This window comes from Triticum urartu, chromosome 2A, assembly GCF_056163025.1.
Source record: "Triticum urartu cultivar PI428250 chromosome 2A, HENAU_Tu73, whole genome shotgun sequence".
NCBI lineage: Eukaryota > Viridiplantae > Streptophyta > Magnoliopsida > Poales > Poaceae > Triticum > Triticum urartu.
In genome coordinates this window covers 598,136,389-598,206,571 of record NC_141874.1, presented here as the reverse complement: position 1 = coordinate 598,206,571, position 70,183 = coordinate 598,136,389, and the positions used below count along the sequence as shown (strand labels likewise).

General features: G+C 49.4%; 4 protein-coding genes and 1 pseudogene across 7 annotated transcripts; 1 reads left to right on the top strand and 4 right to left on the bottom strand.

Moving 5' to 3' along the window:
* Window positions 1-30,393: 30,393 nt before the first annotated feature.
* On the bottom strand, window positions 30,394-34,386 carry LOC125539065 (putative polyol transporter 4). Of its 2 annotated transcripts, none has more exons than XM_048702429.2 (2): window positions 33,917-34,386; window positions 30,394-32,094 (listed from the first exon to the last, which is right to left on the bottom strand). In XM_048702429.2, the coding sequence occupies exons 1-2, from the start codon at window positions 34,122-34,124 to the stop codon at window positions 30,689-30,691; spliced, it is 1,614 nt and encodes a 537-aa protein (XP_048558386.2). In that variant the 5' UTR covers window positions 34,125-34,386; the 3' UTR covers window positions 30,394-30,688. The 2 variants fall into 2 exon arrangements, with proteins under 2 accessions (XP_048558386.2, XP_048558387.2); XM_048702430.2 differs by lacking the exon at window positions 33,917-34,386 and adding an exon at window positions 32,535-33,903.
* Window positions 34,387-34,639: 253 nt separating this feature from the next.
* LOC125539066 (uncharacterized) lies at window positions 34,640-37,574 on the bottom strand. 2 transcript variants are annotated; one of them, XM_048702431.2, is made up of 5 exons: window positions 37,327-37,574; window positions 36,726-36,925; window positions 36,125-36,175; window positions 35,375-35,426; window positions 34,640-35,066 (listed from the first exon to the last, which is right to left on the bottom strand). In XM_048702431.2, the coding sequence occupies exons 2-5, from the start codon at window positions 36,864-36,866 to the stop codon at window positions 34,870-34,872; spliced, it is 441 nt and encodes a 146-aa protein (XP_048558388.2). In that variant the 5' UTR covers window positions 36,867-36,925; window positions 37,327-37,574; the 3' UTR covers window positions 34,640-34,869. The 2 variants fall into 2 exon arrangements, with proteins under 2 accessions (XP_048558388.2, XP_048558389.2); XM_048702432.2 differs by having other exon boundaries at window positions 36,726-36,902.
* Window positions 37,575-62,605: 25,031 nt separating this feature from the next.
* LOC147986147 (uncharacterized) lies at window positions 62,606-63,479 on the bottom strand. Its single transcript, XM_087541895.1, has 2 exons — window positions 63,357-63,479; window positions 62,606-63,286 (listed from the first exon to the last, which is right to left on the bottom strand). Exons 1-2 carry the CDS (start codon window positions 63,477-63,479, stop codon window positions 62,606-62,608), a joined length of 804 nt encoding a protein of 267 aa, XP_087398021.1.
* Window positions 63,480-63,560: 81 nt separating this feature from the next.
* LOC147986146 (uncharacterized) lies at window positions 63,561-64,216 on the bottom strand (annotated as a pseudogene).
* A 1,737-nt stretch (window positions 64,217-65,953) lies between these two features.
* On the top strand, window positions 65,954-70,057 carry LOC125539064 (expansin-B17). 2 transcript variants are annotated; one of them, XM_048702427.2, is made up of 4 exons: window positions 65,954-66,391; window positions 67,226-67,535; window positions 68,130-68,259; window positions 69,408-70,057. In XM_048702427.2, exons 1-4 carry the CDS (start codon window positions 66,190-66,192, stop codon window positions 69,609-69,611), a joined length of 846 nt encoding a protein of 281 aa, XP_048558384.1. In that variant the 5' UTR covers window positions 65,954-66,189; the 3' UTR covers window positions 69,612-70,057. The 2 variants fall into 2 exon arrangements, with proteins under 2 accessions (XP_048558384.1, XP_048558385.1); XM_048702428.2 differs by lacking the exon at window positions 65,954-66,391 and adding an exon at window positions 67,018-67,075.
* Window positions 70,058-70,183: the final 126 nt, after the last annotated feature.

Sequence of the window (70,183 nt, the reverse complement as noted above, 5' to 3'; positions counted from 1 at the left end):
CTCAGCATCTGTGCAACCTGCGGTGTTCAACTCCCTTCCAATTCGGCATAGCCAATCATCAGCAACTATAGGCTCGGTGCTACTAGAAAACACCGGCGGTTGTAACCTTAGAAAACGGGCTAGGTTGTCCACTGGTGGTGGGTTGTTGTTGTTGTTGTTGTTGATGTTGTTGTTGTTGTTGTTGCCCTGGTTCTGAACTAGCAATTGCATCAAGGCATTCTGCTGCTGGATCAACTGGGTGAGCTCCGGCAGGAAGGCAAAACCGGTGTCACGTCTCGGAGGCATCTGAGGGGTTTAGATGGGAGAGATTTAGAATAGAAGAGGTCTAATGAGAAAACACTACCCATATGCACATGAGACAAACACAATCATTTCACTCAATCAATCAAGCAAGGGCATACAAACGGTCTAGAACTATCACAGAAGTGCTCACTACTACTATATACATGGGGGAAATACTACTAATATATGGTAGTCATCTAGAAATTTTGATCGGTGGAAGACTCCATGATGTCTGCTCCAGCTTCGTCTTCAAAGCCATCATCACTAGGGTTGGAGTCGGTGTCGTCGATGATGATGTAGTCCTCGGGGCGTATTTCCTTGGGTTCTTCTTCTTCTATTGGTGCTGGTCCTCCCATGAATACTCCGATCTTCTTGACTAAGTCGTCATTCTTCTCCAGTAGGGTCTTGATTTCCTCCTCATATCCATCGCGGGTAAACTTGAGTTCTTCCTCCAACTCGATGATCCTAGTCTTCGCCTTCTTCAAGTCCATCATGTCCGCACACATCTGGTTCTCCTGACGTCGAATGTGCTGGTTTAACTCCTGGATGAAAGCTGCAATGGATCTATCCTTCTTAGTGCTGATTACTTCCCGTTGCTCGTCTCGGCGCCCACATATTTGGTAAATAGTGTCCTTAAGCTCCCTGTTGTAAACTTCTCCAATGCGTCTCATGGTGATGTGAGCTGCCATACTCTTTCCTAAACTCCAGGTTGGTGCGTCGAAGGAAAATTCTATGGGTTTAGAAGTTGGCGAGAACGGCCTTCCTGGAACTTGTACTTGAATCATCCAGCACTCCTCTTCAGGTAAAGTGGCGTTGTACGTCCCGGTGAAGCTTGGTATTCCAATGTTCAAGTACCTAGTGACTTCCTTCAAGTGGCGTCCAAAAGGTGTGTCTTCATCCAGTTGTGCAAACTTGTTCTTCATCTCCGTCATCCTAAAGAGTAGAAAATGGAGAGGAGTCAGAAATGAGAAGAGAAGTGCGACCTAGGGTTTATCTTAGGGGTCGTGTCCTACACTCAGCATGTGCTCTGATACCATCTTGTAGCGACCCGACCTCAGATGGTCAAGTCTCTGTGCTTCAGTATCATCCCTGGATCGGTAATGCTGACACACAGTACTCGAAGGATTTATAACAGAGTAGCAATCACACACTATTACATCGAATGTCTCCAAAGAGAACTTATTACAATAATATGGCTTAAGGCCATCTAATGCGATAACAGCGGAAGGCTTGGAAGATAAGGTGAGTCCATCAACTCCAATGGCATAGCTGAGCTACACGGCAACGACCTAACGAACCTTACTCCTCGTCTGAAAAGTCTGCAACATAATACATTGCAGCCCGAAAACGGGTCAGCACATGGAATATGCTGGCAATATAACACAGTAGAGCAGAAACGGAATAATGCTATCACTACATGCATATATAGCTGGTGGAAAGCTGTATGGTTGTAGTTTTGCGAAAAGCCAATTTTTCCTACAACAACGGAATAGATTTTAATTTTACTATCATGGTGGTTGAAACATCATTGAGAAGGTATCCCCAACTCAATCCCAATTAAAGTGAATTAACATCCCAACAGTTTTAATTAAGCATGGTGAGATACATGTGATAACCCAAGTACTAGATACTCAAGAATTGTCCATAACCGGGGACACAGCTAACCATGATTAGATTGTACACTCTGCAGAGGTTTGCGCACTTTTCCCCACAAGACTCGATCACCTCCGTTGGATTTCTCGCACTACATGGTGTTTGAGAAACGGATGACCGAGACACAGTCTTTCAGAAACGTTAACTCTCTACTCCGGGTAGACCATACCAAACCTGCAAAACCCACTACCTGCTGATCTACCTCTTCAAGAGATTCACGTAAATTACTCAACTATGCTAGAGCCCATAATAGCTTGTGGCTGCACACGGAAGTTTCTAGCATGAATCATCTCAGTTCCCTTTGAGCCTGGGTGGCGGTCCATAGGAAGATCACACGGGTACCCCGGTGAGGGAGTCCTGGATTAGGGGGTGTTCGGGTAGCCGGACTGTACCTTCGGCCGGACTCCTGGACTATGAAGATACAAGATTGAAGACTTCGTCCCGTGTCCGGATGGGACTTTCCTTGGCGTGGAAGGCAAGCTTGGCGATGCGGATATTCAAGATCTCCTACCATTGTAACCGACTCTGTGTAACCCTAACCCTATCCGGTGTCTATATAAACCGGAGGGTTGTAGTCCATAGGCAATCAACTCCATACACAACAATCATACCATAGGCTAGCTTCTAGGGTTTAGCCTCCTTGATCTCGTGGTAGATCTACTCTTGTACTACCCATATCATCAATATTAATCAAGCAGGAGTAGGGTATTACCTCCATCAAGAGGGCCCGAACCTGGGTAAAACAAAGTGTTCCCTGCCTCCTGTTACCACCCGGCCTAGACGCACAGTTCGGGACCCCCTACCCGAGATCCACCGGTTTTGACACCGACATTGGTGCTTTCATTGAGAGTTCCTCTGTGTCGTCGCTTTTAGGCCCGATGGCTCCTTCAATCATCAACAACGATGCAGTCCAGGGTGAGACTTTTCTTCCCGGACAGATCTTCGTCTTGGGTGGCTTCGCACTGCGGGCCAATCCGCTTGGCCACCTTGAGCAGATCGAAAGCTATGCCCCTGGCCATCAGGTCAGGTTTGGAAGCCTAAACTACACGGCTGACATCCGCGGGGACTTGATCTTCGACGGATTCGAGCCACAGCCAAGCGCACCGCACTGTCTCGATGGGCATGATATAGCTCTGCCACCGAACAGCGCCTTGGAGGCCGCACACGCATCGGTTCCGACCATTAATTCGGAGCCTACTGCACCGATGGAGGATCAACGGTTAGACGCTGCCTCAGGGGCTGCGATCTCAGAGGCGATTGAGCCGAACTCCAGCCCCGCACTCCGCATGGCCCGTGACTCCGAGGATCCGGATTCCTCTCCGAGCTCCGAGCCCCCGCGCCCCTGCCGATCGAATCCGATTGGGCGCCGATCATGGAGTTCACCGCCGAGGACATCTTTCAGCACTCGCCCTTCGGCGACATCCTGAATTCTCTAAAGTCTCTCTCTTTATCAGGAGAGCCCTGGCCGGACTATGGTCAGCAAGGTTGGGATACGGACGACGAAAAAATTCAAAGCCCACCCACCACCCACTTCGTAGCCACTGTCGACGACTTAACCGACACGCTTGACTTTGATTTCGAAGACATCGACGGCATGGACGACGATGCAGGAGACGAACTGTGACGCCCCCGATTCAATCGTACACTAATCATACACGCAAACGTGCACGATCAAGATCAGGGACTCACGGGAAGATATCACAACACAACTCTACAAATAAAAAGTCATACAAGCATCATATTACAAGCCAGGGGCCTCGAGGGCTCGAATACAAGAGCTCGATCATAGACGAGTCAGCGGAAGCAACAATATCTGAGTACAGACATAAGTTAAACAAGTTGCCATAAGATGGCTAGCACAAACTGGGATACAGATCGAAAGAGGCGCAGGCCTCCTGCCTGGGATCCTCCTAGCTACTCCTGGTCGTCATCAGCGGGCATCACGTAGTAGTAGGCACCTCCGGTGTAGTAGGAGTCGTCGTCGATGGTGGCGTCTGGCTCCTGGGCTCCAACATCTGGTTGCGACAACCAGGTAGAAGGGATAGGGGAAAAGAGGGAGAAAGCAACCGTGAGTACTCATCCAAAGTACTCGCAAGCAAGGAGCTACACTACATATGCATGGGTATCAAATGGAGTAAGGGTATCATATGTGGACTGGATTGCAGAATGCCGGAATAAGAGGGGGATAGCTAGTCCTATCGAAGACTACGCTTCTGGCAGCCTCCGTCTTGCAGCATGTAGAAGAGAGTAGACTGAAGACCTCCAAGTAGCATCGCATAGCATAATCCTAACCGATGATCCTCCCCTCGTTGCCCTGTGAGAGAGCGATCACCGGTTGTATCTGGCACTTGGAAGGGTGTGTTTTATTAAGTATCCGGTTCTAGTTGTCATAAGGTCAAGGTACAACTCCAAGTCGTCCTGTTACCGAAGATCACGGCTATTCGAATAGATTAACTTCCCTGCAGGGGTGCACCACATACCCCAACACGCTCGATCCCATTTGGCCGGACACACTTTCCTGGGTCATGCCCGGCCTCGGAAGATCAACACGTCGCAGCCCCACCTAGACCAACAGAGAGGTCAGCACGCCGGTCTAAACCTAAGCGCCCAGGGGTCTGGGCCCATCGCCCTTAGCACACCTGCAGGTTGCGTGGGCGGCCGGAAGCAGACCTAGCCTAGTGGCGTTCCAGTCCAATCCAGCGCGCGCCGCTCCGTCGCTGACGTCAAGAAGGCTTCGGCTGATACCACGACGCCGGGATACCCATAACTACTCCCGCGTAGATGGTTAGTGCGTATAGACCAAATGGCCAGACTCAGATCAAATACCCAGATCTCGTCAAGCGTGTTAAGTATCCGCGAACGCCGACCAGGGCCAGGCCCACCTCTCTCCTAGGTGGTCGGAACCTGCCCTGTCGCTCCGCCTCAAAGATCCACACAGAGGGCCGTTGGGACAAAGGTCCTTTCAGCCCCCAATCCGTGAATCACTCGCGGGTGCTCCACAAGCCGACCCGTCTTTAGTCACCACATGTATCATGTATAAAGCATATAGTATATACCCGTGATCAACTCCCGAGTGATCACGGCCCGATAGTATAGCATGGCAGACGGACAAGGATGTAGGGCCACTGATGAAAATACTAGCATCCTATACTAAGCATTAGGATTGCAGGTAAAGGTAACAACAGTAGTAGCAAGGACAGGCTATGCATCAGTATAGGATTAACGGGAAGCAGTAACATGCTACACTACTCTAATGCAAGCAGTATAGAGAAGAGTAGGCGATATCTGGTGATCAAAGGGGGGGCTTGCCTGGTTGCTCCGGCAAGAGAGAGGGGTCGTCAACTCCGCAGTCGTACTGGGTAGCAGCGGCGTCGGTCTCGGTGTCTATCGAGAGAAGAGGAGGAAGAAACAATAAATATATAAGCAAGCGTATGCATAGTGATGCATGACATGACAAGTAACGACGTTAGAGGTGCCCTAACGCGGTATGAGGTGATACCGGTGAAGGGGGGAAACATCCGGGAAAGAATCCCCGGTGTTTCGCGTTTTCGGGCAAAGGAGCCGGAGGGGGAAAGTTGCGAGTTTGCTATGCTAGGGATGCGTGGCGGACAAACGGGCTGCGTGTCCGGGTTCGACTCGTCGTTCTGAGCAACTTTCATGTTAAAAATATTTTAATCCGAGTTACGGATTAAAAGTTATGATTTTCTAAAGATTTTATTAATTTCTGGAATTTAATTAATTATTTAATCCAACATTATCCAGAATAGTAAATGATGACGTCAGCATGACATCAGAGTGATGTCAGCAGTCAACGTTGACCATTGACCTGGTCAACCTGACGTGTGGGTCCAGTGGGACCCACCTGTCATTCTCTGTTTAGGTTAATTACAGATTAGTTAATTTAATTAGTGATTAGGTTAATCTAATCAGGATTAGTTAACTTAATTAATTAATTAATATTTTAATTATTTCAGTTATTATTTATTTATTTATTTAATATATTTTTTAATTTTATTATTATTATTATTATTATTATTTTTAACGTTTCAAAGGGGGCGGCCCCACATGTCATTGGCCCTAGGGGCCATAGCGGGTTTGGTTGCTAGCGGGCGTTGGGGACGGGCAAGCGAGCGTAGCCACAGCCCGCCCGTTAGCGATGCGAGGCCGGGGCCATCGACGGCGGGGGCAGGAGGGGGCTCGGTGAACGGCGGCGAGCAAGGAGAGGTCGGCGAGGCGCGTCGTGGCCGGTAGCCGCGCGAGGCGTGGCGGGGCTACGGGAGCAGTGGGGCGCCGGGGCGGTGCGCGGATGGGCGCCGGCGCCGAAGGTGGCCGGAGAAGCACGGGGCCAGTGGGATGGACGGGAGGAGCGGGCTGGCGGCCTCCGACGAGCCGTGAGGCACGGCCAGGCGTCGGTGATGCGACGAGCGTGCGGGCGCGTCGTGCACACGGCGCGGCCACGAGGGGGAAGGTCAGCGGTGGAGCGGCTCGTGCTAGCGCGTGGGGACGAGCGGGAGGTGGCGCCGGTCGGAGAGGGAAGAGAAGGGGAGGCAGGCCTCACGTTCGAGTAGAGACCAGGGGGCGGCGAGGCTCGACGGAGCCGTTGTGGAGGAGGACGGGGACGACCACGGAGACGGGGAGGAGATCTGGCGAGGGAGCGTTCCGGCGAGGCGGCTCCAGTGAGGTCCAGGCGAGGCGACGGTGGTGGTGGCGACGGGGTCGAGCGGCGGCGGCGATGGCGGGGCGGCGCCGGGAGGAAGCAGAGGCGCCAGGAGGCCGGTCCGGGGGGGCGGGTTGAGGAGGCGGTGTGGGGAGGCGATGAGGAGGCGCCGGCGGAGACGGGCGGCGCCGGCCGGTAACGGGGCGCAGGGATGAGGCGGCGGGGTCGGGCCTCTCCCCGATCCAGATCGGGGGAGGGAGCGAGGGGGGCGAGTGGGGGAGAGTGGGGATCGGGTGAGGGTTAGGGTTCGGGGGGGGGTGGACCGGGGTTAAGTGGTGGGGGTGTGGGCCGGCCTGGTTGGCCGATGGCTAGCTGGGCCAAGGCCCAGCGAGGGAGGGGGTTTCCCCTTTTTTTTGGTTTTGTTTCCTGTTTTCCTTTTTTTTATTTTCTCTTCTGTTTTAATCCATTTTAAGTATTTAGGTCTTTTATAAAGGCATGGATCCCACACCATAAATTCCTAGGCATTTATTTGCACACCCCGAACATTTTTGTTTTAAATTTTGAAAAGTTTTTATCCTTTGGTTGATTTTGAATTTGAATTTGAATCGGTTTCGAACTAGCACGAGATTAGGAATAGTAATCGAGGTGACGTGGCACTATTAGCAGAGGTTCACTGTAGCTTAATTACCCGGGCGTTACAAAACTCCTCCACTACAAGAAATCTCGTCCCGAGATTTAGGAGGTAGAAGGAAACAGTGCGGGGTATTCATCACGCAGGCGATCCTCGCGTTCCCAAGTGGCTTCGTCTTCAGAGTGATTCGACCACTGGACCTTGAGGAATTTGATCGCCTTCTGACGTGTGCGGCGTTCAGCTTGGTCAAGAATGCGGACCGGATGCTCTTTATAAGAGAGGTCCTGTTGCAATTCGAGCACTTCATGATCCATCGCTCGGATTGGATCCTTGAAGCAACGGCGGAGTTGTGACACATGGAACACATCGTGAACCTGAGAAAGGTTCGGCGGAAGCTCCAGTTGATATGCCACCTTTCCACGCCTTTCGAGAATAGTGAAGGGACCGATATAGCGAGGAGCTAGCTTGCCTTTGATCCCGAAGCGGTGAGCACCCTTCATTGGTGTAACTTGAAGATAAGCCTTTTCGCCAGGTTGATAGACCATGTCTTGGTGATGACGGTCATACTGACTTTTCTGACGTGACTGAGCAGTCTTGAGATTCTCGCGAATAATGCGAACTTGTTCTTCGGCCTGTTGGATAATATCCGGACCGAAGAGTGGACGTTCCCCAGTTTCTGACCAGTTCAGAGGGGTTCGACACTTTCGTCCATATAGCACTTCGAAGGGGGACATCTTCAGACTAGCTTGATAGCTATTATTATAAGAGAACTCGGCATATGGAAGAGATTCCTCCCATTTCTTGTCGAATGAGATTACACAAGCTCGAAGCATGTCTTCGAGAACTTGGTTGACACGTTCAACTTGCCCTTGCGACTGAGGATGGAACGCAGTACTGAACGACAAATGAGTTCCCATAGCTTCTTGGAAACTCGCCCAAAACCTTGAAGTGAATAAGCTGCCACGGTCTGAACTGATAACCAGTGGGATACCGTGAAGTGAAACAATTCTGGCCATGTAGAGAGTAGCAAGCTGACTAGCCGTGATTGTCTCTTTGACCGCCAAAAAATGGGCAACTTTGGAAAGCCGGTCAATGACGACAAGAATAGCATCATTACCTTTCTGCGATTTGGGAAATCCAGTGACGAAGTCCATTTCAACATGGTCCCATTTCCATTCAGGAATAGAGATAGGTTGCAGAGTTCCAGCAGGCCTTTGATGCTCTGCTTTGATTCGGCGACAAATGTCACACTCAGCAACATAACGAGCAATGTCCTACTTCATATTAGACCACCAGAATCTTTGACGAATATCCTGATACATCTTTGTACTACCAGGATGGATGGACAGAGGCGTATCATGAGCTTCTTGCATAACCCTTTTAGTCTTATCCAGGTTTTTCTTCGAACATGGTACCACTAAGCGGCCTTTGAAATACAAGGCGCCATCGTCGGCGATCGTGAAGAATGAGGGCTTTCCCTTTTTGAGGTCGCGCTTAATCTTGAGGACTTCATCGTCACATTTCTGTATCCATTTGATGGTGTCCACAAGATCTGGTTTCGCAACCAGGGTATTGAGAGAACCCTTGGAAACAACATGGAGGTTCTGTTTGGGGAAACCTTCGGGAGGGGGAGCGAGTGATCCCGGGGGAACAATATGGAGGTTCAGCCTTCTAAATTCTTCGGTAAGCGAGGACTGAACTTTATGAACCTGGAGGTGGTTGCAGTAAGACTTGCGGCTCAAGGCATTAGCCATCACATTAGCCTTGCCGGGGGTATATGATATATCCACGTCAAAGTCTGCAACAGTCTCCATCCATCTCTGCTGGCGTAGGTTCAAATCTGGCTGAGTAAACAGATACTTCAGACTTTGATGGTCGGTGAAGATCTCGCAACGATTACCGAGAAGGTAATGCCGCCACTGCTTCAGTGCATGAATGACAGCAGCAAGCTCGAGGTCGTGAACCGGGTAGTTTTCTTCGTGAGGGCGCAATTGACGAGAGGCATAAGCAATCACTCTGCGCTCCTGCATTAGGACACAGCCTAATCCTTGGCGGGAAGCGTCGCAGTAAATGATGAAGTCCTTCTTAGTATCAGGTGGTGCAAGCACGGGGGCAGAAGTCAACTTGTCTTTGAGCGCCTGGAAACTTTCCTGACACTTTTCTGTCCAGTCAAACTTGACACCCTTATGCAACAGATTAGTCAGGGGCCTGGCAATCTTGGAGAAGTTCTCGACGAATCGACGGCAATAGCTGGCGAGACCGAGAAAACTTCGGACTTGCTTGACGTTCTTCGGAGGAGTCCAATCGAGAATAGCCTGAACTCGTTCAGGGTTGACGGCAATACCATCCTTGGAGATGACATGCCCAAGATAGGTTACTTCGGGGAGCCAGAATTCACACTTGGAATACTTAGCATACAGTTGATGTTCTCGAAGCTTCTCTAGCACAAGACGCAGATGTCCAGCATGTTCTTCCTCGTTCTTGGAAAATACAAGGATATTGTCCAGATAAACCACGACGAACTTGTCGAGGTAATCCATGAATATATAATTCATCAGACGAGAGAAGGTGGCGGGGGCATTCGTTAAGCCGAATGACATGACGGTGTACTCATATGACCCATACCGAGTCACGAAGGCGGTTTTTGGGATGTCCTCTTCACGAACACGGATCTGGTGGTAACCCAACCTCAAGTCGAGTTTGGAGAACACTAATGAACCAGCCAGTTGATCATAAAGATCATTGATCCGAGGAAGAGGGTATTTATTCTGAATGGTAGCTTGGTTTATAGGACGGTAGTCTTGGACCAATCGGTTTGTCCCATCCTTCTTCCTAACAAAGAGAGAAGGTGCTCCCCAAGGAGAGCAACTTGGGCGAATGAAACCTTTGACAAGAGATTTGTCGATTTCCTCCTTAAGCTCAAGGAGTTCATGCGGCGGCATCTTGTAGGGTCGTTTAGCTATAGGGGTAGTGCCGGGTTTCAAGTCGATGATGAATTCGACAGCTCTAGCAGGGGGAATCCCTGGAAGTTCTTCTGGGAATACATCTTGGAATTCACGAACGACGGGAACGTTTTCAATGCCCTCGAGTGGTGCAGCGTTCAACGCATTCAAGGCATAAAGTCGTGCCTCGGCGTTCTGAACTAGATGAGCTTGGTAAGCTATTATTTCATCAGAAGGGTGTAGCAGATGGACGACCTTAGTGGCGCAAACTATAGAAGCAGTATGCACTTTTAACCAATTCATTCCCAGAATGAGATCAATGCTACAGGACTTCAGTACGATGGGAGAGACAAGGAATTCCAGTCCTTCGATTTCTACAGGGACGTCGTTGCAAATCATGGAGGTTCAACATTGGCCCGCAGGGGTGTGTACTAATAGTGAAGCATCCATGTTCTCACATTTAATGTCGTGCAAGCATGCAAAACCTTCTGACATGAATGAATGCGATGCACCTGTATCAAATAAAACGGATGCTGGTACTGAATTTACGAGGAGGGTACCCATCATAGTAGCAGGCTGGTCTTGAGCTTCGCTCAGATCAACGTGGTTGGCATGAACACGACCATAGGACTTGGCATTGTTGCTGCGGGGCTGGTTGCTTCCACGGCCAGTTGCTGGAAGGGCCAGTTGATTCGGGTTCTGGTTGCATTCCCTAGCACGATGCCCTGGTTGTCCACACCTGAAGCACAATCCATTATTGGGAGTGGGAACAGGAGCTTGTGGTGGTGGAGCTGGGAGTCTTGGCCGCCTAGTCGGAGGAGTAGGCAGACGAGGTGCAGCATAGGTCTGCCTTGGGGTAGGTGCATCCGGTTGGTACAAACTATTGGGAATCCATATCTTGCGCTTCTGCGAGGACGGGCCCGAAAATGAGCCCGTGTCACGGTTGCGCCTGTGAGAGCTCTGGTATTCCTGCAGTCCAGTTTCGACATTGATGGCTTTGTTCACCAGAGTGGCGAAATCAGCAAAATCATGCACTAGAAGTGCGAGTTTGATGTCAGCTTGAAGGCCATCCCGGAACTTCTCCTGTCTGCGTGCATCAGTTGCAATGTCCTCTTCAGCATAGCGGGACAAGTCCAGAAACTCCCGCTGATAAGCTTCCACAGTTTTGTTGCCTTGGGTGAGGTTGCGGAACTCACGCTTCTTCCGGTCCATAACTCCCTGAGGAATGAAGCGAGCACGGAAGGCAGCTTGGAAGTCTGGCCAGGTGATGATTGTTCCAGCTGGCGGTGTACGCCTGTGGCTGTCCCACCATTGAGCTGCGGGTCCTTTCAGGAAGAAGGAAGCAAAGGTGACATAGCTGGCAGGGGCTACATCAGCAGACTCCATCTCATAGGTGATGTCACGGAGCCAGTCATCAGCATCTAGAGGCTGAGTTGAGCTGCGGTACACAGTTGGGTTCAGGCGCATGAAATCCTGCAGAGTCACTGGGGTTGGCTGCTGGTTCATATTGGGGCGAGGAAACTGAGCCATCATATTCTCCATGAACTGGCGATTCATCTCAAGCTGTTGGATCAGACCAGCCATGTACTCAGGCGGTGGTGGGGCGTTGCCACCACGACCACGACCACCTGGTCTAACCATCCTGCTAATATTTAACAGGGATAGTTCAGCATTGAGAAATTTGCAAAAATAACAAGAGTCATTCATGATGAAACATGCACAACGAAAGCAGCACGATAGATACTACATAGTAGTCGGCATATCTTACAAAAGAGATCATGCATGGAGTTCGTTACACAGAGTTTTTGGTACATAGACTAAGACATCATAGGCGGCACGCAGGCTCGCGGCAAATGCATCTAACACTAACAAGCAAGTCTACATCAGTCCCACGCGGTACTGCGGAGGTAGGTGTAGCCCGACAGCTGGTAGTGACGCGAAGGGAAGACCTCCACGCGAGTAGCCTGGGGTCCGCGGATACTCTGGTGCGGAACCCGTTGCGCAGGTGGCAGGAGAGGGCCCAATGCAGGAGAGTAGCCTCCCACATCTGGCCAGCCGACGCCCTGGGGCATCACGGTCCGGGCAGGGTAGATCGCAGAACGCGACAGATTACCAGAGCGGACAGAGGGGTGCAACAGCGTCAGAGCACGATACAGGTGCTGACGGGTGGTGTACAACTCGTGGCGAAGAGCTCGGTTAGCTCTATCCAGCCCATCAGCATGCAGAACCAGGTTCTGATGGTAGAATGGCTCTCGGGTGACAGTGGAGTAGGCAGCAGTGTAGTAACCCTCCGCACCAACATCGGATGCAATAGCAACGTGCCTGAAGGGGGAGGTATCCAACTCCTGATACTCTCCACGGAGACGTGTCAGAGCAGCATAAGCAGCATCGTGGACCGCCATATCGATAGTCACTCCAACACCATGAGCAGTGTGCAGCACGGTAGTGGAGTCATACTCTCGAGAGTAGAGGTGGACGATGGCACGGTACTGCTCCTGGTTGAAGTCCTGGTACTCCTCATAGACGGTGTACTCAGGGTGCCAGCGATAACCCAGATAGGTCATCATCTCAACCAACACAGCAGGTGATCCTGAGGCACCAATGGCCGTCGTGTGGCGCACGACCTGCCTCGTGGGTTCCATCTGAAAACAAAGATGTTTTCACAGGAGTCAAATGACAATGTGGATAATGTTCAATTACTACTCTAAAGAACAACTAGGGCTTATCCAACTTTGGGGTGAATGTCGTAACGGGACCCTATTGTCAGAGTTAGTAAAATCGTTTAACCCGAGTAGGAGAGAGTTCAGAGCCCCAGAGTAAAGGTCGAGGAGTAAAGGATCCTAGTACCACCCGATGGCGACGTGGGCCCGTAAGGCACACGGCCAAGTTAGTAAAAGTTTTTGCAATGTCTAGACTCGACTTCGGTCAAGGAGTGTGGAAGGGGGGTTCCTACAAGCAGTCGGCTCTGATACCAACTTGTGACGCCCCCGATTCAATCGTACACTAATCATACACGCAAACGTGCACGATCAAGATCAGGGACTCACGGGAAGATATCACAACACAACTCTACAAATAAAAAGTCATACAAGCATCATATTACAAGCCAGGGGCCTCGAGGGCTCGAATACAAGAGCTCGATCATAGACGAGTCAGCGGAAGCAACAATATCTGAGTACAGACATAAGTTAAACAAGTTGCCATAAGATGGCTAGCACAAACTGGGATACAGATCGAAAGAGGCGCAGGCCTCCTGCCTGGGATCCTCCTAGCTACTCCTGGTCGTCATCAGCGGGCATCACGTAGTAGTAGGCACCTCCGGTGTAGTAGGAGTCGTCGTCGATGGTGGCGTCTGGCTCCTGGGCTCCAACATCTGGTTGCGACAACCAGGTAGAAGGGATAGGGGGAAAAGAGGGAGAAAGCAACCGTGAGTACTCATCCAAAGTACTCGCAAGCAAGGAGCTACACTACATATGCATGGGTATCAAATGGAGTAAGGGTATCATATGTGGACTGGACTGCAGAATGCCGGAATAAGAGGGGGATAGCTAGTCCTATCGAAGACTACGCTTCTGGCAGCCTCCGTCTTGCAGCATGTAGAAGAGAGTAGACTGAAGACCTCCAAGTAGCATCGCATAGCATAATCCTAACCGATGATCCTCCCCTCGTTGCCCTGTGAGAGAGCGATCACCGGTTGTATCTGGCACTTGGAAGGGTGTGTTTTATTAAGTATCCGGTTCTAGTTGTCATAAGGTCAAGGTACAACTCCAAGTCGTCCTGTTACCGAAGATCACGGCTATTCGAATAGATTAACTTCCCTGCAGGGGTGCACCACATACCCCAACACGCTCGATCCCATTTGGCCGGACACACTTTCCTGGGTCATGCCCGGCCTCGGAAGATCAACACGTCGCAGCCCCACCTAGACCAACAGAGAGGTCAGCACGCCGGTCTAAACCTAAGCGCCCAGGGGTCTGGGCCCATCGCCCTTAGCACACCTGCAGGTTGCGTGGGCGGCCGGAAGCAGACCTAGCCTAGTGGCGTTCCAGTCCAATCCAGCGCGCGCCGCTCCGTCGCTGACGTCAAGAAGGCTTCGGCTGATACCACGACGCCGGGATACCCATAACTACTCCCGCGTAGATGGTTAGTGCGTATAGACCAAATGGCCAGACTCAGATCAAATACCCAGATCTCGTCAAGCGTGTTAAGTATCCGCGAACGCCGACCAGGGCCAGGCCCACCTCTCTCCTAGGTGGTCGGAACCTGCCCTGTCGCTCCGCCTCAAAGATCCACACAGAGGGCCGTTGGGACAAAGGTCCTTTCAGCCCCCAATCCGTGAATCACTCGCGGGTGCTCCACAAGCCGACCCGTCTTTAGTCACCACATGTATCATGTATAAAGCATATAGTATATACCCGTGATCAACTCCCGAGTGATCACGGCCCGATAGTATAGCATGGCAGACAGACAAGGATGTAGGGCCACTGATGAAAATACTAGCATCCTATACTAAGCATTAGGATTGCAGGTAAAGGTAACAACAGTAGTAGCAAGGACAGGCTATGCATCAGTATAGGATTAACGGGAAGCAGTAACATGCTACACTACTCTAATGCAAGCAGTATAGAGAAGAGTAGGCGATATCTGGTGATCAAAGGGGGGGCTTGCCTGGTTGCTCCGGCAAGAGAGAGGGGTCGTCAACTCCGCAGTCGTACTGGGTAGCAGCGGCGTCGGTCTCGGTGTCTATCGAGAGAAGAGGGGGAAGAAACAATAAATATATAAGCAAGCGTATGCATAGTGATGCATGACATGACAAGTAACGACGTTAGAGGTGCCCTAACGCGGTATGAGGTGATACCGGTGAAGGGGGGAAACATCCGGGAAAGAATCCCCGGTGTTTCGCGTTTTCGGGCAAAGGAGCCGGAGGGGGAAAGTTGCGAGTTTGCTATGCTAGGGATGCGTGGCGGACAAACGGGCTGCGTGTCCGGGTTCGACTCATCGTTCTGAGCAACTTTCATGTTAAAAATATTTTAATCCGAGTTACGGATTAAAAGTTATGATTTTCTAAAGATTTTATTAATTTCTGGAATTTAATTAATTATTTAATCCAACATTATCCAGAATAGTAAATGATGACGTCAGCATGACATCAGAGTGATGTCAGCAGTCAACGTTGACCATTGACCTGGTCAACCTGACGTGTGGGTCCAGTGGGACCCACCTGTCATTCTCTGTTTAGGTTAATTACAGATTAGTTAATTTAATTAGTGATTAGGTTAATCTAATCAGGATTAGTTAACTTAATTAATTACTTAATTAATTAATTAATATTTTAATTATTTCAGTTATTATTTATTTATTTATTTAATATATATTTTTAATTTTATTATTATTATTATTATTATTATTTTTAACGTTTCAAAGGGGGCGGCCCCACATGTCATTGGCCCTAGGGGCCATAGCGGGTTTGGTTGCTAGCGGGCGTTGGGGACGGGCAAGCGAGCGTAGCCACAGCCCGCCCGTTAGCGATGCGAGGCCGGGGCCATCGACGGCGGGGGCAGGAGGGGGCTCGGCGAACGGCGGCGAGCAAGGAGAGGTCGGCGAGGCGCGTCGTGGCCGGTAGCCGCGCGAGGCGTGGCGGGGCTACGGGAGCAGTGGGGCGCCGGGGCGGTGCGCGGATGGGCGCCGGCGCCGAAGGTGGCCGGAGAAGCACGGGGCCAGTGGGATGGACGGGAGGAGCGGGCTGGCGGCCTCCGACGAGCCGTGAGGCACGGCCAGGCGTCGGTGATGCGACGAGCGTGCGGGCGCGTCGTGCACACGGCGCGGCCACGAGGGGGAAGGTCAGCGGTGGAGCGGCTCGTGCTAGCGCGTGGGGACGAGCGGGAGGTGGCGCCGGTCGGAGAGGGAAGAGAAGGGGAGGCAGGCCTCACGTTCGAGTAGAGACCAGGGGGCGGCGAGGCTCGACGGAGCCGTTGTGGAGGAGGACGGGGACGACCACGGAGACGGGGAGGAGATCTGGCGAGGGAGCGTTCCGGCGAGGCGGCTCCAGTGAGGTCCAGGCGAGGCGACGGTGGTGGTGGCGACGGGGTCGAGCGGCGGCGGCGATGGCGGGGCGGCGCCGGGAGGAAGCAGAGGCGCCAGGAGGCCGGTCCGGGGGGGGCGGGTTGAGGAGGCGGTGTGGGGAGGCGATGAGGAGGCGCCGGCGGAGACGGGCGGCGCCGGCCGGTAACGGGGCGCAGGGATGAGGCGGCGGGGTCGGGCCTCTCCCCGATCCAGATCGGGGGAGGGAGCGAGGGGGGCGAGTGGGGGAGAGTGGGGATCGGGTGAGGGTTAGGGTTCGGGGGGGGGGGGGGTGGACCGGGGTTAAGTGGTGGGGGGTGTGGGCCGGCCTGGTTGGCCCGATGGCTAGCTGGGCCAAGGCCCAGCGAGGGAGGGGGTTTCCCCTTTTTTTTGGTTTTGTTTCCTGTTTTCCTTTTTTTTATTTTCTCTTCTGTTTTAATCCATTTTAAGTATTTAGGTCTTTTATAAAGGCATGGATCCCACACCATAAATTCCTAGGCATTTATTTGCACACCCCGAACATTTTTGTTTTAAATTTTGAAAAGTTTTTATCCTTTGGTTGATTTTGAATTTGAATTTGAATCGGTTTCGAACTAGCACGAGATTAGGAATAGTAATCGAGGTGACGTGGCACTATTAGCAGAGGTTCACTGTAGCTTAATTACCCGGGCGTTACACGAACAAGAACCAGCACTTGTAGGGCGCTGGAAGGCCACCTCGTCATATGACATATATATGGTGGATACTCCAAAAGATGGAGATGGCGATGGAACAGTGGGGGAGGACGCCCCCAAGAAACAGCAAAAGCGCCGGCGTCAGCGGCGCCACTCTAAATCCCGCCAAAGCAAAAACGGTGATTCCGGCATGGGAGATAATACTACCCCGGATAGCACCGAAGAACACCCACCTCGGCAAAATTCGGCACAGGAAGATGGAGAATTCAACCCTCATGAAAGAGTGGCAGACCGAGAGGTCGAGGATGATAACTATACGCCTCCCTCCGAAGACGAGGCTAGCCTCGATGACGACGAATTCGTCATACCATCAGACCCCGCCGAACAAGAGCGTTTTAAACGCAGGCTTTTAGCTACGGCAAGCAGCCTCAAGAAAAAGCAGCAACAGCTTAGAGCTGCCCAAGAATTGCTAGCTGACAGATGGACTGAAGACCTTGCGGCCAAAGAGTACGAACTCGAACGCCCCTCCAAGAGTTACCCGAAGCGCAGGCCGCTACCCCGATCAGAGGAGGAAGCACCTACATCACCAGCGCATGACATGGCAGACCGGCCACCTCGCGGCCGCGACAGAGAGGCCTGTCGGCCCTCCACCCAAGCCATGCCCCGACGCCGCTCAACTAAGGCACGGGAAAATGCGCCCAACCTGCGAGACATACTGGAGGATAAGGCAAGACAAACAAGATCGATCTACGGATCACGCAGGCGCCCTACGGCATGTGACAATGATCTTCACTCCAGATACAACAAATCCGGCCGGGCCGAACACAACAAATATAGCTCTTCCGAGCTGCGTCGTGATATAGCCCAGTACAGAGGCGCCGCACACCCGCTATGCTTCATGAATGAAGTAATGGATCATAAAATCCCAGAGGGTTTCAAACCCATAAACATCGAATCATACGATGGCACAACAGACCCGGCGGTATGGATAGAGGATTATCTCCTACACATCCACATGGCATGCGGCGATGATCTACACACCATCAAATACCTCCCGCTCAAACTTAAAGGACCAGCCCGGCATTGGCTCAACAGCCTGCCAGCAGACTCAATCGGTTCTTGGGAGGACCTGGAAGCCGCATTCCTCGACAACTTCCAGGGCACTTACGTGCGACCGCCGGATGCCGACGACTTAAGCCACATAATTCAGCAGCCAGAAGAATCGGCCAGACAATTCTGGACGCGGTTCCTAACAAAGAAAAACCAGATAGTCGACTGTCCGAACGCAGAGGCCCTAGCAGCCTTCAAACATAACATCCGTGACGAGTGGCTTGCCCGGCACCTGGGACAGGAAAAGCCGAAATCCATGGCAGCCCTCACGACACTCATGACCCGCTTTTGTGCAGGAGAAGACAGCTGGCTAGCTCGCAGTAACAACTTATCAAAGAACCCTGGTAATTCGGATACCAAGGACAAAAGTGGCAGGACACGTCGGAATAAGAAAAAGTGCCGCATTAACAGTGACAGCAATGAAGACACGGCAGTCAATGCCGGATTCAAAGGCTATAAATCCGGTCAGCGGAAAAAGCCATTCAAAAAGAATACTCAGGGCCCGTCCAGTTTGGACCGAATACTCGATCGCTTGTGCCAGATACATGGCACCCCCGAAAGGCCAGCCAATCACACTAACAGGGATTGTTGGGTGTTCAAGCAAGCAGGCAAGTTAAGGGCCGAAAACAGAGACAAGGGGCTGCACAGCAACGACGAGGAGCCCAAGCCGCCGAACAATAATGGACAGAAGGGCTTTCCCCCACAAGTGCAGATGGTGAACATGATATACGCAACCCACATTCCCAAGCGGGAGCGGAAGCGTGCGCTACGGGACGTATACGCGATGGAGCCAGTCGCCCCAAAGTTCAACCCATGGTCCTCCTGCCCGATCACTTTTGATCGAAGGGACCATCCCACTAGCATCCGTCATGGCGGCTTCGCCGCATTGGTTCTCGACCCAATCATCAATGGATTTCATCTCACAAGAGTCCTCATGGACGGCGGCAGTAGCCTGAACCTGCTTTATCAGGATACAGTGCGGAAAATGGGCATAGATCCCTCAAGGATTAAACCCACAAGAACGACCTTTAAAGGCGTTATACCAGGTGTAGAAGCCAACTGTACAGGCTCAGTAACACTTGACGTGGTCTTCGGATCCCCAGACAATTTCCGAAGCGAAGAGTTAATCTTCGATATAGTCCCGTTTCGCAGTGGCTATCACGCCCTGCTCGGACGAACCGCATTCGCAAATTTCAATGCGGTGCCGCACTACGCATATCTCAAGCTCAAGATGCCAGGCCCGCGAGGAGTAATTACGGTCAACGAAAACACAGAACGCTCCCTCCGTACGGAGGAGCATACGGCGGCTCTCGCAGCAGAGGTACAAAGTAGCCTTCTCAGGCAATTCTCCAGTCCGGCCATTAAAAAGCCAGACACTACCAAGCGCGCCTGAAGTAATCCACAGCAGGACCGCCTGGCACGCTCTGAGCAAGCGTAGCAATGCGGCCCCAACCCCAGCTTTCGCAACATAGTGAAACCAGTACCTCGCGTACATAACTATGCCCTGGAAATACCATGGGCACAGGGGAAGGGGCAAAATAATGGCACGCCCAAAATACGGCTTAAAACGTACTAGGGGCTGTCGGATTCTTCTTTTTCTTACTTTCAGAACTCCATACTTCGGACGACCTGTTCGGAAATTCGACTGCCGCACAAATGATGCAAGATCCAGGGAGGCAGACAGGCCATGCCGCATTATGGAACTCCCAGGTGGTCTCTGTTACGAGCGGTATACCTGTTTTAAATACAATTCCGCGGCCTGCCCCTGGTCAGGACATACTGAATAGTCCAATATCTTTTGCTTACCGCACTATTTGTATCGTTCGGCTTTGATAAATAGCCTCTCTATAAACAATGCATAGCTTTTTGTCTATTTTTTGCATTACTCTCGTCTATATATGTTCATTTATGACATGTTGCACCCGTACACTATGGTACGGCAAGTACGCCAGGGGCTTCAGTACCCTTTAACATGGTGTGAGAAGTCCATACACTTTCACAAGTGCGGCGCCCCGAACTTATAGCACTATATGCATCGGCTCCGAATCATGATTTGGGTCAATAGTTGGGTTTGCCCGGCTCCTATGTTTTGGTGCCTTACGTTCCGCTATATCGGCTAAGGTAGCACTAGGAGAACCACTGCGATTGTGCCCCGGTTGAGCTGGGTTAAGCACCTCAGTGGAGAAAGCTAAAACTGACTGTCATGATGAGGCGAGAGACCGGTCGCTGTTCGAGAGGTTTTTCGAGTCCCGAAAGAATTATGCCGCTTCGAGCGAGGAGCTGGATAACCCCAGCCAAGGCGTGGATAGCGCCCCGAACTCGGTCTTCCGAACTAGGGGCTTCGCTGAAATTTAAAATTATAAAATTCTATGGCTAAGTGAGAGTGTTCAAGCATTATAGTCCGATTGCTTGGTTCGTCGTGCTGAGCGCCTCCCTCGAAGGACCCAAACATGGGAAAAAGAGCGCACAGGTTTATCACCGAACACCCCAGCACTAGTGGCATGGGGGCAGAAGCCGACGACTGGCCATCTCTCAATTTTTGATAAACGGCCGCACATAAAATAATATTTTAAATTCAATAAGCATTGCTTAGCGCATATGAACAAGTTTTCAGCGCATAGGATAAAAACGAGTGAGTTTATTCAAAAATTACATCCTTGGTACATTCATCCGCCACAAGGCGGGCACCTGCAAGAACATCCTTGTAATAGTTCTCGGGCTTGCGATGCTCCTTCCCCGACGGCAGCCCGTCCCTCACAAGCTTCTCACCGTCCAGCTTACCCCAGTGCACCTTCGCACGGGCAAGGGCCCTACGGGCTCCTTCGATGCAGACGGACCGCTTGATGACCTCGAGCCTTGGACAGGCCTCCACCAGCCGCCGTACCAGCCCGAAGTAGCTCCCAGGCAGGGCCTCTCCGGGCCACAGCCGAACTATGAAGCCTTTCATGGCCTGTTCGGCCGCCTTGTGGAGCTCGACCAGCTGTTTCAGCTGGTCGCTCAAGGGCACAGGGTGTCCGGCCTCAGCATACTGAGACCAGAACACCTTCTCCGTCGAGCTGCCCTCTTCAGCTCGGTAGAATGCGGCAGCGTCGGATACACTGCGGGGAAGATCTGCGAATGCCCCTGGAGAGCTCCGGATTCGGGTAAGTAAAAAGTAGTTTACTTTTATATTTCTGCTTTGCATGAAGAATGCCTTACCCGCTGCTATCTTTTTCACCTCCTCCAACTCTTGGAGGGCCTTTTGGGCTTCGGCCTTGGCAGACTTGGCAGTCTCAAGGGCCGTCGCGAGCTCGGACGCTTGGGTCTTTGACTCAAGCTCCAAACTCTCATGTTTTTTCATGAGAGCCTGAAGCTCTTGCTGCACCTCGGTGACCTAAGCCCCAAGTTTCTCTCGCTCGGTGCGCTCCACGGCCGTTTTATTTTCGGCCTCGGACAGCGCCTGCTTGAGGGTCGCCACCTCAGTCGTGGCCCCTACAATAAGCAGTACAATCCTGTTATTTTTTGCAATCACGCCTCTCTATAGGCACCTTTTTTGTAAGGTATTTCTTACCTTCTTTCTCCTCGAGTTGCTGCTTGGCAAGGCCGAGCTCTTGCTCGGTCCACTCGAGGTCCTGCTTTAGGACACCCATCTCCACAGTCAGTGCGGCGGTGGATAGCAGCGAAGCCTGCATACGCATATTAACTCTTTATTGTTAGACTCCTGCGAAATTTAATAGATCCTCTATTCGGCTTTTCTTTCCGAACGCCAAACAGAGCATCAGGGGCTACTATCTATGCGGTAATATTTTTACATATTTTTTACTTACCTCGAAGCCTGTTAGGAGGCTAGCACAAGCTTCACTCAGTCCGCTCTTGGCGAACTGAACCTTCTGTATCACCGTACTCATAATAGTACGGTGCTCCTCGTCGATGGAGGCGCCTTCAAGCACCTCCAGCAGATTGTCCGGCACCTCCGGTTGGACAGAGGCTGCCGGCTCAGAAGGCTTGCTCCTCTTGGAAGGAGTTCGCCTGCCGCGGTTCAGAATCGTTGAAGATTCCGGCACGGTGTCCGGATCAGAGCCGGACTTGGAGCCCTGGGGGGTCTTGTCCCCTTTACTCCTAGAGTCCGGGAGGTCGCCTTGCGGCTCCTCCAGGACCACCTCCTCCTGCCCCGGAGCTCGTTGCGACGCCACTTCGGCGTCATCCGCAATGCAGGGGGAGACAACAGGCGGAACTGAGTTCACGTCCGATGAATCCAGGGAGCCGCTCGACGACTCGTTGAGTTCGGCCCGGGGCGGGTTGCATGATTATATCCAACATTAGGGAAAGTTGTGCAACAAAAGGAATATCATGAGTTACTCTGGTATCCGAACACTTATGATTTCGCCGGATGCCTGGCCCTGTCCGGCCACTCCTCTTCGTCCTCGTCGGCGTCGGGGGCGTAGTCCGGCGGAGGGGTCTTCCTCTTCTTGGACCCTTCGGCCTTCCCCCTTGGGGCGGCCTTCCTTTTCTCTCCTCCCTCCGCTGGGGGGAGAGATTTCTTCTTCCTCCTCCTCGTTTTCATGGGAGGAGGGTGTCTCGGACTCGTCGGATGACGAGTCCGACAACACCACATTGCGGGTACTCTTTCGAGTCCCCGTGGTCTTCTTTTTCTTGGCCTTCTTTTCCGGCACCACATAAGGCGCCGGAGCCAGCAGCTTCACTAGTAGAGCTGGGGCTGGGTCTTCGGGCAGCGGAGCCGGACAGTTAATCGGTCCGGATACCACCCGCCAAGCCTGTTAAAGGTAAGGGAGTTTAGATCCCGCATAGAGTTAAACTATGAAAAAAGCTGAACATCCTGTAAAAGGTGAAAATAGCTTACCTCGCTAGCGTGACGCTGCGAGCTGTATCCGCGGTCCTCGGAAGCGGATGTGGGAGCCTCGGCACCTTTGATTAGCACCTTCCAGACGTCTTCATACGTCGTGTCGAAGAGCCTGTTAAGGGTTCGGTGCCGTGCCGGGTCGAACTCCCACAGAGTAAAGTCATGTTGTTGACACGGGAGGATTCGGCGAATGAGCATGACCTCGACTACATTTACAAGCCTGATTGACTTGTTTACCAGAGACTAGATGCATGTCTTCAGTCCGGTCACCTCTTTCTCGTTGCCCCATGATAGGCCCGTCTCTTTCTAGGACATGAGCCGTGTGGGAGGTCCGGATCGGAACTTGGGGGCTGCGATCCATTTCGGATCGCGTGGCTCGGTGATGTAGAACCACCCGGCTTGCCACCCCTTTAGGGTCTCTATGAAGGAGCCCTCGAACCACAGGACGTTGGCAATCTTGCCCGCCATGGCACCTCCGCACTCCGCCTGGTTGCCGCACACCACCTTGGGCTTGACGTTGAAGGTCTTGAGCCAGAGGCCGAAATGGGGGCGGACGCGGAGGAAAGCCTTGCACACGATGATAAACGCCGAGATGTTGAGGATGAAATTCGGGGCCAGATCGTGAAAATCCAGGCCGTAGTATAACATGAGCCCCCGGACGAATGGGTAAAGTGGAAAGCCCGGTCCATGGAGGAAGTGGGGAAGGAATACTACCCTCTCATGGGGCCTTGGGGTGGGGAGAAGCTGCCCCTCCTCGGGAAGCCGGTGCGCGATGTCTTTGGACAAGTATCCGGCCTTCCTTAGCTTTTTCACGTCGCCCTCCATGACGGAGGAGACCATCCACTTGCCTCCCGCTCCGGACATTGCTGGAGAAGGTTGAGGTGGGAAGTGCGGGCTTGGGCGCTGGAGCTCGAGTGCGCAAGAGATGGATAGGCAAAGGAGGAAGAAGGCGCAGGTAAAAAGGTGGATCCTTATCCCCTTATATGGGCGGATGCGGTTGTGCGTCCCCACCTGCCCAATAAAACTCGCTTGCCTCCCAAGCGCCGTGGTAAATGGCGCGGTTAGGGTTACCCACGTCCGTATTGATGAGAAACCCGTAAAAAAGGGCACGCGATCTCTGCTTTGACAAGACATGCCAAGGAAACCGCCTCGCAAAACATGCTGAGGTGGAAAAGTAAAAACGATTCGAGTAAAGGACTTGGATGTAGTGTGATAGCGCACTGCGGAATACGTCAGCAGATTTGATTTGTGTCAATATTGTTCTCTCTATGGCAATATGTGGAAACTTATTTTGCAGAACCGGACACTACTCTTGGTGTTTACAAATCTTCTATGAAGGACTTGGAGGAGGAACCCGCCTTGCAATGCCGAAGACAATTTGCGCGCCGGACTTGTCGTCATTGAAGCCTGGTTCAGGGGCTACTGAGGGAGTCCTGGATTAGGGGGTGTTCGGGTAGCCGGACTATACCTTCGGCCGGACTCCTGGACTATGAAGATACAAGATTGAAGACTTCGTCCCGTGTCCGGATGGAACTTTCCTTGGCATGGAAGGCAAGCTTGGTGATGCGGATATTCAAGATCTCCTACCATTGTAACCGACTCTGTGTAACCCTAACCCTATACGGTGTCTATGTAAACCGGAGGGTTGTAGTCCGTAGGCAATCAACTCCATACACAACAATCATACCATAGGCTAGCTTCTAGGGTTTAGCCTCCTTGATCTCGTGGTAGATCTACTCTTGTACTACCCATATCATCAATATTAATCAAGCAGGAGTAGGGTATTACCTCCATCGAGAGGGCCCGAACCTGGGTAAAACAAAGTGTTCCCTGCCTCCTGTTACCATCCGGCCTAGACGCACAGTTCGGGACCCCCTACCCGAGATCCGCCGGTTTTGACACCGACACCCAGGATTTCCAAAAAAACAGACAACACTGGGTTCCCCAGGTGCCTCAATCCACCCAGTTGTTTGATTAAGTTGCCACCTTAAGTTGAACCATTAATTAACAATCTCACATCTGACATGAACTTCACTCAAACCCAAACCACGTCTACGAGCATAGCATAGCAATAAGCAATACGTAGAAGTAACTCCCAAGGGTTTGAATGTAACAGGGCAATAGGTTCTACCTCGGCAACTACTTCCCAACCCACAAGTTAATGACATCCTAATCATGCAATGTTTGAGGATTGGAACTAATGCATAAAAACTGGGTAATAATGGGATATGATCAAAGTGTTACTTGCCTTGCTGACGATCCGCGAATCCTAGAGACTCGTAGTAACACGCTTCGCACTCCGGGATTCTATCGCAAGCAAACAATAACATACATAAGTAACAAGCAACGATGCACAAGCAAAACTCAAATAAGAGAGGTTGACCAGAAAGTTCAAATTAAGAACTCCGGTTCGCAAAAAGAATCAAAACAAACGGAGCAACGAAACTCAAACGGCGAAAGAAAGAAGCTTCGTTTACTAATCTGAAACTAGGTCAAATTTTACAGTAGCAAAACTTGTTTGAGTTGGTCAAACGGAAAGAGGGTTTCGAGACGAAACTCCAGGCGCTTGAATCGCATGATTCCGTTAAACGAGCGAAAAGATAAACAGAAACTAAGATCGGATTAGAAATCACGATCAGAAAAATCACGGAATAAATCCGATAAAAGAAAACTCACGAACAGACTAACGAACGAGCGTTCGTTAGCTATAACTAATGGGCGAAAACCGTTCGTTAAAACGAATGTACGGATGAACGTCCGCTAACTGGAAGAACCGAGAAAAACCGGCGAATCCGAAAAAAACGGATCTAGGTTTTCTAAAAAAACCGAACGGTCTTTATAAAAAACGGCGGCGGGGCGCGGTGGCTACCTCCGGCAAGAGGGCTCCGGCGAGGCGGGGCAGCGGCTCGCGAGGGCGGCGGGGCTTGGCGGCGGCGGCGGCGCTAGGCGGCGGCGGCGGCGAGCGCGGGCGGCGACGGCTGCGGGCGGCAGGGTTGGCGGCGGTGGTGGTGGTGTTGGGGCGGGGGTGGCGGCGTATATAAAGGGGCGGGGGCGGCGACTTGGAGGAGGGGGCAAGGCGCGGCGGCTGCGGAGTCCAACTCGGACTCCGGTCCGAGTGGCGGCGGCGGCGGCCTGGCGCGGCTGGGCCTTAGGCCCAGTCGGCGCCAAAACCCCTTTTTTTTAAACTTCGTCGACCGAAATAAAATCCTAGAAAACAATAAATAAAAACCTAAAAATGCCAAAACAATTTTTCACCATCTAAATAAAATATTTAGAACAAAATGAACATTTTCTTGGCCCTAAAATGCAATTTTGAAAAACATGCAATTTTTCTAATGCAAATAAAATCCGAATAAAAATGAATTTAATGATTTTAATATTTTTCCTCCAATATTTCATTTATTTTGGAGAAGTCATATTATCTCCTCTCTTTAATTTTTAATGTGAAATATTTTTCGGAGAGAAATAATTAAAATCAAATCCTCTTTTCATTATTTGATAAAAGAATCAAATATGAAGACCGGGAAATCCCCAACTCTCTCCGAGGGTCCTTGAGCTGCTTAGGATTTCGAGGATTACGGAACGGAAAAGCAATAAAACATGATATGCATGGATGATCTATGTATAACATTCCAAATTGAAAATTTGGGATGTTACATTGTCGTCTCGCCAACTATTGCTTCTACAACTATCGCTACCGCATAGTGATAAACTACAGCAATTACATGGCGATTGCATTTCATACAATAAAGCGACAACCATAAGGCTCCTGCCAGTTGCCGATAACTTTTACAAAACATGATCATCTCATACAATAACTTATATCACATCATGTCTTGACCATATCACATCACAACAAGCCCTGCAAAAACAAGTTAGACGTCCTCTACGTTGTTGTTGCAAGTTTTACGTGGCTGCTACGGGCTTCTAGTAAGAACCGTTCTTACCTACGCATCAAAACCACAATGATATTTCGTCAAGTTTGTTGTTTTATCCTTCAACAAGGACCGGTCGTAGTCAAATTTGATTCAACTAAAGTTGGAGAAACAAACACCCGCCAGCCACCTTTATGCAAAACAAGTTGCATGTCTGTCGGTGGAACCAGTCTCATGAACGTGGTCATGTAAGGTTGGCCCGGGCCGCTTCATCCAAAAATACCGCCAAATCAAAATAAGATGTTGGTGGTAAGCAGTATGACTATCATCACCCACAACTCTTTATGTTCTACTCATGCATATCATCTACGCATAGACCTGGCTCTGATGCCACTGTTGGGGAACGTAGCATGCATTTTCAAAAATTTCCTACGATCATGCAAGATCTATCTAGGAGATGCATAGCAACAAGAGGGGGAGAGTGTGTCCATGTACCCTCGGAGACCGAAAGCGGAAGCGTTTGACAACGCGGTTGATGTAGTCGAACTTCTTCTCATTCCGACCGATCAAGCACCGAACGTGCGGCACCTCCGAGTTCTGCACACGTTCAGCTCGATGACATCCCTCGAACTCTTGATCCAGCAAAGTGTCGAGGGAGAGTTCCGTCAGCACGATGGCATGGTGACGATGATGGTGAAGTGATCCGCGCAGGGCTTCGCCTAAGCACTACGTGAATATGATTGGAGGCGTAAACTGTGGAGGGGGGTGCCGCACACGGCTAACAATGTTTGTTGTGTGTTCTAGCGGTGCCCCCCTCATATATATAGGTTGGAGGGGAGGAGAGGCAGCCAAGTGGGTGCCCCAAGTAGGAGGAATCCTACTTGGGCACCTCCCAATTCGTCCTCCTCCTTTCGTATTCCTATTCGGAGTAGGAAGGGAAGAGGGGGAAGGGGGAATCCTATTCCCTTTTTTCTTTCCTCCTTCTCCTTTCCTTCTCCAATTTGGCCAGCCCATATGGGGGACGTACCAGCCCCTTAGTGGCTGGTGTGTTTCCCCTCTTGGCCCATAAGGCCCATATAGTTTGCCGGGGGGTAGCCCGGAACCCCTTCCGGTGACCCGATACGTACCCGGTACCCCCGGAACACTTCCGGTGTCCAAATATTATCGTCCTATATATGAATCTTTACTCCTCGTTATGTCCGTGATCTCATCTAGGACTCTAAACAACATTCGGTCACCAAATCACATAACTCATATAATACAAAATCGTCATCGAACGTTAAGCGTGCGAACCCTACGGGTTCGAGAACTATGTAGACATGACCGAGACACCTCTCCGATCAATAACCAACAGCGGGACCTAGATGCTCATATTGGTTCCCACATATTTTACGAAGATCTTTATCGATCGTACCGTAATGACAACATACGTTATTCCGTTTGTCATCGGTATGTTACTTGCCCGAGATTCGATCATCGGTATCTCCATACCTAGTTCAATCTCGTTACCGGCAAGTCTCTTTACTCGTTCTGTAATGCATCATCCCGCAACTAACTCATTAGTCACATTACTTGCAAGGCTTATCATGATGTGCATTACCGAGAGGGCCCAGAGATACCTCTCCAATACTGGGAGTGACAAATCCTAATATCGATCTATGCCAACCCAACAAACACCTTCGAAGATACCTGTAGAGCATCTTTATAATCACCCAATTACATTGTGATGTTTGATAGCACACAAGGTATTCCTTCGGTATCCGGGAGTTGCATAATCTCATAGTCGAAGGAATATGTATTTGACATGAAGAAAGCAATAGCAATAAAACTTAACGATCATTATGCTAAGCTAACGGATGGGTCTTGTCCATCACATCATTCTCCTAATGATGTGATCCCATTTATCAAATGACAACACATGTCTATGGTTAGGAAACTTAACCATCTTTGATCAACGAGCTAGTCTAGTGGAGGCTTACTAGAGACACTGTGTTTTGTCTATGTATCCACACATGTATCAAGTTTCCGGTTAATACAATTCTAGCATGAATAATAAACATTTATCATGATATAAGGAAATATAAATAACAACTTTATTATTGCCTCTAGGGCATATTTCCTTCATTTAAAACTTCCCCGGATTACACCACACGAAAGAAAGCTTTCGGGCTCTGCTCCTAGCGCATATGAGTCCCAAATTTCCAAAAGTAACAAGTATTGGTGATGCACAAGTATGGTGACTACAAATTGGTTTAGTGGAAGTGTAGATCAGGTGATTCTCTTTCAATGATCATGGTTTGGTGGAGTTTGAGTGGAGGGATGAAGAGAAATCAAGCTTTTAGGGTGTTGGCAATGGTAGAGCAACTCAAATGGAAGATTTGGTCTAGAGGTGGGATAATATTGGAGAAACTCAAATAAAAACTTATTTGTTTAGCTGGTTTGCTTTTGTAACCTCTTGCTCTATGTGGGTTTCAATTTCATAAACAATTTTTTTCTCATGCCATGCTCATTACTAGGATTATTTTCTCATCAAGGGGACCTATATATTTCTACTAAATTCATGAGTTGAAGTTATGAGTACTGATAACCTCCTTTAGCAGGCGTGGTCATCAGGCCACATGCATCACTATGTATGAGTTCCAATGTCTTGGAATTCCCTCGTTATTACCAGCGAAAGGTGTTGTGTTCATTTTTCTAAGTAAGCAAGACTCATACGTCTGAGATGATTCAAAATCAAACAACTTTAGAAGAATCACATCATGGTCATTTTTCTTCTGATGGAGAGATAGCCTAAAACTGTTGTCTCAGTTTAGTCATGGCATCTTGTCACTTACAAAATGGTGCATCCATTATGCTTTCAAAAGATGCCTAGTCATGCATGGATTTTCAGCTCCCATTACCTCACCTAGTACTAGTAACATACGCCAATCTAAGAACATATCGATATTACATGATGTTTGGTGGATCTGTAAGAACATATCACTATTACATGATGTTTGGTGGATCTCTTTCACCTTCCTCTACTACTTCAGGCCTTTCAAGAGTTGCGACAAATCTTTGCCATCTTGGCACTTCCTATCTATGATCTCGATACGTCATTCCTGACGTATCCTTGAAAAAAAAAGAGTTGCGACAACTTCACCAATCACCATCTCTTGAAGATGCAAAACCTATCATATGACCATGATTCATGGACTCCTCCGTGCGGGCCTTCTTATTCTGTCTCAAAAGCATATCAGATTTCAATGGGCAGCACAAACTCCCTGCAACTTTCAAATGGCTGTGGCACTCCTGTTGTCAGAAGGAACATAATGTGTTCTTTTGGCTAATTCTTCGAAATGAACTCGATACTAGGGCTATGATTCAGAAGACATCTTTTTTGCTTGCCATATTACACTTGTCGTGTAGGCATAGAGCGCTAGAGACAAAAAACACTTTCAAAGACTGCAAGTTCATATTGGCCTGTTGAAACACAACGAACGACAATCATTAGTATTCTAGAGAAAAAACACAAAAATTACCATGTAATTTAATACTAGCTCGGTCGAGAAGCGCATACATTTAGTTTTCAGTCGGAGGTAAGAGACACGAGGTTCGCATCACACCACTTGTTCTCACCCTTTTTTTTCTGGAAAAAAGAACACAATTATTTCTTGTGTTAAAATGAAATTCTACAAATGAATTCTTCGACTATATTGATTTTATAGGTGGAAGAGACCACCAGATACAACCGCATTGTGTCCTCCTTCTACGTGATACTTGTGGTATGGTTGCATAATGGAGTACTTTACACTAAAAACACAATACACCATCTATGTTACAACCTATGCGCAGTAAAGTCCTGTTGAGCCCTCAAAATCGGCAGCAGCTGAAGGCAGCTTCATCATTTTTCAATCTGATGCCCGAAGCAGGACGAGGCTGTTTCAGCACTGACATGAAGCTTCTTGTTGCTTTGCTGATTGTATCAACCTAGAGAGAAAGCTTTCTTGTCACCCTGAATTAAATGCTGTGTATCTTCAAGCTCGACCTCGCCACCTCCTTTCCACTCCTTGCCACCTTCAAACATTATCTCAATCTGCTCCAGAGTTTTCCCTTTAGTTTCCGGCACACAGAAGTACACAAACACAACGGAGACGGTCGAGATCGCTGCAAAGACGAAGAACATTCCCCCCACGGATATAGCACGGGCCATGGAGAGGAACGACATGGAAACCAAGCCACTGCCCACTCTGCCACCTACTTGACCAAGTGCTGATGCCTGAGCTCGCAATCTTATAGGAAATATCTCTGAAGATAACACCCAGCATATCGGTCCCATCCCGATCGAAAAGAATGCCACATTCCCGCAAACTGCAAAGATCGCCATATCAATCCCAAGATTTGGAGAAATAAGCCCCTCAGCATGCTTTCGCAATGTAAGTGCAGTCCCCAAGGCAAATAGGCAGACCGTCATGCCAATGGTGCTGACATACAGAAGCGGTTTGCGCCCAACTTTATCAATGAGGAAAATGGCAACCAGTATGAAAATCGTTTTAGTAAATCCAACAGCAACTGTTGCTGCAAGAAGCTCCTGGTCAGACTTGATTCCAGCATCCCTGAAAATTGTTGGGCTGTAATAGACAGTAGCATCAATTCCAGTGATCTGCTGGAACAACTGAATACCACAGCCAGCATACAGCATCCGACGAACGGCCGGAGAAGGGTTCAGCAGCTCCCTCCACACCGCCTTGTCCTCAGAATTAACCGACTTCATGATATTTGCAGCTTCCTCAATCTCAGCCAGCCTTTCTTCAACCTCAGCCTCCGATTCACTTATCTGCAGCAACACCGCCCTGGCCTCTGGAACTCTCTTCTCCATCATCAGCCACCTGGGGGACTCCGGGATCACAAAAAGCGCGACGCCGATGAAGACAGACGGGAGGATACCGACACCAAGCATGACCCTCCAACTGATGTGCTCGGAGAGGCCCGAGAAAGCATAATTGGAAACGTAGCCGAGAAGGATCCCCAAGTTGATGCAGATCTCAGGGAGGGATGTGAGAGTCCCCCGGGCAGCCGCGGGGGAGATCTCGGCAATGTAGACGGCAGATATCATGGCGCCAAAGCCGATGCCCACCCCGGCGAGAAGCCTCCCTATCATGAGCACGGTGAACGAAGGAGCGAATGTCATGATGGCTGCACCGGTCTGGAAGATGATCGCACCAAGGCCCATTGTCCATTTCCTGCCGATGGCATCGGACGTTCTTCCTCCTGACAGGCTTCCCAAGAGTGAGATCACACTTAGGCAACCAACTAGGATCTCTTCCTGAAACTCGGTGATGTGGAGATCTTTCTGGATGTAGATGATTGCGCCACTCATGACACCGACATCTGCAGATAGCAGCATGAGTCTTGGGTTATGATAAGTGTAAGATAGATAAGCATGGAATCTCAAATCTCTTAGAAGCTCAATAGCACGGCAGCCACAAAAACTAAGTACACTAGTCATGTTCCGGATGCTGAAAATCTCAGTTTGAATTTTTAAATCATCTACGTACATAGGTATGTAACTGTATGTTGCATCAAGATAACATGGTCTTAACTTCATGTCGCAGTTTCGAAGTTTTCTCTTCAGTCTGTTATGGTGTTGGCTGAGAATAAAATCAAGATTCACTCGTGAAGGGATGAAAATCTAGCGTCAGCAGTTGCAAATCTCTATCGCCATCAGAAGGATGTCACGAGCGAACTCACGATTCCAATCACGGGGGCGCACCACAACAAGCCATTTCTATTCGTAGACTCTCCGGCCGCGGCATCGCGAGAGGACTCACCGTAGCCGAGGAGGATGGCGTTAAGCGAGGCGAAGATGGCGCAGCCGTACACGAACCTCTCCTTGCTCCTCCTCTCGGACGCCGAGGGCCTCCTCCGGCTTACCGCCGCCGCGTCCAGCTCCGGCCCGTCGGTCGGATGGAGGGCCGCGTACTTGCTCCCCCTGCCGTCGGCCGCGCCCGCCATCGCCTCGCTCCGCGCTGCCGGCGACGCTGCTGTTGCCGCGGAGTGGCGTCCGATTTGGAGGTCATTAACGGCGAACGAGGCGCGAGGCGGGGATGGTGGGGGATGTCGACGTGCTTCCGCTTCGCCGCTCGCCTGTCTCTTTCCTACTGGTCTGGGCGAGGCGAGGTGCCAAGATTTGTACTCCTACTCCATAGTACGTTTCCTTTTCGAGTGAAAACATTTCCAGAAGAGAACGGTCCACTCTTGCGAGTCTCTGGGGCTAGTCCACCGCAAAAAAAAAAAGTCTCTGGGGCTAGAGTTCGGTTGGGATTATTTGGGCTGGTTTTGGCGATTTTGTTTGCCTGGGTCATGGTCATCAGGTCATGTACTCCTACTCGGTTTCGGCATGGAAAATTATGGAAGGTGGACTTGGACGCGCCCTCGCCGGCAAACAGGACTGCGACTATTGCTGAGTCAGACTGTTACCGTACCGTGTTCTTGGATTCCGGAGTAATTTACACGGTGTCGAACTACGTCTACGTTGTCAGCTATTTCAAGTTTCTGAAAATTTGAGTGATGTAGATCGTTCCTGTTATAAAAGATTTCTGGCAGTATTTGATAGTGGAAAACTCCAAACAAAAAAAAGCAAATGGTAAAGGCCAGATAGCCCGGTGAAAAATGCGATTTGCAATTTGGCCGGATTGACGAGTTGGCAGGTGAGTGAGACAGAGCTGTAGTACTACGTAGTACTAGTTTCAGTGCAGATGCCACTTTTTCTACAAGTTTAAGCAAACTCCATGGTGGTTTGGACTAACCAATCCTTAGGCTCTAGCGCTGCAAACCAACGATCCATCTCAGAAAGTTCCATCCCGGCTCCCAGTCCCAGGTCCCCTCTGCGTCAGAGGCTCCCACACGGCCACACCTACCAACCTCAATCTGCCAAACACGACAATGTTCTCTACTCCGATCCTCAATACAACAGTTTCTTGCTAAGCTACAGCAACGCCACGTGTTTTGTGCCCGCCGATGATCGCGTGACGTGCTCAGCAACATTCGAACCCCGTCATGCAAACAACGTTGCGATGCGACGCATTCTCCCCGAGCAGAGAACTAAGGTTGGATCCTCACGGCGTGTTTGGCAATATTTGGGAAGGGGAATGGGAGTTTAGATGAGGGAGGAAACATAGATGGAGGAATGAAAGAAGAGAAGATGACTGACCGTAGCCGAGGAGGATGGCGTTGAGCGAGGCGAAGAGCGCGCAGGTGAAGACGTACCGCTCGGCCGTCTTCCGCCGGCGGCTGCCCGCCTCGGCCCTGCGCGCCCACTCCGCCCCGTCCAGCTCCTCCTCCTCCTCCGGCTCCACCCGCCGGTACTCGCTGCCGCCCTTCGCCGGCCTCGCCTTCACCGACTCCATCATCCCCGTCATCTCCGAGTCCGATGCTACCACGCTCAAGGACTGGTCTAGCACAGCAGGCTGCTGTGATGCTGCATCTTTGCTTCTCTTCAGATCTAGCGCGGCGCAGGAGCTCAAAATGATTCAACTCCTGGCTCCTTTTGCCTTGGCTTGGGTCTATGTATGTATGCTTTGTTTTGTTATACACACGACCGCTGCGATTGGTCTTTGGTCTCCCCCTCCCTCCCACGTTCACGGCAGGAGCGCAGGAGCTCTCGGTGTTTTCTATGGTGCAAGTGGCAACAGGGCGGCACTCTTATATTACATGGGAATCGCTATCAAGATTCCGGTCTAGGCGTTTAAAGAGGTTTTAGAATTCCAGATCCATTCCGGTTGCGCGTGAGGTTGGTCTAGACTAGACTAATAGCAAGTGGGGCAAACTGCAAAGCAACCGGAAGCCAACGACTTTTTCTAACTCAAGAACCGGATGGCTTCTTGGGTCCAAAAAAGCACTGGATGGCTTCAGAAGCACTGGATGTTTTACCAAGTTTTAGGCAGAGCTGCATTAGTTTACATACAGACCGGGAACTCCATTGTTGCAGAATTTCACAAGATTAACAGTGCATACTTCATAGAGAGAGGATAAGAGTCACCAGAATCATGCATCGCAACCGCTGGTTACCTCGGGATAGAGAATGCTAGTGGCTAATTAAGATTAAGGAGTACTGTCCTCGCATTCCAAGGGTCAAAGGATCGCTTGCTGTGTGCATTAGAAGAGTCAAAACTCCTTGTCCCTGTATCGGTATGCTCTGTGCTCCTGACGACCCTCACTGGTCGACCGGAATTTGAGGATCTTGTGAACGCTCGTCAGATGTTTCACCTCCTTGGGCGGTGCTTCCTTGATGTTTCTGCCTTGCTTGTCCTTGTTTTCCTTGGGAGGTGCCGGCTCTCCATGAACAGGTTTTGGTGGAGCATCTGGAAAGGAAGCAAAATATTTAAAAAAGCAAATGAATCCACTGTAAAAATTGCACTAGGGTCGGCGCCAGGGAACAAGGTTCCTCATGAATGGCAATGTTGCCCTGCCTTCCCGACAAGTTAGATAAAAACATGCTATGTGTGAACAAGGTGCCATCTCATACGAAACAAGCATGGAAATCTGAAGGAAACGGCATCATCGTATTCACAGGGTATCAGGTTAGTGTACAAAACTCTTATGGGATTTAACAGGACATGCGAAATGTTTGCTGCAAAGAAAGAGGCTGCAGAGGGATGCAAACACTCACCACTTTCTGAAAATAAATAGCATGTGCCAACCGTTTCTTCGTATTCTCCAATCTGCCATTAAACAAGGCATCAGCCACCAGCTCACTCAGCAACTAGGTTAACAACTAGAAGCCCTAAAGTAGAGATTCCAATATTTAAACAACAGAAGAAAAAAAAAAGGAAGAAAAACCAATGAAGTTAACTGGTACAGGTAACATCAGCTAACACAGTGCTTGTTAGTGCTAAAGCTATCACAAACAATTATGGAGTTCACATGAACCTTAGTTCCATCTATTTATTCACCATAATAGACACAAAGAATAACTCACAAAATTTTCTCAATATATTCTCCAGACAGTCTCCTATTATGAAAAGGTTTTAACATATCCAGATAAATGGGTGTATCCAGATATATCGTTCTAAAATATGAACCCCAAGTAAAGCTCCCTTTTGGAGGCGATCGAACTTTATTCATTCATTAAACAAATTACATTAGCACCCAAAGTAAAGTTCTAACAGTGATACATTAGTTGTACATTCATACAGTATGAAAGATCTACACCCCTACCAACAAATTCACTCCATGTCTCAAAGGTATGGTTTATTATAGATGGCAGCCATATAAAACATCCGTGCCAAAAGTTCAATAAGATAAACTTCAAACAACTATAGAATAGTGCCCTTTAACTCCCCGCAAAAAAAAAGAATAATGCCCCTTAACTTGACAAGTAAACGTCTTCAAAAGCGAACATAACATGAATAATACTCACCATCTTCAGGCCATCACCTACTACCAAGGTAGGAGTCAATGTATCCAAACCCTGAAAAAGAAGATTACAAATAACTTAGCGAACTACACATAAAGGCGGTAAGCAAAATTGTACAGGTAGCTCAAATAAGCCAACAAGACGATCACTAAACGCATAACTACCTAGCTTGTCGCCGTGAATCTACGAAACAGACATAGACACAACTTGAACAGGAATTTGTATCTGATAACGGTATCCATTGACTATGGCAACCTAAAAACAAATCTGAAGGAAGGTTGCTCCAAACACAAGAAACATATATAGCCCTTTCATGTAAGAAGTGGAACATACTAATTGCAAGAACTCTCTTAGATAATCAGCACATAACCTACTGCTTCATCTTAGTGCAAACAAAAAAATAATTTGCTCTGGGACTCTATTGGCCATTTAAACATTTCTGATATAATCAAATCTAAAGTGAACTCTTTCTTTATATATATCAATATGACAAAAGTGCTTAAGGACAATTTAGAGACACCACATCTTCTTAATTACATTTACAACAGAGCCTAATGTCCTTTTGTACCAGTAAGCTGCATACTGTGAGATGAAACCAACTTACAGAGAGTATATAAGGGGCATTTGGTTGTATGCAGGAATAATGAACATCATCTAACTCTAGCAAGACATACTCTTCTTCTTCTTCCTCCTCCTCCTCCTCCTCCTCAGCAATTTGTTTATCTTTCTCAGCTTCCTTTGCCATCCCCAACAAGAATTTGCACTTGTACAGCAGTAAATCCTGCACTTCACCAACCAGATTACCTACAGAGTTCAGAAGCAAGAACTGAATACACAAGATACAACTATCCAGGGAATGTTTGCAGTAGGCGAAATACACAACTAGGATTGCCTGGCAAAAAAGTAAATCCTTTCAGTCCCTTTGTACTTTGTGCTAAACAGCTAGCAAATTAATTTACCAAAGATCGGGACTGCAGACGATACAACAACTCTTAAGGGGGAGTGGATTTTACATGCCCAACTGTTTACACCAAATACCCTCATGTGAAATAACCTAAACTGCCCACGATGTACCCTCTGAAATTTTCACCTCAGCACACAGGTCGCTGCCAGTCAGAGATGGAGCCCTCTCTCTATCTGTTAGCTTCCATTCGCCGAACAATTGCAACGAAGGAACAAAGGAAAGAGAAAGAACGAAGCCTTACCTGGTGGTGGCGGTGGAGGCCGCCGCCGGCGCTTCACAGATGAAGGTTGGCGTCGGGGAGGGGGCGCGACTTCAGTTGGGGGGCGATTAGGTGGGGCTTGTAGTTGGCGCGGTTCCGGAGGGAGAAGCGCGTTGGCGCAGACGGCGAGCGGCGGGTCCTCGGAGGGCGGCGGCGGCGGCAGAGCCCACGGCGCGAACTAGAGTCGCAGGGGACGCCGTGGCTGGGCTGGGATGGGATGGGCTGGATTGGCGCACGAAGGCTATACTGGGCCTGGCTATGTACTTTAGGTAGGTCTTGTGACACCTGAAACGGGCACCTTTTCTCAAAAAATTATTTTTGGAACGGACACCAACACATCAGTCACACGCAAAAATAACCTGTTTTAGTTTTGCTATTTGAAAATAAACCTGCAGTTCAAGGGCTTTTGACGGTGTCATGAACTAAGGAGTACTAATCTGTACGGCCTGCAATCCATGGGTTGGGCTTATGGCCCGCCAATCACTAAAAAAGAAGAGCTACCGAAGTTGTGAACCACGACGTGATCAAGTTGGAAACCTCCAAAAACTTGGCGTGTACTTCAAGGATTGCTCTATAAATGACGCGTTGGCAACAGATCATGCGTGTAACCTAGGCACCCTTGTATGTATATAAGCTGAGGGTTTAGTCTTTAGAGGCACGATTACTAGTGTTAGGGTTTAGAACACAATCATACAGTCTTGATTTAGATCATCTTGTATTATGTACTCCATCACATTAATACAATCCAAGCAGAACGTAAGGTGTTACCTCTTCGAGAAGGCTCAAACCTGGGTAAACATCGTCTCCCTTCGTCCCCTGTTACCATTGTCCTAGACCTACAGACAAGAACCCCCTATCCAAGATCCACCGGTTTTAGCACCGACAGTCGGCCACCCAACCATGTCCCCTAATCGTTTGTCCCTGCTTTTTTTCCTTTTTTCGCAACACTCGAAATAACAATAGAAATATCACAATTCATTCAAAAATAACATGCAAATATTTCTAGTACAACAATAGTTCAAATATAGATATTACATAAAAAATAATCAGATGTTCAACAAGTTTTTCGAATTCATCGATCCCAAAATCAACGATACTTGAGTTAGTAAGAATCGACACAAGTCATCCCACACACTATTGCCCTTGAGTTTCATCCAAGAGTGTATGGATGTAAATTACCTTTCCCCGGTCCTATAGTACAACACGACAGCACGCAGTGGCTATACAACATGATGATTATCAAGTTGAAACATTGAGTGAATCAGTGAACTGACCAACATGTTGAGCAACAAGAAGCAAAACTTATGATCTCCATGGTTGACAACCCAATGGCACATCTTCACTCGTGCAACCGAACTGCGACAATTTATGACGGCATTGGAGATGGTATATATACCATTGATTAGCTAGCCACCTCAAATTGCGATCATGGATCACGTGTGCGTCATAGGGTGCGAAGTGTTTTTCCTCAAGAAACGAAGCATGCACATTTTGCCAAAATAGTGTTCTGCCTTTCATTATGCCTACAAAGTCTGACATACAACCTTCCATGCATCGCACAATAGCTCATCCTTCATCACCGAGTACCCGCCATCATGATTACTCCAGAAAACAGTGAGAAGTTCAATAAGAGAACTCTATGACAGTTGGCCGAACACCTGCTGGGCGTGGTGCCCATGATGAACGGTGTCGGCAGAGGGTGGAGGGTACCTGGCTACGGATGGATCCTCGGTGGACGGTGGCGTCAGGGGACGGAGGGTACCTGGCTACGGACGGATCCTCGGTGGACAGCGGCATAGTCCAAGGCGGCCACGTATGTGGGTGGGGGCGGCGGACGTCCGAGAATGCATGGGCGACGGCCGGAGAGGTACAACGACGGCGTTGGACGAGGAGGGTGTGGATGCAAAGCAAGGGGGGCAGGGGTGAAATGGAAGAAAAGTGAACCGGGAGGGGGATTTGAGTGGGTCGGGGGTGTCAGAGTCCTACATGATGGCGGTCCGGACTCCAGCAAAGCCCCCCCTAGTTTGCATCCGGTTTGCAAGACTTCAACACAACCAGACGGGTCCACGAACATATGATGTACCGCGTTGGATGGCAAATTGCATCCGGACAGCCCGGTCCGAACGAATGCAGGAGTTTTGAGGGTCCGCATTGAAAATGCCCTAAACACAAGTTTCATAGAACGTAACTTCTTAAAACAACATAAACAAAGTTATGATTAAAATGAAATCACGTGCCAGAAGAATCATTGCATTTCAAAGAATGAAAGAATAATGTGATTTGTAAGAAAAAATAATTGAATGGACAGGGGAACACGTTGAAGATGGCATAATGTGTAGTAGGCGAATAAGGACGTGACATGGAAAGTGTTTGATTTACGATAATATTACACAGATGGATAAAAATTACGGACTTTCACGGACCTAGATGCATGCTCTCCTCTAATTGGCCCTTTCTGATTTTTACTGATGGACCCGCCTCACTTAATCAAATCTCAAGTTCTCAACCAATGAATCCAAACAACCCCGTAAACCCCTCGTGACTCTAGCATTACTCTTTGATTCATGATGAGAAAAGGGATGTCATTAATTTGGATTTGACCATGTATATGAGGGACATAACACGAGAGAGTGGTGAGTTGAGAACATGAAGAGGAAGATAAGTGGATGGACGTAAAACGAATTGAGAAAGAAATGATGAAATGGTCAAAAGGAACAACAAACGACAAGACTAGTCAAAGGTGACAGTGAAAAAGGTTCACCGAGAAAGAAAAAGATGAACAATAACAATGGATGGAACACAATTAAAAAGAAGAACTGGTTGAAGAAACAAAAATGAAATGAACATGACCGCAATGTAGATAGAATGTTGAAACGTGATATCTTTGTATTTATTTTCGACTGACTCTCCTATTATCTCTAGCCTTGTATAACTGATTTCTAGAGATATTGTGGGTTAGTTGGCTTGTCACGCAAGACACCACTTGTATATATTGTAACCGACTACGATGAAATACAATGAGTTGCATCCTATGGTCTTCTACATGGTATCAGTTTTCTACCGATCTCTCCCGCTTCCACTCTAGGCCGCCGCCGCGTCTCACGCGTCGCCGCCTCTCTCTCCCTGCCGCCGCCGCTTGTTCCACTCGTCGCCGCCGCTACACCAAACCCTAAACCCTTCCACGCTGCCGCCGCCGCTGCTACTTCTCCTCTAGCCGCCGCCACACCAAAACCCTAACTCTTCTATGCTGCCGCCGCTGTTATCTCTTTCATAGCCGCCGCCGCATCACACCCCAAACCCTATCACACCGCCGTCGCTGCTCCTTCCTCTGTAGCCGCCGCCCTCCTTCCAATCATCACCATGTCTCGCTCCAAAGCCGAACCCTCCGACGCCGGTTCTTTCACCGGTGCCACCTTCACCTTCGATCGCCTCAACGAGCTCCGCATCAAAGATGACGTTCCCGTTGTCCTCGACCTCGACTCACCATCCTACAACGCATGGCGCACGTACTTCGCGCTCCTCTTCCGCTCCTACCGTCTCATCGAGCATGTTGATGGTAGCGTCGACATCCATGACATGAAGGACGACGACGAGTGGCTTGCTGTGGACGCCTGCATCGTCAAGTGGCTTTTTCTCACCATCTCTCCAGGTCTCTTCAACATGGTGAACTCCCGCGATCCGTTGGCGTACGCCATGTGGACACGGCTGTGCGATCTCTTCCTCGACAATCAACTCCAATGCCGTCTCTTCCTCCAAGGGGACTTCTTCACCATGCAGCAAAACGATCTTTCGATCGACGAGTACTGCACGCGGATGAAGGTTCTCGCCGATGAGCTCTGTGACGTCGGCATGGTCATCGACGACTCCGTCCTCCTCACCAACCTCCTTCGCGGCCTTCACCCCGACCTCGGCCAATCCGCCGCCAACCTCTCCCTCATCACGCCGACGTACGCCAAGGCGGTCACATATCTTCGCCAGAAGGAGAAGTGTCTTCGTCATGCGGCTTGGCAAGCTCCTCTCGCCGCGCTCCATGCTGGCACCGTGAAGGGCCCCGCCGCCCTCCCGCAGCCTCCCCGCGCGCCGGCTCCACAGCCGCCCGCTGCCCCTGACCAGGGCCGCCAGAAGCGGCAGGGAGGTCGCGACGGCCGCGGCCACAACGGCGGCGCTCAGCCCCGCCAAGCGGCTCCACTCGCTCCTGCTCAGGCTGGGGCACCCCCGCCCTGGCTCACAGGGTATAACCCCTGGACGGGGTGGTGCACGCTTACTCGATGCCTCTTCCGCTGGCGTCTGCTCCGGGCCTCCTTGGCCCTCGCCCGGCTACCCATCAGGCTCTCTTGGCCGCTCCTGGTGGCTCTGGACCCGGCGGCTCTTCGATGTACAGCGGGACCGTGGCCCACGGCGCCGCCATGCCCTCACCCTACGGCGCTGCACCCACCGGCTACACCTACGACCCGGCGCTTCTAGCCGCCCTCCACGCCGCCCCTACTCCAAGCAACTACTCTGGCGGTGGGGACTGGTACATGGACACAGGCGCTGCTGCTCATATGGCATCGCACCCGGGTATCCTCTCTCGTGCCTCTCCGTACCCCCTTCTTTCTCGCATCGTTGTCGGTGATGGCTCTATGCTTCCCATCACCCACCATGGCGCGTCCTCCCTCCCCCTATCCTCGTCTTCCTTATCTCTCAACAACGTTCTTGTGTCTCCATCCTTACTCAAAAATTTATGTTCTGTTCGTACTCTTACTCGTGAACATCTTGTTACCGTTGAGTTTGACAAACATGGTTTTTCTGTCAAGGATGCCAACTCCCGGAAGGTTCTGCACCGCTGTGATTCTCCCGGCGATCTCTACCCGTGTGGCCCAACAACAAGCCATGGTCCCGTCGCTCTTCACGCCAACGGCTCTCTCTGGCATGCTCGTCTTGGCCATCCCGGCGTCGACGCTCTTCATAAAGTTTTGCGGACTTTTCCTTTTTCATGTAATAAATCGGAGGCACACACTTGTCATGCATGTCGCATAGGGAAACATGTTCGTTTGTCGTTTTCTTCTTCATCATCAATTGCCACTTTCCCTTTTGATGTTATTCACTGTGATGTTTGGACATCGTGAAAGTGCTAGTGATCGACTAGAGGGGGGGTGAATAGGCGATTTTTATGAAAGTCTTCAAAACATGTAAGTTTCAAAGACAAACGATAGAAATAAACCTATTATCATGCAGCGGAAGGTAGACTACACTAGGCAAACCATAGTCACGTATTCAATGAAGTGAAAGCACAATGACTAATAGCAGCTAGGCAGTAAGGATCAGGTAGGAAGATATTGAGAAGCCAATCAGTACACGTAATCACTTAGTGAAGTTGAATGGTGATGCTATCGTACAATGACTTCACAAGAACCAACAGTAAGTAAAGGGAAGGGAAGGATGAAACCAGTGGCTCGTTGAAGACAATGATTTGTTGGACCAATTCCGGTTGCTGTGACAACTGTACGTCTGGTTAGGGAGGCTGAGATTCAACTCAGAAGACCTCGTCTTCACCTTATTTCCCTTGAGCTAAGGACACCCAGTCCTCGCCCAATCACTCTGGTAAGTCTTCAAGGTAAACTTCCAAACCTTCACAGACTTCGTTCACCGGCGATCCACAATGACTCTTGGATGCTCAGAACGCGACGCCTAACCGGCTGGAGGATTCACAGTCCTCAAGTGTAATAAGTCTTCAGATCACATAGACAAGAAGACTTAAGTGATGCCTAACACTCTTTGGCTCTGGGTGGTTAGGGCTTTATCCTCTCAAGGAATTCTCTCTCAAAGGCTTTGAGGTGGGCTGCTCTCAAACGACAAAAGCCGTACTTTAACTCTGAGCAGCCAACCGTTTATGGTTGTAGGGGGTGGGCTATTTATAGCCACTAGGCAACCCGGCCTGATTTGTCCGAAATGACCCTGGGTCACTAAGGAACTGACACTTGTTCCAACGGTCAGATTTCAAACACACACGACAACTTTACTTGGGCTACAAGCAAAGCTGACTTGTCCTTCGCTCTCATAGTCTTCACTCGAAGACATAGGATTTTGGTTAAGCATCACTTCAGTCATTCTGACTGGTTTTCTTGGACCCCACTTAACAGTACGGTGGTTCCTATGACTCAACAAAGAAGAAAAAGAACTACGAAAGATCTAAGTCTTCGCACTCCATAGTCTTCATGCGATGTCTTCTCTTGTCATAGTCTTCAATGTGAATGTCTTCACATACCACCTTTGACTTCAATGTCTTCATACATTTTTAGGGGTCATCTCTGGTAGGAAAACCGAATCAATGAGGGACTTCTACCTGTGTTATCCTGCAATTCTCACAAACACATTAGTCCCTCAACTAGGTTTGTCGTCAATACTCCAAAACCAACTAGGGGTGGCACTAGATGCACTTACAGTCTCCCCCTTTTTGGTGATTGATGACAAACTAGTTAAAGTTTTCAACAGGGAATATAATATGTGAAATTGTAAAGGATAAGGAATAGTCTTCATAAGTTGCAAGGGCTCCCCCTGAAGATGTGCATATAAGTAATTTGCTTTTGGAATGCAAATGCACATGGCAGGTTGTACTTGTGGAGATCCTCTTCAACTTATGATGACAATTCATCGTGCATGAAAGGTATGTGAAGATAATGACATGCATAATGAAAAATGGACGTCTGCAAAATGATCTAAGTGCGGAATTTATCGTCGCACATGCGGAATTTATCATCGCATCACAAAATAGCAAATAAGTAGCAGACGACCATCGAGTTTAAGTGTTACAACTCAAAGAACCAAATGTATCAAAACGAGAGTTGTAAACACTAGGCAAAACATAAAGTAACCGCCCATATGGACCCGCTTGAAGACTATCAAACTCATATGCTTCTCCCCCTTTTGTCAGTGAGGACCAAAAAGGTTTGAAGACATAGAGCATCTACTCGTTCCCATGAAGAGTAGGTGAAGCAGCAGGGTCGTCGGTGGTGTTCGGCGGTACAGAAGAACTTGGGGCAGTGTCAAGGCGTGCAGAAGTAGGGGCGGTGAAGTGGCATCATCTTCGTCCTCGATCACTCTGGCATTCACAGTTGCCGCAAAGGAAGAGAACTCGGAGTCTTCAAGAGATGGAGTTCGTCGCAGCACAGTCCTTCGGGGAGGTGTGGAGTCAAACTTGAAACGTTCAGAGAAGCCATCCTCTTGAAGATCATCCTCAGAACACATAAGCGTCAGCCCTTTCCATGTACGCCGACAGGTTTCATGGGCAACAAAGGCATTCTTGGTGGCAAGATTGCGAATGCGGTTGACATCCACCAAGAGGCTTTGCATTTGGCGCTTTAGCCAGTCATGATGCCTATCCTGTTTCTGATGAAGAGCAACCAGAAGCTCTCGGTCATTGAGAACACGAGATTGCTTCTTGGGCCGTTGGGCAATAGTGCTTTCAGTGGCTTCAGTAAGGGCACGATGAGGTGCACGTGTAGTACCAGCCATAGGATAAACATGAATGACTGCTTCAACTCCTTCAATGTTCTGAGTGAAACTTTGATGCTCCGCATTCTGAAGACTAAGAGGCTCCTTGGCAGGCTTTGGATAAATGGCTTCAACGGACATATCCACATCAAGCAGAAAGATCCGATGATTGCGAGCAGATGGCTGATATGAGATAGCTGGGTGGAGTTTAATCAGCCGCATTATCCATGGAGCGTAGAACTTCAAGCCAAAAAGATCAGATCCTGATGCAGCAAGTTGGCGGATGAAGAAGTCTTGTGCATTGAAGCATTTCCCATGAAGAATATAGAAGACCAAAGTCTTCATTGCACCTTCCAGCTTTGCATGTGAAGAATGTCCTTTGATGGGCCAGAGAGTTCGCCTGATAATGTGATAGATAGTCCGTGGCGGATACTCAAGGTCTTCAACAAAGAACTCCTTAGGATAGGCAGCATCTGGAGGCAAAGGCTTCCTCATACTGAGCATCTGACTCATGTTCGGTTCAGGCTTCTGAAAGATGCTCTCCATAGCTTCACTGTGAAGCTGACAGCCAGGTTCATAGAGATGTACAGGAGTGGGTAGACCAGTGAGCTCAATGATATCAAAGGCTTTGGCTTCATGATGAACATTTCCTGTCATCCACTCAAGGACCGAAGTCTTCGGATCTCTGTTGTAACCACGTATGTGAAGTGTGGCATAAAATTGGAGCAGCAACTCTTCGTTCTAGTGCTCTTGGTCGGTGACGAAAGGCAACATTCCAACCTCTTTGAAGCAATTCAGAGCTTCTTCCAAGCAGGGCAGACCAGTTATTGCTTCGGTGTCAAGACGCATATGAGGGAAGATGTGACCTTGATTGTACAAAATGCATGAGTAATAACTTCGCTGTGGATAGCTCCAGAACTGATCAGAAGATATTCTTTCCCTTGAGTAGGGGTTCTTGGAGCTATTGAAGAAGGTGTTGTCTGCTTTGAAGCCGTTGACATTAAAGGATCCAGGTGCTAATGCAGGACCTGGAAATCTGGGCAATCTTGACATTGGCTTCTGTACCTGAGGCCTATGCTCAATATGATAGTCAAACTGAGGACCAGCAGCAGGCGCAGGAACAGGAGCAGTAGCATCATTGGCTTTGCTGACTTCTGGTTCATGGGTTGGTGTAGGCTCCACATTTGCTTCAGCCATGACAACGTCAATGGCTTCATTCATGTTGGTGGTGGCAGCCTCAAGATTTTCTTCCTCCACTTGATGAGCTGGAGGGTCGGGCACAGACACGTTCTCCTCGAGAACAGCTTCTTCAGTAGTTGGGGGAGTAGGGACACGTTCTTCTTCTTAGGTGTCATCGGTTGATGCAGCCGGAATGTCTTCAGCAGCTTTAGCCTCAGACTCGGAGACTTGAGGCCTTGGCCCTTTGCGAAGCCTGCGTAACGCTGGCGACGCCTTTGGAGATGGAGTTGGCTGGGCCTCAAATTCATCATCTTCTTCTTGCTGGGGTGGTGTGACTTGTTGTTGTGGGTGATCAGCCCATGATGCATCCTGAGCAATTGGCGTCAGAGGACGACCAATGCTGATGAGTTCCTGTGAGTAAGCACAGGCAATGATACCTGTTGGTGCTCGATCAGAGGAAGAACTACATCATCGTCAACATTGTCATGGTGACCAATGTCTTCAGCAGCGGTGGGATCAGCTGCTGGAATGTCTTCAGCTTCATGAGCCTCTGTGGAAGCAGGCTCATGGATAGTCAGTTGGCGCTCTTGATGTTCAGCGGCAGGGCGAACCATGGAGATAGGTTCAACAACTAAGGGCTCTGTGGGAGCAGCCCGATCCTTCTTGGTCTTGCGCTTCTTCTTGGAGGGAGTAGCAGTAGAGGCTTCAAGATGTTTCCTCTTCCTGGCTTCAGCCTTAGCAGTCCTCGTCTTCTTCAGTTCTGAAGCGGTAGACCTGGCTTTTGGCTTCGAGCCAGTCATGTTGGTTGGGAAGACAATGGGATGTGCTTCATGCCTTGGTGCGTCGGGTTCGGCCACAGCGGGCTTCTTCTTCTTCTTTGCAGCCATCCTGGGGTCGATGCCGGGACGTCCAAGGGCCTTGCGCTTCTCAGCCTCATTGTATGCTTGCACACACTTGTCAGCCAGGCTCTTCATGCTCTCACGCAGCAGTAGTCAGTTCTTGGCTGGTGTGTGGCAGAGGCATCTTGACTCTTGGGGGCTTGGAGATGCGTGACAGATCTTCAGACCGCACACTGTCTTCAGGAGGTGCAGTAGCCAGTGGCTTCGCCCATGAGATTTTTGGTGGAGCAGCTGACCTTGAAGCTTTAACCTTCTTTGGCTTCTGCGGTTCTGGAGTAGGATCTGGGGCTTCATCAGTGTCAGCATCATCATCAGAATGATCCACTTTGGCACATTGAACTGAGATGTGAGTGATGAGGCCATCCAGGTTATAAAAAGGACCGATGACATTGAGTTCTGCATCACGTGTGCCGTCAGCACGGGGAGCAGAGGGACCAGGGTTGAAGTCTAGTCCCAATGACTTCTTGTTCTGCTTCGCCGAATTCTGGGCAAACTGGAAGTTGCGCTTGAACAGATTGTCGTCACGACACCATAGCAGTGACGATGGGTCAGCATCCGCAGGCTGTGGTCCACGGACCATGCAGGGATAGAAGCCTTGTTCAATGGCTTCATCTCTGGACCTGGGTTGAATATTTCTATATAGGATGTCTCCCCATGGTCGCTTGATGGCATTCTTCTCAGCATATTCCTTTGTCACAAACCTGTACTTGAACCACTGTTCTGCCCAATATCGTCGAATCCATTGGATTCGTGTCTTGCGCTGATTGTAATCCTCTTCTGGATCTGTCTTGTACAGTTCTGAGAGATCATCGGGCAGATCTCTTGATGTTTCACCTCGACGCTTTCTGCCACCCTTCCTTGCTGATTTCTCTGCAGCCATGAACTTTAAACTGAATGGCTTCAATACGTTCAAAGGCTTCAAGGGCTTTCGCTTGCTGGACAAACAAAAACTGGCTTCAGAAGAATTTGTATGATGCTGTAAGAATTCTGCAAATGAATGCAGACTATGAGAACCAAGGGATTCTCCCACGGACATGTACCTGTGACAGCATTAAGGTGCGAGGGAAGGGGAAGAGGTCATATGCATTCTCAGAAGATTTTGAAGATAAATCAGTTTAGAAGACATTGACCTCATCGTACGAAGACATTCACTCATAGATAAGGAGTTGGTTCCAGATTTTTACGAATCCACAGATCAGTACAAGTGAGGAATCTAACTACTTTGTGAAGCATAAGTGAACATACTAGGCATAATATGAGATGCAGTATGAAATAGATCCAACATGTGTGAACAGAAACTGCTTATGGTAGAAAGTGACGAATCTATAGGATCAAAGGGGCCGTAAAAAGAAAGTTTTATTTACCACACAAGGAACTGCTAGACGGAGTGGAAGAGGAGGCCGAGCAGTTCGATCGTCTGTGCCCTAACTTGGCGACGGAGGACACCTACGGCGGCGGCGGAGAAGACGATGTCCGCGGCCGGCGTGAAGACGACGTCGGAGAGGTCGCGACAGCTAAGCGCTTCGTCGCCGGCGTCGTCGAGGGCTAGCGGTGGCGCTAGGGTTCGTGCGAGAGTGGAAGAAAGGATAATGACTGTGGTGAGGCGTGTATTTATAGGGATAGGGACAACACAGCGTTATTACACAGGTGCCCCTGGCGATTCACATCTGAAGAACACGTGGCCATCATGCAACATATCGGAGGTTGTTCCACATTCCCACGCACGCCTGGATTATCGGGTGGTCGTTCCCACTTCTCCGGGTTTCAGGTGAAGGAATTAGCATTGAAAACAGACTTAATGTTTGTCTCTGTATCTTCTGCTGACAAGGACGCAGAGAAGATATTCGACAGTTTCAATAGAATGTATATGATTTGGAGAGATAGAGTTTGAGATAGAAAGCATAGAGAGGTTAGGGTCCGATCACATTCACTTAGTTCAAAAGATTCAACAAGAAGACATAGCTATAAGTGAATGCTGTAGAGGACAGAACACTAGTATATATATATATGATCAACATAATGAAGATATTCATGAAGACATGTTGAGATTGAAGCCAAACCAAATGTGAAGACACAACAAATGTAACACCATGGGTAAAATACTTCAAACAGATGAATTTTGTGGTGGCGTTACCCACCGTATAGGAAGTATTAGACCCAGACACGGCGCACAATTATCGTGGCGCTCTGAAGTCAAATTCCACATTAATGTATTCACACTTAGAATGTATGTCTTCATTGATTGAAGATATACTTTACTTCGTGTGCTGCACATTTAAGTCATCAATATGCATAAGTGTTAGGATGTGTGCCTGATCACAGGACATTTGAGGATTCCAAGATATTTAGCTCACACCGTAACTTGCAAAATCTCTTCTCATCCAAGGGCTTGGTGAAGATATCTGCCAATTGCTCTTCAGTGTTGACGTGTATGATATCAATATCTTCCTTCACAACATGATCTCTGAGAAAGTGATGACGAATTTCAATGTGCTTTGTCTTCGAGTGCTGAACTGGGTTGTTGGCAATCTTGATGGCGCTTTCGTTGTCGCAGTAGAGTGGCACTTGCTTCAGATGAATGCCATAGTCTTTGAGTGTTTGCTTCATCCACAGAAGCTGAGCGCAGCAAGATCCAGCAGCAATGTATTCAGATTCAGCAGTGGAGAGAGATACACAGTTCTGCTTCTTTGAAGACCAACATACAAGTGATCGTCCCAGAAAATGACATGTGCCTGATGTAGACTTGCGATCCACCTTGTCACCAGTATAATCAGCATCCGAGAATCCAACCAGATCAAACTCTGAGCCCTTTGGATACCATAATCCTAGAGTTGGGGTGTAAGCCAAATATCAAAGAATTCGCTTCACAGCTAAGTGATGTGATTCCTTTGGTGCCGCTTGGAATCAAGCACACATGCAAACACTAAGCATAATATCTGGCCTAGATGCACATAGATAAAGTAAAGAACCAATCATGGAGCAGTATACCTTTTGATCGAACTCTTTACCATTGTCGTCGAGACCCAGATGATGTTTGGCTGGCATTGGCGTCGTGAAGCCTTTGCAGTCTTGCATACCAAACTTCTTCAGGCAATCTTTGAGATACTTCTCTTGAGATATAAAGATGTCGTTGCGTTGTTGACGTATTTGAAGACCAAGGAAGAACTTCAGCTCACCCATCATGGACATATGATATTGCTCTTGCATCATATATCCAAACTCTTCACTGTATTTCTGATTGGTGCAGCCGAAGATAATGTCATCCACATATATTTGGCACACAAACAGTTCACCATCATATGTCTTCGTGAAGAGAGTGGGGTCGAGGGAACCAGATTTGAAGCCTTTGCTCTTCAGGAAGTCTTTGAGTGTGTCATACCAAGCCCGAGGGGCTTGTTTGAGGCCATACAGTGCCTTGTTGAGCTTGTACACCATGTCAGGATGTTTTGGATCTTCAAAGCCAGGCGGTTGTGCAACATACACTTGTTTTTCAATCTTGCCATTGAGAAAAGCGCTCTTCACATCCATTTGATATAAAAGTATGTTATGATGATTTGCATAGGCCAGCAGTATGCGTATGGCTTCAAGTCTAGCCACAGGAGCAAATGTTTCATCGAAGTCAATCCCTTCAACTTGAGTGTATCCTTGAGCAACGAGACGAGCTTTGTTTCTGACAACTTGACCATGCTCATCTTGCTTGTTGCGATATATCCATTTGGTGCCTATTATATTGTGCTTACGAGGATCAGGACGCTTAACCAGTTCCCATACATTATTCAGCTCAAACTGTTGAAGCTCTTCTTGCATAGCTTGAATCCATTCAGGTTCCATGAAGACTTCTTCAACTTTCTTGGGTTCTGTTATTGAGACGATGCGAAGTGCCCACAGAAATTTGCTAGTTGTGTTGCCCTTGAACGAGTGAGTGGACCTGGTGCATTGATGCTATCAATTATTCTCTCAATCTGCACTTCATTTGCAACACGAGGATGTACAGGACGAAGATTTTGCTCTTGCTGATCATTGTCATTGTTAGAGGGATTGTCTTCAGGCTGAGCATTGTCTTCAGGTTGATCAGGTGCGGAGATGATAAGTTCTTCTTCAGGTTGAGCTTCAGAAGGTATGATTTCTCCAGTTCCCATAAGTTTGATTGATTCACTGGATGGAACTTCATCTAGCACATTTGGCAGGTGCTCTCTTTGTGAGCCGTTAGTCTCATCGAACCGCACATCCACTGTTTCAACCACTTTATAATGAAAGAGATTGAAGACTCTATAGGAGTGCGAATCCTTTCCATATCCAAGCATAAAACCCTCATGTGCTTTTGGTGCAAATTTTGAAGTGTGATGTGGATCCTTGATCCAGCACCTGGCGCCAAATACTCTGAAGTAACTGACATTTGGCTTCTTGCCAGTAAGGAGCTCATAGGATGTCTTGTTCAGAAGCTTGTGAAGATAAACATGGTTGATGATATGGCATGCAGTGTCAATGGCTTCAGGCCAGAATTTTCTTGGAGTCTTGTATTCATCAAGCATCGTCCGAGCCATCTCAATAAGTGTTCTGTTCTTGCGTTCGACGACGCCATTCTGCTGTGGCGTGTACGGAGCTGAGAATTCATGTGTGATGCCCAAAGTATCAAGATATGTATCCATGCCAGTGTTCTTGAATTTAGTGCCATTGTCACTTCTGATGTGCTTTATCTTGGCGCCATAGTTGTTCATTGCTCGATTGGCGAAGCGTCTGAAGACATCCTGCACTTCAGTCTTGTAAAGGATTATATGCACCCAAGTATATCTTGAATAATCATCAACAATGACAAAGCCATAGAGACAAGCAGTAGTAGTAAGAGTAGAGTAATGAGTGGGACCAGAAAGATCCATGTGTAGCAGTTCGAAGGGTTGAGTCGTTGTCATGCTTGTCTTCGAGGGATGCTTGGCCCTCGTCATCTTTCCTGCTTCACAGGCATCGCATAAGTGATCCTTCTTGAACTTGACGCCCTCGATGCCTATGACATGCTTCTTCCTTGCAAGGGTGTGGAGGTTCCTCATGCCAGCATGCCCTAGCCTTCGATGCCAGAGCCAGCATTCAGAAGCTTTTGCTAGAAGACATACTGCAAGTTGTGGTCCTGCTGAGAAATCTACCACGTACAAATCATCTTTCCGATACCCTTCAAACACTAGAGACTTGTCAGATTCCATTAGTACAAGGCAATGATATTTTCCAAACATCACAATCATATTTAAATCGCAAAGCATTGAGACAGACATTAAGTTGAAACCAAGGGATTCAACAAGCATGACTTTATCCATGTCTTGATCCTTTGAGATTGCAACTCTACCTAGACCCAATACCTTGCTTTTACCAGTGTCAGCAAATGTGATGTGACTTTTGTCTGATGAACGTAAAGTTGAGTTCATGAGAAGGCTTCGCTTGCCAGTCATGTGATTTGTACACCCACTATCAATAATCCATTCTGAAGCAGCTGGTGTCGTACCCTACAGGGCAGTTAGGGGGATAGGCTTCACGAAGAGAATTGTGACGCAAAAACATTTGACGAACCAGTGGATTATTAAAGCTTAGATCGAGATTAGGACTGATAGGGCAAGTTGCAAGCGATTCAGAAACAAAGTACATAGTAAGATCATTTGGGCATTTGATCTTGCGCCCTACAAGATGTTTAAGGTCCCCAGCAATAGTGTCAGACGATTTTGGTTTTCGGCTGGAGACCTTTCCCTGCAAAAGAGAGTTAAGCTTTCTTAGCCACCCACATCTTCAGGGGTGGCTTCGAAGCAATAAGTCTAAGTGCAGCATCTGAGAACTTTGGCTTTGGAGCCCTAGCAAAAAGTCTTGCAGGTGGACAATAGTATTCATAAGAATAAGCAGAATAGTTCTTGGTCTTATGACCATGGCGGTTTGATGAACCGCGCTCATATTAATAGGCCTGAGTATGGCTTCCCTGCAAAACATTTGCGTTAGTGTGACTCAGGTGAGTCCTCTGTCTGTATGAAGCCTTTGGACCGTATGAAGCCTGTGGTCTGGGGTTTGTCTTCTTCACCTATGGTGTCATGATGACATTCACAGGAAGATTCTCCAAACACCTTTTCGGCACCCAGATCTTCTTCATAGGCGGTCTATTCCTGCAGTTAGTACCAATGTACCTGGCAAACACTTCACCATTCTGATTCTTAAACAGTTTATAGTTTGCATCAAAGGATTCATCAATAACAATGGGGTTAGCACAAGTGAAGCCAGATAGAGTGGATGGATCTGCTGAAGGTTCCTTTGCAGCAACCCATGTGGTTTTGGGGTACTGCTCAGGTTTCCAGTACGAGCCATCAGCATTCATTTTCCTTACGAACCCAACACCCTCTTTCCTAGGGTTTCGGTTCAGGATCTGCCTTTTGAGGATATCACATAGTGTCTGATGCCCTTTGAGACTTTTGTACATCCCTGTTTCATGCAGTGTCTTCAACCTAGCATTCTCATCAGCAATAGCAGTGGTGTCCTCAGCAGAGGGGTTAGTTTCCATATCAACAGTTGAAGATATTGCAACAGTAGCAGCAGTAGAACATTCAGCAACAGAAGTAGCGTTATCACGCTCAATGCATTTAAGACATTGTGGTTCAAATCCTTCCTGAGCTGAACTGATCTATTCGGCGCGAAGTGACTCGTTTTCTTTTTAAAGATCTTCATGAGCCGCTCTCAATTTCTCAAGATCTTGCTTCCTTTGAAGATAATCATAGGAAAGCCTTTCATGAGCTGTTGAGAGCGTTTCATGACGACTTTAAAGTTCCTCATACTTAATGTGAAGATTTTTATGTCCTCAATTAAGGACTGAGATCGAGTCATTTCAGCGTCTAACAGATCATCGCTTTTGTCTAACAGTTTTTTAATGTGTTCCATAGTTTTTTGTTGTTCAGTTGCAATTTTAGCAAGTGTTTTGTAGCTGGGTTTGGAACCACAATCAGAGTCATCGTCACTAGATGTTTGATAGTGAGTAGTGTGTGTGTTTACCTTGGCACCGCGTGCCATGAAGCAGTAGGAAGGAGCGGAGTAGTCCTTGTCATTTGCATCGGTGTCAGTGATGAAGTCATTTTCTTCAGTGTTGAAGATGGACTTGGCAACGTATGATGTAGCCAGACTTGCAACGCCAGAATCAGACTCCACCTCCGCCTCCTCAGAAGCGGACTCATCCTCAAAGTCCATTTCCTTGCCAACAAACGCACGTGCCTTGCCAGATGAGCTCTTCTTGTGTGATGAAGACTTGGAGGAAGACTTGGAAGAAGATTTTGAGTATTTCTTCTTCTTGTTGTCGTTAGAGTCATACTCCTTGCTCTTCTTCTTGTTGTTGTTCTCATTGTCCCACTGTGGACACTCAGTGATGTACTGGCCAGGTTTCTTGCACTTGTGACATGTTCTCTTCTTGTAGTCATGAGCAGAAACTTCATCATTCCTTGAGCTTGATTGTGAAGACTTTCTGAAGCCTTTCTTCTTGGTGAATTTTTGGAACTTCTTCACAAGCATAGCAAGCTCCCTTTCAATGTCTTCAGGATCATCAGAACTGCTGTCAGATTCTTCTTCAAATGAGGAGACAGCCTTTGCCTTCAAGGCACGAGTTCGCCCATAGTTGGGACCGTAGATGTCTCTTTTCTCAGAAAGCTGAAACGCGTGTGTGTTGAGCCTTTCAAGTATGTCAGACGGATCGAGTGTTTTGAAATCATGACGTTCTTGAATCATCAGGGCTAGGGTGTCAAACGAACTGTCAAGTGATCTGAGGAGTGTCTTGACGACTTCATGCTTGGTGATCTCAGTAGCGCCGAGGGCTTGAAGCTCATTTGTGATGTCAGTGAGTCGATCAAACGTGAGCTGGACATTCTCATTGTCATTTCTCTTGAAGCAGTTGAAGAGGTTGCGAAAGACACTGATTCTCTGATCTTTCTGGGTTGAGACGCCTTCGTTGACCTTGGATAGCCAGTCCCAGACTAGCTTAGATGTTTCCAAAGCACTCACGCGGCCATACTGTCCTTTGGTCAGATGACCACAGATGATATTCTTGGCAGTAGAGTCCAGTTGAACGAACTTCTTGACATCAGCGGCAGTGACACCTTCTCCAGCCTTGGGAACGCCGTTCTTGACGACATACCATAGGTCGACATCAATGGCTTCAAGATGCATGCGCATCTTATTCTTCCAGTAGGGATATTCAGTTCCATCGAAGACGGGGCACGCAGCGGAGACTTTGATTATCCCTGCAGTCGACATAGCTAAAACTCCAGGTTGTTAAACCGAATCACACAGAACAAGGGAGTACCTTGCTCTGATACCAATTGAAAGTGCTAGTGATCGACTAGAGGGGGGGTGAATAGGCGATTTTTATGAAAGTCTTCAAAACATGTAAGTTTCGAAGACAAACGATAGAAATAAACCTATTATCATGCAGCGGAAGGTAGACTACACTAGGCAAACCATAGTCACGTATTCAATGAAGTGAAAGCACAATGACTAATAGCAGCTAGGCAGTAAGGATCAGGTAGGAAGATATTGAGAAGCCAATCAGTACACGTAATCACTTAGTGAAGTTGAATGGTGATGCTATCGTACAATGACTTCACAAGAACCAACAGTAAGTAAAGGGAAGGGAAAGATGAAACTAGTGACTCGTTGAAGACAATGATTTGTTGGACCAGTTCCAGTTGCTGTGACAACTGTACGTCTGGTTAGGGAGGCTGAGATTCAACTCAGAAGACCTCGTCTTCACCTTATTCCCCTTGAGCTAAGGACACCCAGTCCTCGCCCAATCACTCTGGTAAGTCTTCAAGGTAAACTTCCAAACCTTCACAGACTTCGTAAACCGGCGATCCACAATGACTCTTGAATGCTCAGAATGCGACGCCTAACCGGCTGGAGGATTCACAGTCCTCAAGTGTAATAAGTTTTCAGATCACATAGACAAGAAGACTTAAGTGATGCCTAACACTCTTTGGCTCTGGGTGGTTCGGGCTTTATCCTCTCAAGGAATTCTCTCTCAAAGGCTTCGAGGTGGGTTGCTCTCAAACGACAAAAGTCGTACTTTAACTCTGAGCAGCCAACCGTTTATGGTTGTAGGGGGTGGGCTATTTATAGCCACTAGGCAACCCGACCTGATTTGTCCGAAATGACCCTGGGTCACTAAGGAACTGACACGTGTTCCAACGGTCAGATTTCAAACACACACGGCAACTTTACTTGGGCTACAAGCAAAGCTGACTTGTCCAACTCTGAACAAGATTCGCTCTCATAGTCTTCACTCGAAGACATAGGATTTTGGTTAAGCATCACTTCAGTCATTCTGACTGGTTTTCTTGGACCCCACTTAATAGTACGGTGGTTCCTATGACTCAACAAAGAAGAAAAAGAACTACAAAAGATCTAAGTCTTCGCACTCCATAGTCTTCATGCGATAAATGTCTTCTCTTGTCATAGTCTTCAATGTGAATGTCTTCACATACCACCTTTGACTTCAATGTCTTCATACATTTTTAGGGGTCATCTATGGTAGGAAAACCGAATCAATGAGGGACTTCTACCTGTGTTATCCTGCAATTCTCACAAACACATTAGTCCCTCAACTAGGTTTGTCGTCAATACTCCAAAACCAACTAGGGGTGGCACTAGATGCACTTACACATCGCCTGTGCCCAGCAATTCGGGTTTTATCATATTACCTTATGATTTTGGATGATTTTTCTCATTTCACTTGGACCTTTCCGTTGCGCCGCAAATCCGACGTCGTTTCCTCACTTCACGCTTTCTACGCTTATGTTGCCACCCATTTTCACCGCACCATTGCCCATCTTCAAACCGACAATGGAAAGGAGTTTGATAACCTCGCTATTCGCACCCTCTTATCCACTCATGGCACCATTTTTCGTCTCACATGCCCTTATACATCTCAGCAAAACGGTCGAGCCGAATGTGTTCTTCACACTCTTAATGAGAGTGTTCGCGCATTGCTCTTCCACGCACACATGCCTGCCCGGTTTTGGCTCGATGCTCTCTCCACAGCTACCCTTCTTCTCAACATCCGACCTTGTAAACCCGGTGGAACTACACCCCTCATCATCTCTTATTTGGGTCACCTCCGTCATATGATGATCTCCATGTCTTCGGTTGCCTTTGTTATCCTAATATCACCGCCACGACACCACATAAGCTGGCGCCTCGCTCTCTCGCTTGTGTTTTTCTTGGCTACCAACCCAACACAAAAGGCTTCTGTTGCTACGACCTGGAGTCCCATCGTGTGATCGTGTCTCGGCACGTTTATTTTGATGAGTTTGTTTTTCTGTTTCAGCAGGCAGCGTCGCGTCCCTCGCCATCTCTGGACGCCTCTCCTCGACGGACTCGTGGAGCCCTTGTGCTCCCTCCACCCCGTCGCTCGGGTGCGGTTGCGGCCTCGTCATCCGCTGCCTCGCCACCCTCGGCGTTTCCTTTGCTGACTCAGGAGGAGTTGGCCTCCCAGGCCGCGCCGGGCCCCCGCCTCCTGGCTCTGGAGGAGCCAGCCTCGCCAGGCCCTCGCCTCTCGGCTCTGGAGGATCCGGACGCGCCCCCAGCTGGGCCCTCGGGTGCCTTGTCTGCTCGGGAGGAGTCGGCCTCTTTGGCCCCGTCTACACCCTCCTCGCCGTCCATGAACGGGCCCTCTGGCTCCCCGTCGGCTCAGGAGGAGCCGGTCGACTCGGCCCCGACGGCGCCCTTGTCGCCATCCACGGCCGGGTCATCTCGCGCCTCAACGACGCCCTCGACACCAACACCCGTGGCCTCGCCTGCGTATTCATCATCCTCCGAGCCGGCTGTGGTGGCCCCTTGCCGACGCGGTCCACGCCCGCCTCCCCCGCCGCCTCACCACTCCATGGTGACGCACGCCAAGGCCGGGGTGCGCCAGCCGAATCCGCGCTACTACAACCTCAGCGTCACGACCCTCTCTCCGGTTCCGCGCTCGGTGCGTTCTGCGTTGAGTGATCCGCATTGGACCGCCGCTATGCATGCTGAGTACGACGCTCTTGTCGCCAACCGGACTTGGACCCTTGTTCCTCGTCCCCCTGGCATGAACGTCATGTCGGGAAAGTGGGTTTTTTGTCACAAACTCCTCCCGGACGGTTCTCTCAACAGATACAAGGCTCGCTGGGTTGTCCGTGGATTTGCTCAACGTGCCGGTGTTGACTTCTCTGAGACTTTCTCTCCGATCGTCAAACCCGCCACGATTCGTGTGGTTCTTCAGTTGGCCGTCTCTCGCCGATGGCCCGTACATCAGCTCGACATCAACAATGTTTTTCTGTACGGCCACCTTCAGGAGCGAGTTCTCTGTCAGCAGCCGACCGGGTTTGTTGACCCTCAGCGACCGGATCATGTCTGCCTGTTGTCACGGTCATTATATGGCCTCAAACAGGCTCCGCGCGCATGGTACCAGCGCATCGCCGCGTTCCTTGGTCTTCTCGGGTTTCGCAGCACCACCTTTGACACATCGTTGTTCATGCTGCATCGGGCTGATCATGTGGCTATGCTTCTGCTCTATGTTGATGATATTGTCATTACTGCCTCTCGAGCGGATCTTCTTCGCGACATCATTGGTCGTCTCGGTTCTGAGTTTCGGCTGAAGGATCTCGGTGTGTTGCACTTCTTCCTTGGCATTAATGTGCGACGTGATGCCACTGGGTTCTTTCTGCACCAAGGCCAGTACGCTCTTGATCTTCTGGACCGTGCCGGCATGACTGACTGCAAGCCAGCCTCCACACCTGCTGAGGCTAAGCCGAAGCTCTCCGTCACCGTTGGCCAGCCCGTTACCGACGCCGCTCTTTACCGCAACATTGTGGGCGCCCTTCAGTACCTTACGCTCACCAGACCAGACATCCAGTTTGCGGTGCAGCAAGTTTGCTTGCATATGCACTCGCCCCGTGATGTTCATTGGTCTTTGGTCAAGCGCATTCTTCGGTACATTCGTGGCACCCCGACCTACGGTCTTCGCCTCCGTGCATCCGCCTCGACTGAGCTTCTTGCTTACACTGACGCGGATTGGGCTGGTTGTCCCGACACTCGACGATCCACGTCTGGCTATTGTGTCTTCTTCGGTGACTCACTTGTCTCCTGGTCCTCTAAACGGCAGCCTACTGTCTCCCGTTCGAGTGCTGAGGCCGAGTACCGAGCTGTTGCCAACGTCGTTGCGGAGACTTGTTGGCTTCGTCACCTTCTTGGTGAGCTTCGGATTTCTCTTCCGAAAGCTATTGTGGTCTTCTGTGACAATGTGTCGGCTACCTATCTCACGGCTGATCCGGTGCAGCATAAGCGCACCAAACATATTGAGCTCGATATTCACTTTGTGTGCGAGAAGGTTCAGTTGGGTCAGCTTCGTGTTCTTCATGTACCGACCACCCAACAGTTTGCCGACATCATGACCAAGGGATTGCCCACCGCTGCATTCCAGGAGTTTCGTTCCAGTCTTTGCATCGCCGACGCCGACGCTTCGACTGCGGTGGGGTGTTGAAACGTGATATCTTTGAATTTATTTTCGACTGATTCTCCTATTATCTCTAGCCTTGTATAGCTGATTTCTAGAGATATTGTAGGCTTAGTTGGCTTGTCACGCAAGACACCACCTGTATATATTGTAACCGACTCCGATGGAATACAATGAGTTGCATCCTATAGTCTTCTACATAGAACGTACAGAAACAAGGAGAAGGGACGTAGAAGAAAAATGGTTGGACAAAGTATTAGTAGAAGATGAACATTTATATTCTGTTGTATTGACAGGCTTCAGAAATTTCATCTGTTTTCCAGGTAGTTTCTACCGAAATGACTTTTTGAATCACGTCGTAGATGAACAGCGATACAGGTGTGTCACCTGTGTGCCCCTGTGATTTTCATTGTAATCCTGAACTACCAGAACCTAGATGGTAGTGAGAGCATCTACAACCGGACATAACAAATATGACCCCTTAAACGTCCACCGACGATTGACCGGGCGTTGTCGGTTTTGAGCCCTATTTATTCATCCATGCAGTCACACTCATTTTCCTTCTTCCCATATGTCCAGTCCCTTGTATGTGATCGATGAAGATGAAGAGAAAGAAATAAAAGAATGAATAAAGAAAGAGAAAAGGTGGTCCGGTGTGAGGACACGTCCTACGTGGAATGCACGGGTGAGCCTGGGCGCGTCTGCAAGCCCTCATATCCTTCCCATATTTAAGATGAATATGAGGGTTCACGGACAGCCTTGACATATAGGTATCATATAAGAGGTTCGATTGAGTCATATTTTTCCTTCTCTCTTTTGTCTGATTACTGACTAGGCGCGTCCGCGGACGTATGAGTGATGGTTTAAGGCGTCCCGCTAAAAATGCTGGACGGCCCGGAGAGATATTTCATGTGTTCACACAAGTGCGTAGTACATTCGTTTCACGTGAAGGGCTATTGTGTTTTGACGAGCTCACACGGAGAGGCCCCGGGAGGGCTGGCGCCTGGCGGAATGCATGCATGTTCTTGAGCAGAACCTAGTTCGTGCCGTCGAATCATGTAGGCCGGTGCTACAATCCGCAGGCGTGGTGTAGCACCACTCTAATCATAGAGCAGCACTACGCGTCTACCTACGCACAAAAAAAAATCGACGGCGTACTTGGCCCTGCTCGTTCTGGAGCGTAGAACGAAACGAAAATAAGAACCTGATGCATTAGAGCATCTCCACTCCTCCGGCCCTCAGCGCACACGCCAGCGATATTTGGGGCGCTCATCCGGCGTTTTTTATGTCCTGAGAGCGAAAGTGATCTAGGTCCCAGCCACGTCTTTAGGAGCCGCCTCTCAAGGCGCCGTAAAAATCAAACTTGGTCATTCCCGCTCTTAAAAAAAGAAGGTAATATCAGTGGCAGTCATAGAACTTGCATCTGATGTTCAGTTTAGTGTTAAAAGTTGTAAAATACGTCATTGCAGTCACATAACTTGTCTATGTGTGCAGATACGGTCACTTCTTGTCGTGTCAGCATGAATGCGGCTCACATGTAAGTGACTGTGCGCAGTGAGATGTTGGGTGAGCCACGGTTTTTTATTATTTTTGCAAAAATTACCCTCAGCTTTTATTTAATTGGGCACCTGTGAGCACACTGTGTTGCGGCAAGAAACAAGAAAAAAAAATAAGGGCTGGGGGGATTCGAACCGACTTCCTCCACTTAACAATAAGATAACTGCAGCAGCCACTCCACCAAGAACAAATTGATGTAAAACTAACAAACGAAATGTTATTTAACACAATGTTCGCTCACAGCAAGAAAGGGATAAACGAAAACTAAAAACCTGTCATGTTATTCCATACAAAAATAAATGAAATATTCTTTAAAAATGTTCATGCTTTACATTAAAAAGTATGCGACATTTCAAAAAAATGCTTAAAAATTGTTAAAAATATTTGTGTAATTAAAAAATGTAAGTTCCATTTTAAACATGTTCACACATTTCAAAAAAACTTTCATGCGGGGAATAGAAATCTTCGTGTATATGTTGTTATTTATCTTGTTCTAACTAAGAAAACTACGCAGGGAATAGAAATTCGCCATGGCATATGCATATTATCACGGGGAGAGTGGATCATTCTGATTGAGCAGTCTATTTTTTTCAAACTGAAAAGTATTCAAATTTGAAGTTTCGTCGGAAAAATCAGCTGAAATATATTTTCTTTTGTCTAGGTTTTCAAATTTCAAATTGTTGGAATTCATACACTTTTTTCCTGATTTGTCTGAAAGAAATTTACGTACATTTATTCTGCAATATATCTTCTTTTACCTATATTTTCAATTCAAATTATTCAAGTTCAAAAAATTTAGTTGATTTCTCCGAAAAATTTACGTACATGCGTTCTGACCTATATTTTCCGTCATCTAGATTAATGTTTTAATTTTTTTTTCAAATTCAAACAAAATTTCCGCTGATTTGTTCAAAAAAATAGGTACATTTGTACTGCACTATATTCCCTTTTATCTAGATTTTTAAATTTATTTTTTTCAAATTCAAACAAAAAATTAGTCGATTTGTCCCAATAGTTTATCAAGAATATAAGTTGTTTTCTTACATAGAAAAAAGAAAGAAGAATACAAAAGATAAACTATGTATATTTCTTTTATTGCATAAGCGGCTATCCCTTTTTTGCACACCCTTTTTCCTTTTTAATTTCTACTTTAGTTAGTACTGTCTATGTCAGATGAAGTTAACTATGCTTTCTAATCATCAAATATTGGTTAGTGGAGTCGGTATGCATGCGCTGGTAATCGTAATAGCTCCTGGGTTTGAATCCCAACCACTACACTAGTGTTTATAATTTTATTTACTGATTTTTTGCGTGTATTTATAAATTAATAAAATACAAGTGTGTTTTCTGAAGAAAAAAACCAGTGCCCGCAGATTACCCACGGCGTCAGCCACTGACAGTGCCCCAACGAAACGTTGGCACGTCCCGTGTGCGTGGAATACGGCCGGTTATGACAGAAAGCACCGTAGATGAATAAAAGGACAAGTTAGATGACTAGAAACATGTATTTTACAAGTTTATGCACCAAACTGAACATCGTCTGCAAATTTTATGACTCCCCGTGTATTTACCTCTAAAAAAAGCCACAAGTCCGGCGATCAGCGCCCTAGTTCGGCGATCCCTTTGCCACAGTTCGGCGATAAAATGAAAAGCAAAAAAAAAATAAAATTCAAACGGCGGTGTCGGCCTCCGGCGTCGGTGGAGTCGGCGTTTGCGGGCTGGGCGTCGTCGTCGCTGCTTCTGTGCTGGGCGGTATCGGCGCGGCTTCTGTGCTGTTGGGCATCGTGGAGACATCATCGCTCGGGCTTGGCGACGGCGTCGACGTGGGCGTGGGAGTGGGCGGCGCCGTCGACGGTAGCTGGTTCAGGATGAGGCCACGCTCCGCCAGGTACCACGCATTGAGCTGCTCGTCGTTGCTCTGGAGCATGTCTGCCCCGCCTATTAGGAAAGCCAGGTCAGTGTTCCTCTTCTTCACGACGACGTTGGTCCGGAGTAGGTCGAGCTTGACGGCGCTGTTCGTCATCAACGCCGACCACCGCGCCTCGATCTTCTCTTCACGCAGGGCGGTCCGGGCTTGTGCGTCGGCGAGGCAATGCTCGATGGACTCTTGCACCCGTGGGGTAGCCGAGTCAGCGTGTTTCCCCTTCTTGGCCCCTTTGTTGCCTTCCGGGCGTCCGTCGCCCGCGCCCGGCGTCTGTGCGTCCGGCTTGTACGTCTCTTTGGCCTTGGCGAGGGTGCGCCGGGTATCCGCCCACTTCTCGCACTTGTCGATACACTTGAAGACGTGGAGGTACTTGAAATCTTGGTCACTGCTATCTTGGCGGAACATGGCGAACATCCGCAGCAGTTGCGCCGAGGAACAAACAGTTGGCGGCGGCGCACATGGCGAAAAAAAGGGGGAGGCCGGCGTGCCATATCTGATCATCCATGCTGGCGCCGCTCTCCGGACGAGCCGCGGTCTCCTCGACGATCCCATGCCATTTGTTGCATGCTGTTTGGATGAGCCCCCAATGGTTCACCACTGCCTTCGACCTGTGTTGCATGTAGACGCCTTTGAAGTAGGGGTCGACGAGTTTGCGCTCGTCGAACTCGACCTTGATGCGCTTCCAATATGTGTCGATACTCTAGTTCGTGCCAGTGATCGGGTCGAGGCAGACGACTTTTCACGCTTCGGCGAGGCACTCGTCCTCCTTGGACGCCCACTTGATGCGCATCTCGTCGGTCCTGGCCGCCCGCTTCTTCTTCTTCCATTTCCTCGCCGGAACAGGCACCGGTTCCTCCTCTTCCTCCTCCTCCTCCTCCTCCCCTGGCTCCTCCTCGCCGTAGTCGAGCTCGCCGTCCTGCCGCCGTTGAGATCCATTGTGTCGTCTTGGGCAGTGAACCCCGGAGAGGCGGCGACGGCGGTCGAGCCGGCCGTGATGATGTTGTCCATGTCGGCCTCCGTCGCGTCGGCGTCGCCGAGATGCAAAGAGGACGCCTGTGAGAAGGGCAGCACGCCATGGCGGAGAGGTGGCGTCGGGGAGGCTGCGTAAGCCGGCGGCAAGTAGGTGTACGGTGGGTACTGCATGCCGACGAAGGCGGGCGAGGGCGTGCGCTAGGGCGGGTGACCATGGGGAAAGGTGATGTTGGGGTTGAACCTGCCATGCGCGTCGGCGTCGGCGTAGCCCGAAGACGGCGCGCTGTCCCAGGGTTGTGGCGACGACGAAAAGCCGGCCGAAGACCCGGCGCTTTGCTGGCTCCAGGACGTGTACGAGCTGTGGCCGCCGGGTGGGTTCATCATCCCTGCTTGTTTGGCCGAGCGCTCCGCTTGCTCCGCCACCGCCGCAGCCGCGAGCGCCACCCTGTCCCTGGCCTTCTTGGCGTTCGCCCTATTTCGCCGGTCGATGGTGATAGCCTCCCGGTGCTGAACTTCCGCCCTCCAGTCGGCGTTGGACATGTCCGGAAACTTGCACGGCGGCGCCCTCGGCTTCCTCTGCTTCGGTTGGGTGACGGCGGCGGTGGCATCCGCCGCGGTGCGGGGGGCCACGTACTTTTTTGGCGCCATGGCGGCCGGCCGAGAGTGGAGGAGGAGGAGGAGATTTGGCGGAAGGAATGAAGAGTGAGAGGGAAGTTAAGGGGAGAAAGCGGGAGGAAAGCGGCGGGAAAAGGGCCTCCTCTCGCCAACAGAACGGCCCCACGCCTCTTTTCGCTTCTGCCGGCGTCCCCAGGCGACCCTCGGACGCTTAAGTTCGGTTCGGATTCGCCGGCTGTTATTTTGGCCTAAACCGATGTTAAATAAGATCCTGGGGTGTGATTGGGCCAATTTTTGACCCCCGGTGGGCGCGTGAAGATGGTCTTATACTTCGATTGATTGCGGACGGTGCGAGTGTGACTGAATGAATGGAGCGAAGAAGAAGAAGAAGGAAACTGAAACGGGAAATGGGAACGCGATATGCGTTAGCTGACCGGACTGTACGGTGGCTCCATGCCTCCATCGGCACCTCAGACGAATCGTGCCTGACGGCAACGAACAAGTTGAGTACTCTAATAATCCGGCGCACGCGGCATTACCGATCGACGTGCTGTTTGTGAGATCTGCTCTTCTGAAACAGTGTTTCTGCTCGTGCGCTCTCTGCTTCCTGCCGGCGCAAAACGGCAACGGCCAAGCCAGCTCACCAACCGACCGCACGGCGGCACGATCACGTCCAACGGTCTGCCGTCTGCGCAACGGCGCTTGCGTGGTCTCTCCTTGCCGCCAAAGCTGGATCCGCACCCGCACTCGGTGCGATGGCCATGCCAGGCGGAGGGCGACAAAAGGGTAGGGTGAAAAGCGTGTCCATGCTTCATTTTTTTCCCTCTCAACGAAGCTCATTACGGCTTAGCCATCGAAAAGTGGCTGCAGAGGTCGAGCTCCACTGAGGTCTATATACATTTTTAGCCAAAATATTTTTTCCATAACTCAAAAAAATCTGAAAAAATGTTTTCATGTAGACATATACTTGAAGTATATGTGTATAAATTTTCATAAACATATGTATTCATATATGATGTATATAAAAAAGACAAATACACAGATTGAAAATAGGCTTTTTCTTTGTTGTATTTGTGTCAAGATATTTATCTTTTTTGTGTAGCATGCAAATGATCAAATTAGTTACTGAAAATTTGTATATACTTAAAGAATATGTATCTGTATTTATAAAAAATGACATTTTTTGAAACTTTTAAATATGTTTTGATTTCTTTTGCAAAACGAGCTTCATGGAGCCCGGTCTTTGCAACGCCACACTCCTTAGCCATGAACAAATATAAATTATCTCTCCTTTTCAGATCTCACGGTACTCTCTCTTGTTGCAAAAGTCATGGCCGCTCATCACAGGGAACGAAGGCTCCCACATCCCATCAACACACTGGTCGCCCACACGCAGAGAGTGGTGGTCTCAGCAGTAGCACGATTCACACCTCTGGTCTAGTAGTAGTAGTGCCCAACAGTGCACATCTTCGCTCCCCTCGCGCCTATAAACCAGGCCACCACCCTGGTGCTCCACGCCCAGTGCCCACTCCCCTGCCCGTCCCTTGTTGCCATATGTACAGAGCAGCCAGCCCGGCAAGGAAGCCACTCTGACCGTCGGGGCTCGGGATTTCTCGAAGCCATAAAGAGAGGGAGAGGCCCCAAAAGGAGGAGGCTTACCAACACTCCGGTCCGTGCAAGCAGCCGCAGAGCCCGCCTCTAGTACCGCAAGGAAAGGAGGGTAAAGGAACCTGTTGCCCCCAATGGCTTCCTCGCGCGCCGCCGCCGGGCCCTTCGCGCTCTGCATTCTGCTGCTCGCGTCCCCGGCCGTCTCCGCCACATTCCTGTTCGACGGCGGGAAGTCGGCGGCGAAGAGCAAGGGCAAGGGCAAGGCGGCGGTCGACGTGGAGTGGCGGCCGGCCACCGCGACGTGGTACGGCGAAGCCGAGGGCGACGGCAGCACCGGTAATTGCTCTCAACTCGTCTCCGCTGACCGTCGTAGAGATATGCTAGCTCCGCATTGTTACAGCCCCTTGATTACTCCGGCGTTTGTTACTCTTGTTCTACTAGCGGGTTAAGATTAGTGCCTGGGCAGTGGTGGGTTGCAGCATCAGTACCTGGGCGAAGCAGAGCTCATCTGTCTTCCCTTTTCTTTATTTACCGGCTTCATGACTAGGATTGTTACTCCCAAAATACAGTACGCCTAGTACACACATCTGCTGTAAAAAAAATATTGCCATCTGAGCCGTCCCATTCGCACCAGAGCTCTTTTTTTACCCTGGCATCAGACGGCCTAGTTCTTTTTACCCTCTGTTGACATAGAAGTAGTAGTATTGTTTTGGTAAAAATAGAAGGACCGATTAGCTCTTCCCGTTGCGACATTTCTGGCGCGACGTCTGCGCATCCCGTGAGATCCGGCAGGGAATTTCCCGTGGGCCCCCACTGGGCCCCTCCTACACGAGTCAAGCGCAGAGGGGCTCCGCCGCTTTACGATTCGTGCCGCCGGGCCTTCGGGGCGGTGACCGGCGAAGACGACCGTGCCAGGCTTCCCAATAACTTCTTTGCTCTGCTGGGGCAGCACCATATGGCTAGAATCTTGGCGATAAATGCCCTCTGCGCCTCCGTTCACGCGCTCCACCGACGCCCCTGGTAGCTTTGATGCTGCGTCCGTAACCCAGTGATCCATCGTACTCTGGCTGTTAGCTGCATTTACGCTCTGAAGTCAGAGCACTGCAGTAACTGTATCTCACTCCCGGTAACTTTGATTCTAATGGCGATGGACGTTTTCTTCTTCTTCAGGGGGGGCGTGCGGGTACGGGACGCTGGTGGACGTGGTGCCGATGAAGGCGCGGGTGGGGTCGGTGAGCCCGGTGCTGTTCAAGGGCGGCGAGGGGTGCGGCGCCTGCTACAAGGTCCGGTGCCTCGACCACGGCATCTGCTCGCGCCGCGCCGTCACCGTCATCGTCACCGACGAGTGCCCCGGCGGCGGCCTCTGCGGCGGCGGCAACACGCACTTCGACCTCAGCGGCGCCGCCTTCAGCAGGATGGCCGTCGCCGGCGCCGGGGCGCACCTGCGCGACCGTGGGCAGCTCAAGGTGATCTACCGAAGGTGAGCGAGCAGCACGTAGTACACTTCTTAAGTCTTTTTTAGTGGTTTCTCAGACTGTTAGTTGTGCAGTAACTGGTTAAACTAATCAGCTTGGGCGCATGCCACAGTGGACAAGTAGCTCAGGGACAAAACCTCTCACTCCCTGAAGCTATTAGCAGACTAAAAAATGGTTAGATGGGTCAGTCAGTGGACCGTTGTCTGAAACACTGCAGCTAACTGCTACTGTGGATCTGTGATTTTGGCCGTCGTATCTTGAAGCGCAGTGTCCAGGGCCTTTAACTCTAACGGGCTTGCAGCTCACAGCTGTCTTAACTTGGATCTATCTGCTGCTGCCGAGTTACTCATGCCTCTGCGTGATGCCACTCGGGCAGAGGCGCAGATATACACCTGTCCCGTGGCATCTAACCTCTTGTCAAGATTCTCGGTCAATTCTTGCAGCTCCGTTCATTAACCCGTCTGACCATGGAAAAGCTGTCGTCTCTATCTATGTAATCTACTGCTGCACTGCATGTGTGTACATCCGTGAGATTTGGTGTTTCTTTTCCTTTCTTTAAGAAGACACTGACCGGGGCAGCGTGTGTGTGCGTGCATCAGGACGGCGTGCAAGTACGGCGGGAAGAACATCGCGTTCCATGTGAACGAGGGGTCGACGAGCTTCTGGCTCTCGCTGCTCGTCGAGTTCGAGGACGGCGAGGGCGACATCGGCTCCATGCAGCTCAAGCAGGTACCCATCCTCTTCTTGTCAAGCTTATTTACTTTGGTGCACTGCCTTATTTCTTGACATTGACAACAAAGTGAATGGGGTAAATCGAGCTATCTTTTGAGCCTTTCGTTGCCTTTGGTGGTGGGAACAAGTTCAAGTTGGGTGGGTTGCATTGGACAAGTGCTTTATGTGAGTGCAAATGTGCGAGAGGACCCGGCGCATATTCTTTCCTTTGCGAAAATGCGCGCATGTGAGTTCGTCCTCCCACTTTGATGTGGTCGGAGACATATTGCACTGTTGCCTGCTTTTGCCCTCGTGCCTCTGCTGGCTAGCGTTTGTACTGTCGTTGGCTAGGCATTTAGGCCCATGTCGTGTCCTTTTGTACAACGACCTGAGGTTCTAGAATGAAACTTTTCACACGGACTTAGTATTTTACAGCAAGTGAAACCAAGGGTAGGAGATAGCTAAGCTTGACAAAGACTGTTTTATAGCCTGAAACTAAGCTTTGTAAAACATGACAAATGAACTGCCAACAGATGACACTGGAAATCAGCCAAGAAAGCATGCCGCTACTTTCCTGCATTGTCTGCCGCACAATGTCACACTGTATAGTCAAAACTTGAGTGAAGATACCCTACATGATTGTCTTTGGCCATATGATTCCCATTTGGAGCATACAAAGTATCCGATGCTCTTTTTTTGTTGGACAAATGTAAAGTATCCAATGTAGGTGGCAGCACCGAAAGATGAAGCGTGAACCCTGTCCCCGAAACTCCATTCCCCTGCGCTTGCCCAATGATGCTGCCGCTTTACCTCGGTCTCGCTCAGTGTCAAGTAGGGCTAAAGACCAAAGAGGCCGGGCATGCGGCTCTGCCACTGGCTCTTGCACCTGCTAAATGCTTTCATCTCGTGGTTGTTTTACCCTGACACCCCATCCTGCGCACCGCGGCACGCCCTTCCGTGCGTCTGCTCGCGCGGCGGCCTCGTGGACTCTCGGCACCCAAAGATTCTGGAGCCCAGGCCCAGTGTTTGCGACGATGTTGCGCTGTAAAGCTAGCTTCAGGCTCTGCTGGTGCTTGTTGTGCTCTGTGTGTTTATCAGACTTAGTATTAGTGTTCATCAGTGCTTATGATGTGTGTGTGCTTTGTTCACGTGGTGCATGGCTGCAGGCGAACTCGGCGAAGTGGCTGGACATGAAGCACGTGTGGGGCGCCACGTGGTGCCTCTACGGGGGCCCCACGGCGGGCCCATTCTCCGTGAGGCTGACGACGCTGTCCGCACCCAAGACGCTCACGGCCCGGGACGTCATCCCCAGGAACTGGGCGCCCAAGGGCACCTACTCCTCCCGCCTCAACTTCGACGCCTCGCTCTGATCGACCTTCATCACAGCCGGGCCATGTTTTATCGGCCCGGGATGGAGCGAAGGCAGGCCCACATGGCGTTCTGCTGGAACTGGACGTACGTAGATTGTGTTTTGTTGCAGGTTAATCGGTCTGATGATCACCTAGTCGTAAGCTAGTGGTGTGGTGTGAGTAGTTTTGGATCAGGAGGTGAGTGATCTGGGTGCGGAGCAGCCGTCCTCTCCAAAAGGGAGAGAGAGCGTATGCTGCTGGGAATCCGATGCGGAAGCCGATCGAGAGGGTTTTGGACCCCTCTTGGTCGCCGCTTCACTCCTGCTGTCGTGTGCTGTTTTTATCTTTTCTTTTTCCTGCTCTGTTTGCGTGTTTGTTTGCGCTGGTTGGTTGAAACTGAAGGGCTCGTGACAAATGTGTTTCGTTTCTTCGAATGGTGGGCTTGTACCGAGGTCAGGATTCCTGCTTGTTCGCGTTTCTCTCCATTTCTTTTTTTCCAAGTATACACCACGAAAAGGTGCAGCAGTAGGCGTCAAGCAGCTGATACCACGCCTTTCGGCGAACAACACACAGTACCAATACCATGACTACAG

What these genes read in the sequence shown, in the direction of transcription:
- LOC125539065 (XM_048702429.2), bottom strand. Translation starts at nt 34,124, where the DNA reads ATGACGGGGATGATGGAGTCGGTGAAGGCGAGGCCGGCGAAGGGCGGC. An exon ending in CGCCATCCTCCTCGGCTACG is followed by an intron (nt 32,095 to 33,916) that starts GTCAGTCATCTT and finishes TGCTATCTGCAG; the next exon opens with ATGTCGGTGTCATGAGTGGC.
- LOC125539066 (XM_048702431.2), bottom strand. Translation starts at nt 36,866, where the DNA reads ATGGCAAAGGAAGCTGAGAAAGATAAACAAATTGCTGAGGAGGAGGAG. An exon ending in TAGGTGATGGCCTGAAGATG is followed by an intron (nt 35,427 to 36,124) that starts GTGAGTATTATT and finishes GTTTAATGGCAG; the next exon opens with ATTGGAGAATACGAAGAAAC. An exon ending in CTATTTATTTTCAGAAAGTG is followed by an intron (nt 35,067 to 35,374) that starts GTGAGTGTTTGC and finishes CTTCCTTTCCAG; the next exon opens with ATGCTCCACCAAAACCTGTT.
- LOC147986147 (XM_087541895.1), bottom strand. Translation starts at nt 63,479, where the DNA reads ATGCAACACAGGTCGAAGGCAGTGGTGAACCATTGGGGGCTCATCCAA. An exon ending in GCGGCGCCAGCATGGATGAT is followed by an intron (nt 63,287 to 63,356) that starts CAGATATGGCAC and finishes TGTTCCTCGGCG; the next exon opens with CAACTGCTGCGGATGTTCGC.
- LOC125539064 (XM_048702427.2), top strand. Translation starts at nt 66,190, where the DNA reads ATGGCTTCCTCGCGCGCCGCCGCCGGGCCCTTCGCGCTCTGCATTCTG. An exon ending in CTCAAGGTGATCTACCGAAG is followed by an intron (nt 67,536 to 68,129) that starts GTGAGCGAGCAG and finishes TGCGTGCATCAG; the next exon opens with GACGGCGTGCAAGTACGGCG. An exon ending in GCTCCATGCAGCTCAAGCAG is followed by an intron (nt 68,260 to 69,407) that starts GTACCCATCCTC and finishes GCATGGCTGCAG; the next exon opens with GCGAACTCGGCGAAGTGGCT.